Genomic DNA, 72,089 nt, shown 5'->3' with positions numbered 1-72,089 from the left:
GTGATTCAACCTGTTATAATGCCATTCACGATCAGCATTCCAGGTGGTGTTTTCTAACAGGATAACGTTCGCGCAAATACCGCTGTTGTAACCAACATGCTCTACAGATTGTCGTCACGTTGCATTGGCCTGCGGGATGGCCATATCTGTCTCCAATCGAGCACATTTGGGGCATCTTCAGACGGCATCTCCAGCGTCTTCTAGAAGCTGCATTAAACGTCCATGTATTGACAAACCAAGTGCAACAATCATGGAATTCCATCCCAAAAACTAACATCCGGCACCTGTACAACACAGTGTATACACTAAATGATAATTAATTGAAACCTTCAGCTACCGACAGGTGTAGTTGACATACGTCGATGGGGACAGCTGAAAATGTGTGCCCCGACCGGGACTCGAACCCAGCTTAAGCAGGAGATCCCGGGTTCGAGTCCCGGTCGGGGTACACAATTTCAGCTGTCCCCATCGACGTATACCAACAACACCTGCCGGCAGCTGAGGGTTTCAATTAATCATCATTTATTCTAGAGAAGCTGACGGTCATCAATGGTACGTGCTCTTTCGAGAACAGTTACTATCTTCATACAATGCATGCACGTTTGCATGTTGGAATTCATGATTCGGCCGGCTACACTGGTTATTAATGTAACAGCAGTTTACATTTGCGATTGCTTATCTCGCGCTTACATTAACCTGTGAGCTTGCAATGTTAATCATTTAAAAACTTTACCCATATAAATGTAGTCCCGAAATTTCATTACTCTATATTATTTGTTGGTGTTGTGATTTTTCCCGTCAATGTACTTGTTGTGATTTTTCCCGTCAATGTACTTTTAAGTAAACTAATGCTAATACTGTGTTATTCGTTAAGGTTGGTAACGATCATTATTAATTCCCAGGTCGCCCTAAGTCCAAGGGAAATGCACCATCTCCAAATACTCTACTGGCCATTAAAATTGCTACACCACGAAGATGACGTGCTACAGATGCGAAATTTAACCGACAGGAAGCGGATGCTGTGATACGCAAATGATTAGCTTTTCAGAGCATTCACACAAGGTTGGCGCCGGCCGGTGGCGACACCTACAACGTGCTGATATGAGGAAAGTTTCCAATCGATTTCTCGTACACAAATAGCAGTTGACCGGCGTTGCCTGGTGAAAAGTTGTTGTGATGCCTCGTGTAAGGAGGAGAAATGCGTACCATCACGTTTCCGCGTTTGATAAAGGTCGGATTGTAGCCTATCGTGATTGCGGTTTATCGTATCGCGACATTGCTGCTCGCGTTGGTCGAGATCCAATGACTGTTAGCAGAATATGGAATCGGTGGGTTCAGGAGGGTAATACGGAACGCCGTGCTGGATCCCAACGGTCTCGTATTACTACCAGTCGAGATGACAGGCATCTTATCCGCATGACTGTAACGGATCGTGCAGCCACGTCTCGATCCCTGAGTCAACAGATGGGGACGTTTGCAAGACAACAACCATCAGCACGAACAGTTCGACGACGTTTGCAGGAGGACGGACTATCAGCTCGGAGACCATGGCTGCGGTTACCCTTGACGCTGCATCACAGACAGGAGCGCCTGCGATGGTGTACTCAACGACGTTCCTGGGTGCAGGAATGGCAAAACGTCATTTTTTCGGATGAATCCAGATTCTGTTTACAGCATCATGATGGACGCATCCGTGTTTGACGACATACTGGCGTATCACCCGTGGATGTGTGTGCTGTCCTTAGGTTAGTTAGGTTTAAGTAGTTCTAAGTTCTAGGGGACCGATGACCTCAGAAGTTAAGTCCCACAGTGCTCAGAGCCATTTGAATCTACCCTTCATTCGATCCCTGCGAAACCCTACATTTCAGCAGGATAATGCACTACCGCATGTTTCAGGTCCTGCACGGGCCTTTCTCGATACAGAAAGTGTTCGACTGCTGCCCTGGCCAGCACATTCTCCAGATCTCTCACCAACTGTAAACGTCTGGTCAATGGTGGCCGAGCAACTGTCTCGTCATAAAACGCCATTCACTACTCTTGATGAACTGTGGTATCTTGTTGAAGCTGCACGGGCAACTGTACCTGAACACGCCATCCAAGCTCTGTTTGACTCAATGCCCAGGAGTATCAAGGCCGTTATTACGGCCAGAGGTGGTTGTTCTGGGTACTGATTTCTCAGGATCTATGCACCCAAATTGAGAGAATATGTAATCACGTGTCAGTTCTAGTATAATATATTTGTCCAATGAATAACCGTTTATCATCTGCATTTCTTCTTGGTGTAGCAATTTTAATGTCCAGTAGTGTAATTAGCTGACGAAGACTACCGAAAGAAATCTAATGTACCTTTGCGCAAGCCACTCAAAGTTTCCCCAAATCTAACGCATATTCACTGTGCAGCTCGTCCTCCTCCTTCACCACTACCACCATCACCAACACCACCACCACCATGATCATCATCATCATCATCACCACCATCCAATGGCTTCAGGTGCGAAAGATGAAGCACAGCCTTAAGTCGTTGAATCCACCTCCGTCTATCTCGTGAATGCTTGTCGCAGTCTCCTGGAATATACAGGTCGATCGGCTCATTTTCCAGGTCATTCCGCCCGTACTGTCTTCTTCTATCAATAGGAGTCGTTTTCTATGACTTTCTCTCATTAAAAGCTTCACGCACTGTGTTTTCGGACGCGCTTGCCTGAAGACGATCAACCTCAGTTATCTTGTTTCTCACTGTGTTTCTAATGCTTTAACCGCGCACCTCATGGTTCTTGGTTTATCTTTTATATCCATTCTATCTTTATCAGGTGCAAGGACTCCTGTAATACTTCTTTCGAGTACCTCAAGTTTCTTTCTATCCGACTCCTTAGCTGGCCTTGTTTCGGAGCAGTAAAGCGCAATTGGCCGGAAGCTGATTTTAGATGTTTATATGTGCTCGAATCGAAAGGGCCTCAGATCATAAAATTTCATTTCTCATATTGTGAAAAATCTGAGATCTCCTGTTTTCATCTTATATGGTGATTACGCTCCCATGTAACTGAATTTCTTCACTGATTTGAAACCTAATTCGTACTGACTCCTCGGTAGTAATCACATCAAATATACAGAACTAACGAGCTGCTTATATTTATTGTCCCTTGTTATAAAGCTACAAACCTTGAAAAAGTTAATTACTTGCCGTGAGCAGATGGGTCGCGCAGAACATAAGTCACCATCTCGGTTATTTTTTGTAATCATGACGTACAAAGAACAGTTAAATTTAGTTGATGCGTTTATTTTGAGTGTGTGGCAATAATGTAATGGAAAGAAACGATTAACATGTGGGTTCCCAGCCTAAGGCGTCAGTATAGTTTTTAATCGGAAACTAACATTTGGTACTCTCGTACAGCGGAAATGGATAGCCATTTCTTTATTTATGCACTTACTTCACATAGTATGTTTAAGATCATGAGACCCTCTCTCACACCCAACTAGGATTTTAACATAAAATATCATAACATATTTTACTTTACACAAGCCATAAAGAGATAATTAAGCTAAAATAGGTAAAAATAGCACACATATTAATTAAGAGAACTGCATCAGTAATAACGACAGTGAAATTAGTCACAGTGGCGATTAGGGGTAATCGTTAAAAATAGGGTGAGAAAGAACAGGAGTGCCGAAAACTGCTGGTAGATCGTAACTGTGTACTGGACTGGGACGCAAATCTAGAACATTTCCCGCGATATCCAACATTCCCGGTTCGTGTCCCAGTCCGGCACACATTTTTAATCTGCCAGCAGATTTCAAAACAGCGCCCATTCTGTGTGGAATAATATTGATGATAATGACAGCATTTGTAATCGTGTGATAACCTTACTTGCTAATGACATACTGGTTCTGTATTCGATTCTCGATGACTACCTCGGTTTCTTCTGTGGCTGGAAGGTGTGGAAAGGAATTCACTCAGTCTCATACAGTCAGTGAGGATTTACTTACTAAATAAAGAGCGTAAATGACACAAAATCCGTCGCAAAAGGCCACCAGCCTGGAAACCAAAAACATTAATTTATTTCTCACTAATAAGAATAAAAATAATGGGTTAGGAAGCACACATCTGGACTACGAGCTGCTCCTCCTCTGGTAACAGTTTATCGTAGTTCGCTGAAGCAACGAAGGGTGCATAGTGACTGAAAACAGCACAAGTCATACCCGGTTCCAAGAAGTTTCGTAGCACACATGCACATAATTATAGGGCCATATCGTAAACGTCAGTCTATTGTAAAATTATGGAATACGTTTTATGCTGAAGAATTATGACGTTTTTGGAGAAAGAAAATCTCCTCTATAAAAACCAATATGCCTTCTGCAAAGAGAGATACTGCGAAGCTCAGCTCGCTCTGTTCCTCCACGAGACCCACAAAGCTGTAGAAGACGGTGCAGAGGTTGACGCCGTGTTCCCTGACTTCAGGAAGGCATTTGACACCGACTCACAATTCCGTTTAGTAAAAAAAAAAAATACGTGCTTGCCAAATATCGTACAAGATTTGCGACTTGATTCAGGACTTCCTTGCGGATAGCACTCAACACTTCGTTCAGGGACAAAACTGTTGTTCTATTTTGATTGACAGGTTCTCTACCTATTGTTCTGCTAAGTGGATAATAACCATCTGACGATAATCGTTTCTTTTGATTGACATGTCCTTAACCTGCTGTTTTGCTAAGAAATCCCCACCCCTCCCACCTCCCATCCTCCTCCCCCTGCCCCTCGTCCTCCTCCTCCACCATCACCTTGGGAGCTCCCCTCGCCGATACAAGCATACTTTTGGTATCAATTTGATTGACTGATTAATTAAGTCGATTAATTAATTAACACCCCTGTCTGGGAAACCCCTAGACTTCCCTCTCCCTTCTCTCACCTGGAAATTGGCGGGAGAAAGACTGTGTTGATTGTTCATTTGGGGGAAAATCAAAGGTAGGAGTGGGTCAACAGTGGCAACAGCACAGTTCATTGCTGTGGGGTGCCTACATTCAGGGACAAGCATACATTCAGGGGCAAACCTATTGTTCTCTTTTGATTGACAGATCCTTAACCTGTTGTTCAGTTCAGTTGTTTCCCAAGAAATGCCCACCTCTCCCCTTCCCACTTCTCCTCCTCATCCCTGTGAGAATTCCCATTGGCAATACAACACACTTGTGACATCAATTTGATTGAGTAATTAATTAAATCAACTAATTAATTAACACCCTCTTAGAAACTTCCCAGCCGTCTCCCTCCCCTCCCCCATCAGAAAAATGGCCGGGAAAAGATTAAGTTGATTGGCCGTTTGGAGGGAAATCGATTGCAGTGTATGGAATGTTGTTTAAACAATGTGTGGAATATTGTTTATCTCAACATTTTATGGGCTACAAGACTATGTATGAAAATAGTTTCTTTATTTATCTAAAGAATTTGGTGGGAAATCGATTTTAGTACATGGAATACTGTTTAAAAAAATTAGACCATGTATGTAATGGCGTTTATTTAAACATTTTGTGGGATACAAGGCTGTGTATGCAATATAGTTTATTTATTTATGCAAAGTATTTGGCGGGAAATCGAAATCAGTATATGGAATATTGTTTAAACAATTTAGAGATTGTGTGGAACATTGTTTAGTTATACAATTTACAGGGTACAACGTGAGGTATGGAATAAACAATGATCTACGGCGCTGCAATCATAGACTGTGCGGCTGGTCCCAGCGGAGGTTCGAGTCCTCCCTCGGGCCTGGGTGTGTGTGTTTCTTCTTAGGATAATTTAGGTTAAGTAGTGTGTACGCTTACGGACTGATGGCCTTAGCAGTTAAGTCCCATAAGATTTCACACACATTTGAACATTTTGAATAAACAGTTGCGATGCTTTTTCATTCCAATCAAGTAAGGAAACATGTGCTTACACTGTCACACACCGCTTAAACATATCTGAAAAACTTTCTTGCGTCTGGCTACGCGCGCCGGTTGCCCAGAGTCAGGATGCACTGGAGGGATTTTGGAAACGCCAGTGGGTTCGCCGCTCCACTGTCGGCTGAGGTTAGTATGCGTGAACCAACCTGTCAGATCCCAGCGCACGCGAGGGACGCACTCCTTCCAAAGCAAATACCTGATTAGGGATCGATCCTGAAATACTGCTAAAGTTAATAAATAATTTCCAGTCACATGATCGTGTACTACGGAATATAAGGCAGATACGGTAACTACTGCACACACACACACACAAATCGACGATGTCACAAAGCTAGTAGCTGGCTGCCTCGAAATACTCTTTTAGGAAAAGATCGTTGCATACAAAGAGAGAAAGCATGCAGGTGGCATAGGAACTGGCATGGGACATTTCATTCCGCCATCAGCTCTAAACTTCCCCAGCCTTATTGGCGCACTTCCCTGTGATGGATTTCACGAACTATTTCAGGATTTATTAAATCTGGTGCGGAATATCACATCTTGAAGATGTCATAAATGTTACTTCAGAAGATGTGACACAGAAAATGTTAATTAAATCGTTACCACAGCGTTTCAACAATTTGCTTGACACAGTTTTAAACTACTCGAAATGACAGTAGTGTTATGTCTCTGTCGATAAATTTCTTTAAATAACACAAACCCATTATTATCTGACGTCATGACTGGAAGCAATGATATATGAAATTCAATGCTAAGTGTATTTTCTTTTTTAAAGCACTATAGAATTCTTAAGTTGACTGCTGCTCTCTGTTACACCAGCACAAAGAAGGATGGAGGAAAGGGTCTAGCCGGCCGAAGTGGCCGAGCGGTTCTAGGCGCTACAGTCTGGAACCGCGCGACTGCTACAGTCGCAGGTTCGAATCGTGCCCTGGGCATGGATGTGTGTGATGTCCTTAGGTTAGTTAGGTTAAAGTAGTTCTAAGTTCTAGGGGACTGATGACCTCAGATGCGACTGCTACAGTCACAGGTTCGAATCGTGCCTTGGGCATGGATGTGTGTGATGTCGTTAGGTTATTTAGGTTTAAGTAGTTCTAAGTTCTAGGGGACTGATGACCTCAGATGTGAAGTCCCATAGTGCTCAGAGCCATGTGAACCATTTTTGAGGGTCTACCACTGATGAGCAACAACTAATAACTATGCAAGACAGAGTCCACTGCTATGTATGAGAAGCACTAAACGCGACACACACTTGAACTGTGATCCAATCCGTAGTTATAAGTTGTCAGGGCTAGATGCCAGAGATCGCTGTCAATCGGGAGATTGAGGGTCTCTGCATCGTACAGGAACTGGAAGGAGGACAAGAAGCTTCCTACTGCACTGCGATGCATCTCCAAACCACAGACAGGTACTGCAGTTCGAAGGAGGTCTGCATCCCTCAGACTGCATTCAAGTCTGTCACCTAAATATTCTCTCTATCATCGCTATTTTATACCATCGAACAGAGATAACTTGTGAATTATAAAAACTCGATAAGATATCATCACATCCCTCTCTTCCGATATATCGAAAACAAATACCACCTGTGTGCTGTCATAGAGCATATGTGGCGATCCTATTAAATATACAGGTATTGGTTCATTGGCGCAGGTGGACAGTGATCGAAGTCGCTTCTACAGACCAGTGTCAAGTTTTGTCACCTGCACCGTAGGAGGACCATGTCCCACAGACTATCAGTTGAAAGAGATGATCCCTGCATTGTTGTTTATCTGCTGTTGCCTCCACAATACACATGATGATTGAGATAAAAGACAGGGGCAGTGTTTCTTATTGACAAAACAATGCAGAAGACATCATGACATATGGAAACTGGAAGTGTTTTGCGGCGTTGTGGGGCGTTTTCAGACAGCTGTCCAAGGGTGATTTATGATGTCTACATTTATAGTGACGTGGTAGCAAATGTCTATGTGTCCCATTTCGATTGATATTCTTCATATTGCAGTCGTGTACGTGATCACTGTTTTGGTGCAGGCCACCCCCGGAAGGTGTTGCCCCTCCACTAAGACTCTCTGTCCCCCTCAAACAAATGATGTCAGTCATGCATTTAACCAACAGCAGTTCAGTCGATGAAAGTGACGGAAAAGACACCATAGACGTACTGTACTAAGCACCACAGTCGATAGTGCAATCAATTTTAGCAATTTGACCTGTTTTTCTGTAATGTAAATACCGACCAATGACATGGCAGCATTCTTCCCAATTTCTGTATCATCGCTAAACCACCCCTCCACTACTTTGCGAGCACCGTATACTATTTTGCGAATGTGCAGTACATCCATTCGTTGTTTATTCTGGAACATATATATACCAAACTATACCAGACAATGTCCTATACCGATCAACATACTTCTAGCACTTCGACCATAACGTGTAATTTACGATTCCGATTATCCATTTTTCCCTTTATGGATGGGAGTCACAGAACATTCTCACATTCTTAAGATAAAGTTAGGGACTGAAAAATCTCCCTGTATAGTCTTTGACCAACCCTTCCCGCAACACTGTCACTGATTTAATATGCAGCTGACCTGGAGCAGGAGGCTACATTCCATGTATCATGAAGGAACAGAGCGAAATGAGTCCATAACTGCTGTCCTACACCAATCTTATTCACGGCACCCATTCAAATGCACAAGACTTCTCCAGATGCACCCCTTAACAGTGTATAGTAGATACAGGGTGTTTCAAAAATGACCGGTATATTTGAAACGGCAATAAAAACTAAACGAGCAGCGATAGAAATACACCGTTTGTTGCAATATGCTTGGGATAACAGTACATTTTCAGGCAGACAAACTTTCGAAATTACAGTAGTTACAATTTTCAACAACAGATGGCGCTGCGGTCTGGGAAACTCTATAGTACGATATTTTCCACATATCCACCATGCGTAGCAATAATATGGCGTAGTCTCTGAATGAAATTACCCGAAACCTTTAACAACGTGTCTGGCGGAATGGCTTCACATGCTGATGAGATGTACTGCTTCACCTGTTCAATTGTTTCTGGATTCTGGCGGTACACCTGGTCTTTCAAGTGTCCCCACAGAAAGAAGTCACAGGGGTTCATGTCTGGCGAATAGGGAGGCCAATCCACGCCGCCTCCTGTATGTTTCGGATAGCCCAAAGCAATCACACGATCATCGAAATATTCATTCAGGAAATTAAAGACGTCGGCCGTGCGATGTGGCCGGGCACCATTTTGCATAAACCACGAGGTGTTCGTAGTGTCGTCTAAGGCAGTTTGTACCGCCACAAAATCACGAAGAATGTCCAGATAGCGTGATGCAGTAATCGTTTCGGATCTGAAAAATGGGCCAATGATTCCTTTGGAAGAAATGGCGGCCCAGACCAGTACTTTTTGAGGATGCAGGGACGATGGGACTGCAACATGGGGCTTTTCGGTTCCCCATATGCGCCAGTTCTGTTTATTGACGAAGCCGTCCAGGTAAAAATAAGCTTCGTCAGTAAACCAAATGCTGCCCACATGCATATCGCAGTCATCAATCCTGTGCACTATATCGTTAGCGAATGTCTCTCGTGCAGCAATGGTAGCGGCGCTGAGGAGTTGCCGCGTTTGAATTTTGTATGGATAGAGGTGTAAACTCTGGCGCATGAGACGATACGTGGACGTTGGCGTCATTTGGACCGCAGCTGCAACACAGCGAACAGAAACCCGAGGCCGCTGTTGGATCACCTGCTGCACTAGCTGCGCGTTGCCCTCTGTGGTTGCCATACGCGGTCGCCCTACCTTCCCAGCACGTTCATCCGTCATGTTCCCAGTCCGTTGAAATTTTTCAAACAGATCCTTTATTGTATCGCTTTTCGGTCCTTTGGTTACATTAAACCTCCGTTGAAAACTTCGTCTTGTTGCAACAACACTGTGTTCTAGGCGGTGGAATTCCAACACCAGAAAAATCCTCTGTTCTAAGGAATAAACCATGTTGTCTACAGCACACTTGCACGTTGTGAACAGCACACGCTTACAGCAGAAATACGACGTACAGAATGGCGCACCCACAGACTGCGTTGTATCTTTCACATCACTTGCAGCGCCATCTGTTGTTGAAAATTGTAACTACTGTAATTTCGAAAGTTTGTCCGCCTGAAAATGTACTGTTGTCCCAAGCATATTGCAACAAACGGTGTATTTATATCGCTGCTCGTTTAGTTTTTATTGCCGTTTCAAATATACCGGTCATTTTTGAAACACCCTGTATGAAAGTACTGTGATGACATAACAGACGGTTAAGAAGAAGACACGTGTGGTTTTTATGTGTGATGGGGCAGCAGATGGACGTAGTTTGAAGCATTTTACGTATATCAATTGCGCTATCAATTCTATAATATTGTTCCGGTGTCTGGGATCAGTACTAAGAAGGTACTGGTAAAAGAGAAATGATTGTGGAATATAAACACATACATTCCTAAGGCTTCACAGTTTTGTACTTAAAATGTGCTACAATGCTAGAGTGCTGAGGCTTCCGACCTGTTAGTCGTGAGGAATGTAAAACTCCAATGCAAGAAATATATTCCTAGTGCATGACAAACATTCTCCCTGCAAGTTTCTCTGAGATGAACTGTGATGCCAAACTGTAAAGTAATAAAACTACTATCTTGCACACCAAAGAAAACGTCGATTCTTTGTAACACAAACACTAGATAGGTTTTCCAGAGGTGTATGACGTCTGCTGTTTACGAAGTTCAAATCTGATTACGGTTCGAAAATCATGATATGTTCGTAACAGCCCTATAAAATGATAGTTGACAGTCGGAAATGCACTGTATATGAAGAAACAGTGACATGAGGAAATAAATCCCACGATCTGTAGTCATAGGATATGTAACAGTTTTACCACAGTTTACCTCTGTCCCTGGTAACCTTCCTCTTGCACACTGAATTCATGACCCCATGTTTGGCTGTATTGCTCATGTGCGGGATAATATTGCCGTTTTGAATTGTAAAATTGAAAATTTTTGGTAATGTCTTATGGGACCAAACTGCTGAGGTCATCAGTCACTAAGCTTACACACTATTTAACCTCACTTAAACTAACTTACACTAAAGACGACACACACACCTATGCCCCCGGGAGGACTCGAACCTCCGACAGGGGGAGCCGCGCGGACCGTGACAAGACGCCTAAGACCACGTGGCTACCCCGTGTGGCCTTTTGAATTGTCGCCACGTCTCTAGAATTCCTCCTCTCCACTATAAGGTATTTTGTATATGTAGCATCAATCCAGTCTCCTCCTCCAGAACACACAATTTTATTGATTTTGCTCAGTACCCTTTTCATGGTATTTGTCTCTAATTTTATGTATTTTCAGTCAATTTCCATAATTTTACTAGGTTTTCACACTTTTAGATTTTTCATGGTATTTCCCTCAATTTTTACGTATCTCACGCCTATTTTTCGTGATTGTACCACGTTTTCCTCGAATTTTACCGATTTTATATCAATTCCATATTTTTCACAGTTTTCCATTTTTATATGGTCGTATTGCTGACATACTCATGCGCTGTTTGATTTTGCACAAAAATGTTTGCGCATCTTATATACCAACTTACTAAAAAATCGTAAGACTTTCCTTCTCCCCGATGATCCACTTGCGTGCATTTAGGATAGGACTAACATGAAAGTGTAGTAACAATTGCTTCATACTTATATGAAACTGAAGACTCGATCTATATCCAAGACAGGCAGAGAAATGGACCACTTCACATACATCTTCATTCGTCTAGAGGAGGCTACTGGAACAGGTTTTCCATCAATGGACATGTTTCATCACACGTGATTTGGAAGTCCTCTAATGCCTGTGGGTTGGGGAGGTTTGCTGTTAACGGTTGCAGGTGGACAGTGCTCTAAGTCACACACAGGAGACACATTTGTGTACAAGTCGATCACAGGCTATACCACACAACTGATACACCACCACAGAACAATGGAAAAAATGGTTAAATGCGTGATAAATGGCCTGCAGCAACATATCCCTTTCTCCCTCTCAGCCAGTCACTCCATCTACTACCTTTAACGCGAACCCGTGCCATTTTAGAGGCAGATGGCTCTGTTTTCCAGGAAAGCATCAAAGACAGCAATCAACTTTCATGTATCACTATTACCTCAACAGACATACAGTAGAATCTTGTTAAAAAAAGCCATACAGCAGCTGTTTGTTAGCTGACATTGCTACGTTGTGATTGGCGGAGAAGTGCATTATAAATACTGTTTGTTAGCGTTTAAAACACTTAAACAGTCCTTTCTTGCAGCTGATAGTCTTCGGGATACGCTGTTCCTGCAGTACAGATGACAAAACTTCACACTGATATGTGGAAGAGACTTCAATCAGTGACCACCTGCTCCAGTGAACCAATACCTGTATATTTAATAGGATAACCACATACGCTTGACGCCAGCATGCACACTATATTTGTTTTCGATGTATCAGAAGACATGATAGAGAGAATTTTTGGGTGACAGACATGAATGCACTCTAAGGGATGCAGATCTCTTTTGTACTGCAGTACCTGTATGTAGTTTGGAGATATACCACAATGCAGTAGCAAAATCTCGTCCTTCCTTCGGTTCCTGTATAATGTGGAGTCACATTCCCAGCAGGAGACGAAACCATATCTGTTCGCACTGTCTTTTTTACTACTTTGTCTTGCATGAGAAAGCTTCATTTGGCGCTAGCCTTACACATTGTACATGGTTGGCGGAGCTACAACAACATGTTCCCATTTCCACCGATTGGTTAAAACACGGTCCTGTCACATTAACTCATCTTACCCTGTTTGTCCAATGGTGGCAGGCGGTGTTAGATACAGCGCTTTTCGACTTCTGCTCAATTCCAACTTACATTGGCACGATCAGATTCATAAAGCTGCAGGGAAGGGCGAGGCAGAAACTGAGGAACTCTGCTACTTTATATATCCAAGCTGCAAGTGTGGTCGTAAGGATTCGAGGACCGGAAGTTGCACATGAGCTCAGCCTGTGATGGGAACAAAGAATGCGTCGACTTGTCTGATCATGCTCATAGCAGTGAGGGCTGGCGAAGTGTAGTGTGCTGGGTGAGCGCGACAGAAGGAGACGTGTGTGTTGCGTGAGAGAAGATTCAATATGGGCATGTGTTTGCACTGGACGTACTGATAACATCCGAATTCCTATCACTCCAATCACCCCCGAATGCCCTCCATGGCCGGGATGGTGCCCTCTGGCATGCACATGAGTCCAAGGCTATGGCTACGGCCACAGTGTTAGTTTTCACCGAACTCTGAGCGTTGGCGCTGGCAATGCGCTTCGTGTGGACATCAGGACATGAACAGGCAGGATGTGCGAGTCTTTCAGCGATCTCCGACATCTAGCCATGACGGCTACTGCTACAAACTGGAGTATGGTTTAAGTGTGGAGTGTTTAGTGCTTCTCGGTACATAGCAGTGGACTCGGTCTTGCAGTGGTATTTGCTGTTGTCTCTATACTATCATGCAGAAGGCCTTCCTCTTTCCTAACGTAGTGGTGGGAACCAGTTTAGGAATTCTATAGTGCTTCAAAAACCCAATCGCGATGTCAAATTACGATTGATAGCGATCTTTGACATCTAGCCACGACAACGTATTACTACAGACTGGATCACGGTTTAAGTTTCTGTCGTGTTTTGTGCTTCTCAGTACATCTCAGCGGTGCGGCGAGCCCGCTGGCGTTTCCAAAATTCCTCCAGTGCATCCTGACTCCAGGCAGCCGGCGAGCGCGAGGAGACGTGAGAAAGTTTTTCAAATATGTTTAAGCGGTTTGTGACAGTGTAAATACGTGTATCCTTACGTGTTGGTAATGAAAAAGCATCGTAATTGTTTAAATATTCCATACATCATCTTGCATTCCATAAATTGTATAAATAAACAATATCCCACACATTGTCTAAATTTAAACAGTATTCCGTACACTGCAATCGATTTCCCCCAAATTCTTTACATAAATAAATAAACTATATTCCACATGCGGCCTCCTATCCCGTAAATTGTTTAAATAAACAACACTGCACACATTGTCTAAATTGTTTAAACAATATTCCATACACTACAATCGATTTCCCACCAAATCCTTTAAATAAATAAATAAACTATATTGCATAAATTGTTTAAACAATATTCTATAGACTGCTACCTATTTACCACCAAATTCTTTGAATAAATAAATAAACTTTTTTCATGCAGAGTCTTGTATCTCATAAATTGTTTAAATGAACAATATTCCACACACGCTGTCTAAATTGTTTGAACAATATTCCATACTATTCAATCGATTTCACTCCAAATAGCCAATGAAATGAGTCTTCTTCCCACCAATTTCTGGGTGGGGAAGAGGAGGTGTATGACTGGGGTTTCCCAGAGGGAGTTAATTAATTAATCAATTTAATTAATTAGTCGAATTGATATGAAAAGTGTGCTTGTATTGATGTGGGAAGTTCCCAGAGGGATGGAGCAGGAGGGGGAGGAAGGGGAGGGGGGATTTCTTGGAAAACCACTTAACTGAACGAGAGGTTAAGGACTTGTCAATCAAAAGGACGGATTATCCACAGGGGGGTCATAATCCATGCATCAGAACAACAGGTTAAGTACATGTCAATCAAAAGAGAACAATAGGTTTGCCCCTGAATGTAGGCAACTGGAACTAAGAAATTTTGCTGATGCCTCTGTTGCCTCTCTACTACACCAGAGGACAGCATAGATTTGAAGAATGACCTGCGTAGAAATGATGAATGGTGCAGGCTCGCAGTTTACCTTAAATGTAAATACATGTAACACATCGCGCATACATACGAAAAGAAATTCACTACAGTACAACTACGCGATTGATTAAAAATTGCTAGAAACAGTAACCACTGTAAAATTTCTAGGGTCCGAAGCTCGTGGTCGTGCGGTAGCGTTCTCGCTTCCCACGCCCGGGTTCCCGGGTTCGATTCCCGGCGGGTTCAGGGATTTTCTCTGCCTCGTGATGACTGGGTGTTGTGTGCTGTCCTTAGGTTGGTTAGGTTTAAGTAGTTCTAAGTTCTAGGGGACTGATGGCCATAGATGTTAAGTCCCATAGTGCTCAGAGCCATTTGAACCATTTTTGAAATATCTAGGAGTAACTGTCCAACGAGACCTGAAGTGGAATGAGCACAATAAACAGATAGGAAAAGCAGATCCCACATTGAGATTCGTAATAATTATCTTAAGGAAACGTAACTCATCCATAAAAAAGTATATTACACAAGGAAATTTAACTCATCCACAAAAAAGTATATTAGGCAACAAGCTGCTTGTTCGAGCGATTCTTGATTATTGTCCGATAATCTGGACTCTTACCAGACAGGACTGATAGAAGAGAGAATGGAGAAGATCCAATGAAGAGATCTCGTTTCGTCACGAGGTCGTTTGGTCGGTGCGAGAGCGTTACAGAGGATTCTCAACAAACACCAATGGCAGTCGCTGCAAGAGAGGCGTTGTGCATCATGAAGGGATTTACTATTGAAACTTCGAAAGAGTAATTTCTGGGAAGAACCGAACAGAATATTGCTTCCTCCCACATACATCTCGCGAAATGACCACAACGAGAAATTAGAGCTAATATAAAAGCTCACCGACTATCATTATTCCCATGCACCATTCGCAAATGGGACAGGGAAGAGCGATCATGTAGTGCAGCCAGTAGTACCTCCGCCACACACCATCAGGTGGCTTTCGGAATACTAATGTAGATATAGATGTAAATGTAGACACGAAGAGGGCAAAATCAGCGTTCTAAGAAGTTTTCTATTGGTAGATTCTGAAACGTCCCCTTAGAACAATTTATACAAGACTATGCTTAAACTGACACACAATATTTTTAGTGCAACGCAATCTGACTTTCAAAAATCCCTACAAAAGAATGGCCCTGACTAACATTAACCTATACCTTTCACAAATCACTTACCTCACAAAAATCTTCATTGCTCGAACTACTGCAATACAGCGAGTGCCAATACTGCCAGCTAAATAAAAGATTCAAACTACGGAAGGCACTAACTACTGATAGGGATAGTTAGCAAATGAAAGATATTAATAGAGAACAAACAATGTATTTACCTTAATAGTCATAATATATATAGCAGTTCATGACAAATTACAAAACTCCACCATCTCTCTCCCCACATCCACCACTGCTGGCGGCTCACCTCCAACTGCGCAATGCTACGCGCTGTTCACATCCAGCTGCCGCTGCCCAACACTACAATGGCAGACAACAATGCAAACTAGCCATAGACTGCACACAGCACAGCCAGTGATTTTCGTACAGAGCGCTACGTAACGTTGCCAATAAGGAAACATAAACAGCCTACTTACATAGCCCCCATGCTCCCCACAAAAAATTTTACAAATTGTTTTGGGCAGTGGCCAATAATGAGTTGATAAAATTTTTCATAATTACAATAACAAAGATATCAAATGCACGCACTTATTGATACAATGTTGGTCAAAAGCTAAAATTTTCTCACAGTCCATAAAGACAGTCAGGATTGTTCATCACAGTAAAATTTCAGTGGTTTTTTTTTTTTTTCAAAGTCTGAGCAGTAAAAGACAATGCACACAGATGTAGTGGATTTCCATGCAGTCTTGAAGAAGTAGTGTTGTCCTACCAACTGAAGGACAGTGCTGACTCTTGACATGCTGACAGGTAATGGGCCACAACAGAGCAAACCCACAGCAGAGTCATTCGACGTTTTGAAGAATATAGGTAGGTAGGTCATCACAGAGCAGACCCACTGTAGTCCTGGTAGAGATTACGGTATTGGTGGGCCACCAGAGGTGCAGACACAGTGCAGTCCTTGTAGAAATAATGGTATTGGTGGGCCATCAGAGATGCAGACCCACTGTAGTCCTTGTAGAGATGGCCAACAGCCATCTGTTGTGACTGTGCAGGTGCACAATCACCATTGAAGAGTCTTGCAGATAATATAGCAAGTCCATAACCACCACTTGTGCACTCACAAAGTTTTTGGAATTGTCCTTAGAACCAGCAATGCTGTTATCCTGTCCCTTGCTGAATTATTAACACACGTGCAAACACTAACAGTCCCTACTTCTCACATATTGTCCATATACTATGACCAACAGAAACGTGTGCAGTGAAATGTAACTTACAAGTTAATAATATGATGAACTGGTGTCAATTACAATTTTATAACATAAGAATACAATTACAAAGGTTCAAAATACATCATTAAAGAACATAACAATACAGATAACATTTGTAGTACAGGCTTTACAACAGAATAGAAATAAATATATACATCAATGTTACAGGAATTATGACATAAGTACATACATAAAGACCAGTAGAACTTTTGAAACATCACCTTCACATGTGAGCAACAAAACAGAATAAATAATGTCTAAACATCTTTACAAAGTAAATAACATAGTATTAGAAAAATTCTACAACATAGCTCTTATCAGCTAAACACATAAAGACATGAAAAACACAAATACACAAGAGTACACAAACATATAGAGGGATGACACAAAAGGAAAGGACAGGGTTTGTTTTACTGCAGTATTTTGCATGGAGATCTCCCTTCGTTCATCTTTATTCCCAAAAAGTCCTATCTAAACCTGCTTTCTGTATTCTGTTCACATCCTCTGTCAAAAGTAGTTTTTCTCCAATGTACACTACCTTTTTTTTGCCAAACCATTTTCTTATATATTCTCATTGAATTTCTTCCAATTCATCATAGTTAGTTTCTTATATAGTCTACCCCCTCTTAAGCTAACTTAAATCTACTGAGCTCAGATATATCTACTAAGGGATGAGGCAATGCAGCAGCACAAAACAATTAACACAAACAGCAATGCAAGCAGCAGTAAATCTAAATTAACAGATAAAATGCAAAATTACAACTAATATGAGCCAATGTGCAGCAACAAGAAAAATAAATCTGTAGTAAACTGGCTTAGCAAAGTAACACAAAGTTAAATTCAGTAACATTATGCCTGGCAAACAGCAGTAACTTATACCTAAACATGACATAGCTCAAGCAGAAAAAATATTACAGTAAAAACAACAATGCAGATAAGGGAAATGTATATTCACATCTTAATGTCTATGTAATTAAAGTGGTGCACCACAACAACTTATTGTAAAAAAATATTACCATGTACTTGAAAAGAATATTATGTATGCAGTTACTGTTACTAGTCCCTTCTTATTGTTCTTTCCTTTTCAAGTGCTCCTTTTTTGAAGAATGTGGATCACAAAATTATTATTTAATAGATCTGTTGACAGAAAGTGTTCACATTAGCAAATGCATTTTATTTTATTTTATAAAACCAATGCTGCAACACAGCTGGAAACTAGATATCAAATGAAATAAGCAACTATGAAAAGCAAAGCATAAAAATATCATTCAATAGTCATGTGACATTTCATAAGTTAGTAGAAATTCTCTCAACTCTCGTAGAAAGACGCTTGTCATAATCAGGTGTGCAGATGTAAGTATCTTTCCAAGTAATGAGCGTGTCGTATTTGCGATGCTATCTCTAAAGGAATGTCAATGGCGAGGATAATGACCTCTTTTTTTTCTCCACCTAATGGCTTTCTTTTGTCAGACGACTACCGCTCAGGTGGGCGCCCAAAACGCATTACGTCAAGGTCACTTACCTTTCTTACTGAAATATTTACGACAGCAGTTTCTGCTACAGTGACAGTCTCATATAAAAATATTTCACAGGTCAAGAATTTGCGTTACAAATCTGTAGAAACAAATTGCTATTGATATAACAGTGTCCAAAAAATTTTCGTCGGCATTGTAATACATTCACGCATTTACATACATTTCATAACTCTTAAAGTACGATTCTTGGTTTCCAACATCCTTTTTTACAAGCCAGAGTCCCTAACTTCTATTCATTATTCATATACATATAAACACGTAATCACATTCCTCATATATGGTAGCATCATCTTATTGACATAAACATACCTCAACAGCATAATACACATCGTTGTCGTAATAATAACATCATAACACCTCAGTCAAATCTCAAAATCGTCGTAGCTTCCTCCAATAATTTCAAAACCTAAAAAGAATTCTCTGCTCATTTAAATAGTGTCATCTACCTCAAACATACTTTAAAATCATGATCCCATACCAAATATATCATTCAAAGCTCTCATACTATCACAATGGTTACAAAAAAAATATGAACAGTTCACAAAGTACAGACAAAATACAATTTCGTTAGTGTGAAGTTATCCAACGGTGTAATTACGTAAACATCTGTCACTGCCGTAGTAAAAAAGTTTGTCTCTCTCAGTTAAATGATCAGATAGCTATGTAATTTATGTGTTAGAGGAATATGGTACCGATGTGTAAAGTTGTATAAGCAAATATCGTATTAGCTAGGGCTCCTTGTGCTTGCCAAACACATGATACACAAAGTAAGCGTGTACCCCCCTGAGGATTAATGTAATTATACCCTCAGGTGTTACAGATTACAGCAATGGAATGAAATGTGTCATGGACAACTTTCTTTGTAATTCAAAAATCTTTAAAAATAAATGTTTAAGTACAAAATTAATCACTGAAATGCGTGTCCTGTAGCGCTAAATGTGCATCTTGTTGTAAGATAATCACTGTGGAAGTGTCGTAGTTATTTTCCTCCGAAAGCTAAGTTCTGCAGAAATCAATGTACTTACCTCATGATACACAAAAGTGAAATGCTTTGCGTAGAGATATCTTAGTTATTACGCTTATTGTTGTGATGATGAAAGTACTGTGCTGTAACGTATTTATGGCAAAGACAAAGTTAAAAAGCAGATTATCTTTCAATAAACGGTTTTACATGTGAAATGTGGTGTAAACCTTTACTCTTCCTAGTACGCAGAGTTTCAACTTCAACGCAATTATCATGTGGTATACGTCGGATTCTGTAAGGTCCATTGTAAACTAGAAAGAATTTGTTACTCAAGTGTTTCTTCTTATGTGACAATGAATGAGCTTTAATGAGAACTTTCTGACCAATATATAATTTCTTTGCATTTGCTTTACCATGTAGTTTTCTCCTTTTGTCTGCTGCAGATTTTATATTTTTAATAGCCAAATCAATTATGTCTTTGTGTCGAAGTTTACGTGTATTCGGGAAAGGTACAAGCTCTCTGATTCTGTTCGGTGGTTCTTCATTCTTCAGTACAAGAGTAGGTGGTAAAGCAGTGGATCATGAGACATTTCATTCAGCACGTTTTGAAATAAGTGTAAATATCTGTCCCAATGCTGATGATTTCTGTGACAATAAAGTTTGCAAAGCTTATTGATTTCTTTCATAATCCGTTCAGACGGGTTACAATGTGGTGAGTACAATGAAATAAAAACAGGTTTGATTTTATGATTCCAAAGCATGCGTGACCAAACAGCAGATCTGAATTGCGGTCCGTTATCTGAAATGACTTTACTAATGTGTCCAACTTCACGTAAGAAATTTTTAACAAAGGCGTTGGATACAGACCGTCCAGTGGCTTTACGTAACGGAGTGAAAGAAACAAATTTTGAAGTAAGTTCAACAGCGACTAGAACATACGCAAATCCATTAGATGTCCTGACAAGCGGTCCCAAGAGATCAACAGCAGCACATTCTTTTAATATAGAAGGAATGATAGGAAACAGCGGAGCACGATGGGAGATAGTAGATGGTTTCGCCTTTTGACAAAGTTTACAAATAGACAAGACTCTTCGAATTCGCTTTTCCATATTGTTAAAATAACAAGTCGTTCGAAGAATATGATAACATTTTCGTGGACCAAAATGTGCATAGCTGAAATGAATGTACCAAATGAGCTTATTAACAAAATCGTCAGGAATGCAAAGTACCCATAGCTTGTCATCAACAGTGCAGCGTTTGAACAGTATGTTGTTTCTAACCAGATAATAATGCCGAATCTGTGTGTGTGTCTTTTCATGCCATTTGCTCTTGATGTCTTTCCAAATCGGATCTTTATCTTGTTTATGAGCAATGTCCTTTAAAGATGTGGTGATGAAGTTTTCAAAGGCGACTTTCTGAATGTAAAGAATACTGAAATTTTTTTCAAGGTTGCCTTTTGTGTTACTTTTCTCAAGCCCAGCCGGTGCGCGTGACAGCGCGTCCGCAACAATGTTCTCCTTGCCGGGAATATAGACTATTGTGAAGCGGAATTCTTGCAGAAACAATGCCCAACGTTTTAACCTGTCATGATTTAATTTTGAAGACATAAGAAATTGTAATGCACGATGATCACTGTATACTTTTACGTGCTTACCAGAAAGAAAGAAAGAAACGGAATTTGTTAAATGCCCAAACGATAGCTAAAGCTTCTAATTCAGTAACGGAATAATTTTTTTGAGATTTTGTTAGCACTCGGCTAGCAAAAGCAATGGTTTTCTGAATGGTAGTGTCATTTTCTATGGCTTCTTGAAATAAATGGGCACCAAGACCGACTTTAGAAGAATCCGTGCTAAGGCAGAAATCTTGTGACAGATCTGGATGAGCTAGTATTGGCGCGTTAAGTAGCGATTCTTTCAAAGAATTGAATTCCAACTGTGCTTGTTCGTCCCAGTTCCAAATAGTATTTTTTTCCAGTGAGAGAACAAAGTTTTGGCGTAACTAGAATTTGCATATTCAGAAAACGACGGTAAAAATTTACGAGACCTAGAAAACTGCGGACTTGTTTTTTTGTGGATGGAACTGGAATGGCTCTGATTGCTTCTAACTTTTCAGGATCTGGCTGAATGCCTTCAGAAGAAATAATATGTCCCAAAAACCTCACCTTTGACCTACCGAATTCAGACTTTTCCAAGTTAACTGTAATTCCAGATTCTGCAAAAATACGTAACAAACTGTTGAGGATGCGATAATGCTGTTCCCATGAAGCTTCTGCTATTAGAATATCGTCCACATATAAGGTGATGTGACGTTTTAAGAACTCAGGTAATATGGAATTTAGCCCGCGAATGAATGCTGCTGAAGAAATGTTCAAACCAAAAGGAAGTTTCCGAAACTGATAACAAACGCCGAAGCAAAGGAAAGCTGTGTATTTTCTACATTCTGGATGAAGTTCGATCTGATAAAAGCTGGATCTGAGATCAATGGAAGACAACACTTTTACACCATTAAAATTTTGAAGAAGTTCTTCCAACGTTTGCGGCCTGTCTGTTTCAGGAATAATAATAGTATTGATTTGTCTCGAATCTAAGACAAGCCTGATCGATCCATTTTTCTTCTCAACAACATGTAATGGATTGTTGTATGAGCTTACTGCAGGCTCAATAATGCCCTCGTCAAGCATAGATTGTATTTCTGTTCTAACACGGTCCCTATAATGTGCTGGAATTGTGTATGGTCTAACACAAAATTTAGTATGCTCATGAACTCGAAATTGGTATTGAAATCCCTTGATTGTTCCTGTTTTGTGAGTAAAAACTGTGGAATGTGCTTGTAAAATCTCAAAAAGGTCCTGCCTATCAGTGTCATTACAATTCTCAATTGTTTGAATTTTATTCTGAATTAACTCATTAATTTCAAATATGCCGTCGATATCATCCCTGTCGGTACGTGCAGAGTGATTGTTAGTATCTAGTTCTGTAGAAAATTCTGAACTGTTGTCTAACAGAAGGTAAAGCCGATTAATTTCCTCGTCATGGTTTGAGAGCCAATCTTCAAATTTCAAAGCAATTGACTTACCTTCTTTCTCTATTGACTTACCTTCTTTCTCTAAACTTATTTCAGCATCGTGAAAGCTTAAGATTGCTTTGTATTCATTCAAAAAGTCTACTGCCAGTATAATTTCCGTCGACAATAATGGAACAATAAGAAAGTTCATAGAGAAGCTGTGGCTTTGGCAAAAGAATTCTAAATTGGTTTGTTGGCGTACATCTACACTTTTTCCAAAGATTGCTCCTTGTAATTTAATCTTACGTAACGGAAGTGTGGGGCAATCGTTCGATTTGTTGCATTTGCTAAAAGCTGTTTCACTAATTACTGAAATGGGACTGCCAGAGTCAAGTACTGCCGTAAATTTTACGTCATTTACAGTAATGTGAATCACAGGATATGCAATGTTGTTATGTTTTACGTCGTGTTCCTGGAGTAAGATGTTCCTAATGTCTTCCACTTTTACGTAATTACTAGCTACGGCAGCTGTGTTGTCAGTTTCATAAATACGTTTTGTGGCTGCCAGTGGTGTGAGTCATTGCCTATTGTCTCTTTGTTGGCTCGCGTCGTTATTGGGATTTGGAGACCTAACTTCTACAAATTCACCGTGACGAGAGTGCGCTGCTCTGTTTGAATCCTGCCAGTTCTGATGCAGTTCAGGTCTGTCGTTACGATCATATCGTCTGTCATCATGTCGGTAGATTCCATAGTTTCTTTCTTGTCGGTCATGTGGTGGAGAATTTCTCCCTGAGTCGTAACTGCGCGCTGGACCGTTGCATCTAAAGGTATTCTGTCTTCCTTGATAATAATTATTTTGGTTCTCATATTGTCTGTTTCTCTGATTGTCTCTGTGATAGTCATTACCGCGGAGAGGTGATCTTTCCCTGTAATTATTACTACTCTGCCAATGGTTGTCATACGGGTGGCGTCTGTTTCAATCACGATTTACATTGAAAGAATAGCCTTGTTGTATATTATTTTTGTCATCGCGGAATTGTGACAGATGTGATCTGTAATTGTTGTGCTCCTGTTTTCGCGTTCCGCGATTGTCAGTGTCAATTTCCAGTTCTTGTAACAGTCCCTGAAAAGCTTCAATGTCTTCTTTGCAACGTCCTGCCAAAATAATATGTTGTAAATGTTCAGGTAATTTGATTAAGCAAATGCGTATGAGTTCTGAGGGGCTGTATGAGTTTGACAGGTACTGATTCTTGTGCAACATGTTTTCAAAATATTTCACAAGACTGGAAAATTCAGATTGTTCGAAATGTTTCATCATTATGATGCTATGTTTTACTCGGTCTTGTGTAGCTTGCGACCAATATGCTGAGAGGAACACATGGTAAAATTCTCCTTCACTGTGACAATCGTGAATGACCGATCGCATTCTTACAGCTGGTTCATTCTCCAAGTAGCCACACATAAATTCTAACCTGTGCTCCAATGACCAGTTGGGAGGAAAACAATGAGAGAATTGATGGAGCCACGCCTGTGGATGAATGTCGTTGGCAGAATTCTTAAACGTTTTAAATTTACGTGTAGTAATGAACAACTTATAGTCAAAATCATCGTGTCGGCGAGTAGCATATCGGTCATTGTTACGTCGTGTCGGCGGTTCCATCTCAAAATTCGGTGCACCTTGCCAATTTCTTTCATAATTTCCGAAATGCCCTGTGTTATTATTTTGTGGCTTTTCCGTATTTCTAAGTTCCTCTTCCCGTGTTGGAGTGCGGGTGTCCTCTGAAATATCAAATTTTTGTATTACTTGTGCCAACTGATCTTGTACTTCCCGCATTTCTCTTTTGGATTGGGTATTAATTTGATTCTGATTTTGTTCGAATTTCTTAATTTGTTCATACTCTTCTGTGTCAGTGATGGCTACAGGTCTTGTGTCATTCAGATCATCATCTACCTTTGCAGATAAGTTAGTGACCTGATCCGAAAGTTCGGCTACTTTCTCCGATAGTGAACACATTTCCTCAGTGTGTTTTTCTGAACCAAGTTTCAGAGTGTCCTTTTGTGTTGAAATCGAATCTACTGTGTCCTTTAAGTTTTCCTGAGTTTTTGCAAGTTGCGTAACCGAATCGGTAGATGCAACTGAGTCAATTTTAGCCCACAAGGTCTCATGATTTTCATGAACAATGGTTTGCAGTTCTTTTATGGCTGCTTCGTGATTCTGTAATGCATTTTCATGCCGCGAAAAAATAGGTTGAAAATGCTCACAAATTTGTGTTTTTACATCATTACAGACTTTTTGACATTTCGATTCAATGTTATGTAACTCAGTAGTTAAATCTTCACGTGTTTGTTCAAGTGTGGTGTCTAACTTCCGAAGATTTTGTTCCATTGTGTCTAACTGTTGCTGTGTTTGTCTCTGGTGTTGTTCCATTGTGTCTAATTTTTGAAGGTTTTGTTCCATTATGTCTAACTTTTGAAGATTTTGTTCCATTGTGTCTAACTTTTGAAGCTTTTGTCCCATTTGTTGCATTAATTGTAATAACAATGCACTGATGTCTGAAACATGTTCCTCAGTGCTATTCGGCAATGCATTTGAACCGGCAATATTCGCAGTTTGAAAAGCAGAAAATGTGTCTTGACTTATTTGAGAAAAGGGTGAGGACGCAAAACCTGAATCTACAATATTTGCAAGATTGTGTCCTGTCATTTCGGATTCCTGAGGCAAGCTGTTGCCGACCGATCGATCGATAATGCTTCCCTGTTCACTAATTGTTTCACTGTCTACACCATTGTTTGCAGCCCGCTCCATTTCCCTATGTGCAATTACCGAATTACTACTTTGAACATTAGTTAATTCATTACTCAGTGGCGCTAACACACTGCTTTCGTCATCACTGTCATTTCTCAGTTTACTTTGGAGCCTGGTATTACGTTTTTCACACGCCATTATTGTCGCAATATTTCACACGATAACACAGAAAAACACAATTTGAGGAGCAAAAATAGGGGAACACTTTAACTTAGCACTGAAAATAATATCTAGTTAATTGCAGCTACGAAATACTTGGTGCAAATCTACATGCATGCCACAATTGTTTTACTGTACAACAATGAAAGACTGCAACTACAAAGGAGATTTTCTCTACAATTACGCGCTAGCAATAAACAAAAGCTACACTAATTACACAAACTACAAGAAAAAATCAGAAGATTCCAGTGAAGTATCCTCGGCTAAGGGTCGTCATATGAAACGTCCCCTTAGAACAATTTATACAAGACTGTGCTTAAACTGACACACAATATTTTTAACGCAACGCAATCTGACTTTCAAAAATCCCTACAAAAGAATGGCCCTGACTAACATTAACCTATACCTTTCACAAATCACTTACCTCACAAAAATCTTCATTACTCGAACTACTGCAATACAGCGAGCGCCACTACTGCCAGCTAAATAAAAGATTCAAACTACGGAAGGCACTAACTACTGATAGGGATAGTTAGCAAATGAAAGATATTAATAGAGAACAAACAATGTATTTACCTTAATAGTCATAATATATATAGCAGTTCATGACAAATTACAAAACTCCGCCATCTCTCTCCCCACATCCACCACTGCTGGCGGCTCACCTCCAACTGCGCAACGCTACGAGCTGTTCACATCCAGCTGCCGCTGCCCAACACTACAATGGCAGACAACAATGCAAACTAGCCACAGACTGCACACAGCACAGCCAGTGATTTTCGTACAGAGCGCTACGTAACGTTGCCAATAAGAAAACATAAACAGCCTACTTACAATTCTTCCTGGAAGGAAAAATAGCAGATAACCACTATTAATTGCTCGTATTCTTTATAAAAGTAGCGCGCCGTTAACAGTTTCGATGAAGGTGCAGGCTCGCATTTTATGTGCTGGACACAGTGCTTATCGCAAAATGTTGATTGTTTCCAGAGGTGTTGAGAATTTTTTGTGGTGCTGGTGTCATCGAAAATCTTGTGGTTTTTTTTACAGGTCTGATATCTTTTATTTGAAAACTTGATTTAGCACGTAACAATATCCCATAACAGACAATTATCTGATTTCAGAGAAACACGCATTTTAATGCGAATCCCACCCACATACATGCTTCAATAGGTGGATCATCCATCTTTTAGTGAAATTGTGGAACCAAAAATACTCGCCGTCACAGGAAATCAACTGGCAATTCTGTAACTTCTTCACGTTACTGGGCGGTTGAATTTCTTCGTTCTTGGACCCACCTCAGACGTAAGAGCTTTAGCTGTCCAATCGCCTCAACTGTACTTTCATCCTGAATATTATTCCATTGGCTTCCCAAAATATAAACGATGTACAGTTTGGCTAAAATGCCTTACCGTGCCGCAATATTACGTGACACGTTGAGTCTCTGTTGCGACCTTAGACAAGCGGTTTTGTGGCGTGTAATGTTAGCTATAGCGTGGTTACACTAACAACATTAGTAACCTTCTGCGAGGCTTCATTTGTGGGTCTCGTGCGAATGGCGCTTCACTAAGAAACATTGCTCAACATGTTGACCAACCTGCCGGCGAGGACAGCGGCTGCGATATATGTGAATGGAAAAGAACCGGGAAAACTGTCAACAACACGTCAGCGCCGACTGGAAACAGTGTTCGCGTGAGTGTTCAGAAAGCTACTTTCTTTCCGGCTCTTACAAGAGAGGTGAAATCGACGTTCCCGGGCTGCCCGCGTCCTTTAGCTTGGACTACGTGTAAACATGCCCAACAGTAGTAGATCATGGTAAGATTACAATTAATCTAACCCATACAGCCGGTCGAGGTGGCCGAGCGGTTCTAGGCACTACAGTCTGGAACCGAGCGACCACTACGGTCGCAGTTTCGAATCCTGCCTCGGGCATGGATGTGTGTGATGTCCTTAGGTTAGTTAAGTTTAAGTAGTTCTAAGTTCTAGGGGACTCATGACCTCAGAAGTTAAGTCCCATAGTGCTCAGAGTCATTTGAACCATTTAACCCATACAAATTATACAGCTGTGTGTGTGTGTGTGTGTGTGTGTGTGTGTGTGTGTGTTTGTGTTTTCCACGTCTCCTCCTAAACAACTTGTCCGATTTCAACCAAGCTTAGTATACGTAACCCTTCCTACGAGGCAACAATCGCTGTGGGGGTAAGAACCATCTGTCTATCGGAGTTAAGGAGATATGACCTCATTAAGAATGAAATGCATGAGAAACTGACGCGCCATGTATTACGTTTAAATGCATTACTTCTGTGCTACTATCTCTGTTCGCAATACATTTAGCAGACAGTACTCACACATGCCGCATTTCGTTGCACCTACAAAAGTATATCGTAGCTGCACACGTAGCTCAGGAGATATGGCGTTAAAAACACTGAGCTGCATGAAAAACTGCCGCATTGTGCACGACGTTTAAATTTATTCTTTTCTGCTAACACTATTCGCAACATATTTCGCTGACAGTATCCATATGCGCTGCTCACTCGTATACTTACAAAATCATATCGTCTGGGACACAAAGATCAGGAGATATGACATAATAAACAATTAGACTCGTGAAAAAAATCTCACATCATGCGTGAAATTTTCAGACATTTATTCTTTACTATTAAGACACTCCTACAGCCGAGTCAACTTGAGGAAATCCGTGACACCTGGCAGCGCTTTTGAAAGCTTTCAAATGCGAAGCGCAGACTGCTGTATGTAGGCTGGAACTACAGCCGTCTATAGATCTATGAAGAGGCGTTGCCATAGAGAAGTCTATAAAATCGTGTTTTCGATACTCAAAGCAGCTGCGCCCAGAGTTCACACGTTGTTCTTAATTTTGATACTGTATTTATACATTTGTACATAATGTATATTTCTTTATACGACTGTTTCATAATTTCAAAGATGTTGTCGCGAATACACGGAAATGAAATTTTTTGGGTACTTCACTACAAACCAAGTTCAATTTTTCTTCTTGTTTCTAATAGAAAATTGGCAAAATGAATATCCGGACAATGCCGGGAATGTTAGATAGTAACAAAATAAAAATAGATAACTTTATTCATGATACGACGTACAAAAAGCACAGTGAATCGCAGAGCTACGGAAATGAAATGCATGGTGGTTCTTGTTCTGTGAGTGTAGCGTTACGGTGATTTCACTTCTAAAGAAGTGTCTGAGCGTCTGTGCTGTTATTAAAATGCCACACTTAAATTTAAGTTTTCTAACATTCTGCGTGGTGTCTGTTAGTTGTCTCCCTACCACTTTCGCGCAACGACGCTCTGAGCGTGTTTTTTTATGGAATTGACTAGTTTGAACCTGGGACCTGTTGCTGGTAAGGAGACGCCAGACCACACATGACATGTAGAGTTCAGAAGAGTTCAGTGAGACTAGCGATGATATAACCAAATACTTAATGATTTCAGCGTCAGCTCCACTGCACTCCCTGTAAGAGAATCTTAATACTAACTAAATTTAGTGGAAGGGGTTCAAGGCTTTCCTATTTTTAGTTAGCTGGTAAAATAACGTCGAAAAAGCAGTTAAGTTTACCATTGGAAATTTTATTCTACTCACAAAACATTGTTTATAAATTGCGCTATTGACAAAAGGAAATGTTTTAATACAGGATGATAAAAACCAACTGCGTTCAACAAAAATGTGAACGAATATTCCCTGAATGCGTTTCCAAGTTCTACAATGGATCGAAGGATGACCTATGCCATATCACATCTATAATCTACGTTTAAAAAAAGTTTCACAAAAGAGAAAACTATCAAAATGGTCTACAGTGACCCTCAATTATCTTCAATTACTTATTTAACTTGTCGTAAATTACAGTGGCTGATGTGGCTTCTCAATGATTATATAACAGAAAAATCATCGCGTTTGAGATTTTAACTTCAATTAGCAAATGTGAATACCATGAGCTTTAATTGACTATCGACACTAGTTTTACGCAAAAAGGGGATGTAAAAGATGAGACTTCTGCAGTTCTGAGTGAAGCTTTATGCGCTGTTATGCGGCATCACATGCGTTCATTACCTTGTCATTGGTTAGGCAGCGTCAGGGGGCGGCGGGTGGCGCAGCTCCATACAGTTCGCCGTCTCGGAAGCAACTCTCCTAACTTCTCCTTACTAAAATTTACCGAAGTTGGTTTAAAAAAACTATCTGGCTGTGTTTCCAACTGACCAATCAGGGTCTCAATGTTAACCTTAAGCTCTGCCTGCAAAATTCTGTCTATCCAATGAGAAACGTTATACTTTTCGTGGTGGGGCAATGTTTTTAACGTTTGCAACGTAACAGAGACGCGAAAAAGTCTCACGCTAAAACTTGCAGCTGGTGTGGCCCTTTTAGTGTTATAGTAAGATCTATACTGTTCTTCTGGAGGGCTCTATCTTTTAACATGGGCTGGGGGGTGGTCCTGGTAGTCGGCAGGCGATGTGGGTGTCCGTCTCTTATCGTAGGTCCTTCTAGCTTAACACGGTTCTGCTCTCGGCTTCTGTTCTCGTTTCTTCCCTCGGAACTGTGTCTGTTTCACAGTGGGAAGGTATGACATGCATTTAAGCGTTCTTGTGTTAGTCTGTGGTATTCCATTTGCTCACTCGTTGATCGTATTACTTTGGTTACTTTAATGACAGGATTTATTCAGAGCTATGTGACATACTGCCGGATTTGTTTATCATGTCAGGCTTTTCATGGAAGGTGTTGGATTTGCCTGACACCTTCCATATCATCACCCCGGATTTGCTTATCATGTCAGGGTTTTCATGGAAGGTGTTGGATTTGCCTGACACCTTACAGTTTGCTATGTAATGAATTTGTTTGTTATGTAGATGTAAACTGAAGAAACTGCAAAAAGATGGGAATTTAAGGAGGTGGGACCTGGATAAATTGAAAGAACCAGAGACTGTAGAGAGTTTCAGAGAGAGCATTAGTGAACGATTGACAAGAATGGGAGAAAGAAACACACTAGAAGAAGAGTGGGTAGCTTTGACAGATGATTTAGTGAAGTCAGCAGAGGATGAGGTAGGTAAAACGATGAGGGCTAGTGGAAATCATTATGTAACAGAAGAGATATTGAGTTTAATTGATGAAAGGAGAAAATATAAAAATCCAGTAAATGAAGCAGGCGAAAAGGAATACAAACGTCTCAAAAATGAGATCGACAGGAAGTGCAAAATGGTTAAGCAGGGATGCCTAGAGGATAAATGGATGTAGAGGCATATATCACTAAGGGTAAGATAGATACTGCCTAAAAGACCTTTGAAGAAAAGAGAACCATCTGTACGAATATTAAGAGCTCAGATGGAAAACCAGCTCTAAGCAAAGAAGAGAAAGCGGGAAGGTGGAAGAAGTGTATAGAGGATCTATTAAAGGACGATGTACTTGAGGGCAATATTATGAAAATGGAAGAGGACATAGATGAAGATGAAATGGGAGATATTATACTGAGTGAAGAATTTGACAGAGCACTCAAAGACCTAAGTCAAAAAAGTACCCAGGAGTATACAATATTCCACTAGAACTACTGATAGCCCTCGGAGAGCCATCCATGACAAAACTCTACCATCTGGTGAGCAAGATGTATGAGACGAGCGAAATATCCTCAGACATCAAGAAGAATATAATAACTGCAATCCCAATGAAAGCAGGTGTTGACAGGTGTGAAAATTACCGAACTATCAGTTTAATAAGTCACGCTTGCAAAACATTAACACGAATTTTTTACAGACGAATGGAAAAACTAGTAGAAGCCGACCTCAGGGAAAGTCAATTTGGATTCCGGAGAAATGTTGGAACATGCGAGGCAATGCTGACCCTACGACTTATCTTAGAAGATAGATTAAGGAAAGGCAGAACTACGTTTATAGTATTTGTAGACATAGAGAAAGCTTTTAACAATGTTGACCGGAATACTCTCTTTTTCTAATTCTGAAGGTGCTGGGGGTAAAATACAGGGAACAAAAGTCTATTTACAATTTGTACAGAAGCCAGATGGCAGTTATAAGAGTCGAGGGGCATGAAAGGGAAGCAGTGGTTGGGAAGGAAGTGAGACAGGGTTGTAGCCTCTCCCCGATGTTATTCAATCTGTATATTGAGCATGCAGTAAAGGAAACAAAAGAAAAATTTGGAGGAAGAATTAAAATCTATGGAAAAGAGGTTTGCCGATGACATTGTAATTGTGTCAGAGACAGAAAAGGACCTAGAAGAGCAGTTGAATGGAATGGACAGTGTCTTGAAAGAAGGATATAAGATGAACATCAACAAAAGGAAAACGAGGATAATGGAACGCAGTCGTATTAAATCAGGTGATGCTCAAAGAATTAGATTAGGAAATGAGACACTTAAAGTTGTAGATGAGTTTTGCTATTTGGGGAGCAAAATAACTGATGATGGTCGAAGCAGAGAGGCTAGAAAATATAGACTGGCAATGGCAAAAAAAGCGTTTCTGAAGATGAGAAATTTGTTAACATCGAATATAGACTCAAGTGACATGAAGTCTTTTCTGAAAGTATTTGTATGGAGTGTAGCCATGTATGGAAGTACACTCCTGGAAATTGAAATAAGAACACCGTGAATTCATTGTCCCAGGAAGGGGAAACTTTATTGACACATTCCTGGGGTCAGATACATCACATGATCACACTGACAGAACCACAGGCACATAGACACAGGCAACAGAGCATGCACAATGTCGGCACTAGTACAGTGTATATCCACCTTTCGCAGCAATGCAGGCTGCTATTCTCCCATGGAGACGATCGTAGAGATGCTGGATGTAGTCCTGTGGAACGGCTTGCCATGCCATTTCCACCTGGCGCCTCAGTTGGACCAGCGTTCGTGCTGGACGTGCAGACCGCGTGAGACGACGCTACATCCAGTCCCAAACATGCTCAATGGGGGACAGATCCGGAGATCTTGCTGGCCAGGGTAGTTGACTTACACCTTCTAGAGCACGTTGGGTGGCACGGGATACATGCGGACGTGCATTGTCCTGTTGGAACAGCAAGTTCCCTTGCCGGTCTAGGAATGGTAGAACGATGGGTTCGATTACGGTTTGGATGTACCGTGCACTATTCAGTGTCCCCTCGACGATCACCAGTGGTGTACGGCCAGTGTAGGAGATCGCTCCCCACACCATGATGCCGGGTGTTGGCCCTGTGTGCCTCGGTCGTATGCAGTCCTGATTGTGGCGCTCACCTGCACGGCGCCAAACACGCATACGACCATCATTGGCACCAAGGCAGAAGCGACTCTCATCGCTGAAGACGACACGTCTCCATTCGTCCCTCCATTCACGCCTGTCGCGACACCACTGGAGGCGGGCTGCACGATGTTGGGGCGTGAGCGGAAGACGGCCTAACGGTGTGCGGGACCGTAGCCCAGCTTCATGGAGACGGTTGCGAATGGTCCTCGCCGATACCCCAGGAGCAACAGTGTCCCTAATTTGCTGGGAAGTGGCGGTGCGGTCCCCTACGGCACTGCGTAGGATCCTACGGTCTTGGCGTGCATTCGTGCGTCGCTGCGGTCCGGTCCCAGGTCGACGGGCACGTGCACCTTCCGCTGACCACTGGCGACAACATCGATGTACTGTGGAGACCTCACGCCCCACGTGTTGAGCAATTCGGCGGTACGTCCACCCGGCCTCCCGCATGCCCACTATACGCCCTCGCTCAAAGTCCGTCAACTGCACATACGGTTCACGTCCACGCTGTCGCGGCATGCTACCAGTGCTAAAGACTGCGATGGAGTTACGTATGCCACGGCAAACTGGCTGACACTGACGGCGGCGGTGCACAAATGCTGCGCAGCTACCGCCATTCGACGGCCAACACCGCGGTTCCTGGTGTGTCCGCTGTGCCGTGCGTGTGATCATTGCTTGTACAGCCCTCTCGCAGTGTCCGGAGCAAGTATGGTGGGTCTGACACACCGGTGTCAATGTGTTCTTTTTTCCATTTCCAGGAGTGTAAAACGTGGACGGTAAATAGTTTAGACGAGAAGAGAACAGAAGCTTTCGAAATGTGTTACAACAGAAGAATGCTGATGATTAGATGGGTAGATCACGTAACTAATGAGGAGGTGCTAAATAGAATTGGGGAGAGGAGGAAACTGTGGCATAACTTGACTAGAAGAAATGATCGATTGGTAGATCACATTCTGAGGCATCAAGGGATCACCAATTTAGTATTGGAGGGAAGCGTGGAGGGTAAAAATCGTAGAGGGAGATCAGGTGATGAATGCAGTAAGCAGATTCAAAAGGTTGCCACAGTTAGTCGGAGATGAAGAAGCTTGCACAGGATAGAGTAGCATGGAGAGCTACATCAAACCAGTCTCTGGACTGAAGACCACAACAACAACATATGTAACGAATCTGTAATGGTTTTAATATAATTCTAGAAGTGCGAATACTGGATAGTTTGACATGTTTACACTATCCAAGAGAATATACTTAACACTGACATTAAAAATTCTCATCCAGATACACGCCAATTAGAACTTGCTCATAATATGTCTCGTTGTAGAATTTTTTCAGCAAACGAATCATCCAGTTCTGCACGGTACAAATTCTATAGTCAATAATCTATAGAACTGTACAATCACAACAAATAATTATTCGTGCTGCTTCTAGGCAGATGGTGTCATTTTATGTTTTCAACTTGCAAAAGACTGTTGACTGTTAATGCTCGATTTCATATTGTGTTATTGCTATCGTCTTCGTATTTGGTTGAATGTTATGTATTTAAAGGAAATTTGGCTTAAAAAAATTCTCCAAGTACTAATGAATGTATTATAAAAGGATAATTATTGATTGTGACATGATATTTGAGCCTCTGGATTTTGTTTCAGGGAAATATTAGAGAATCGACAGAAGAGTTGATTCCTCTATATCATTTTAACCAACACTTTACAGACAACCGTAACAAGTTATACGGAACTGTTGTTTACATAGAATGTAACTGAGTTTGGTGCGGCTTGTAACAGATACTTAGAGAGTCTGTGTGGACCACTAAGTGGCTCTGTGAACACTGTCCCTAATAGTGACTAACCCAGGTATATTTTCAATCACTATTCAACATACTGTAGGAGAAACGGACATAATCGATGTGAACATAGTGTAGAGTACAGAAGAAATATCTTCCTGTAAAAACTGACATAACTAGGAAATAGGCAGTACTAACAATCTTTGTACGTGGATTATCTGCAATCAAGACAAGAAACGTGCCAATGGCAGTTTACGCCTGTAGCAACGCTTCTAATTTTGTTCAGGGTCTTACGGCTTCTGAGAAATCAAGAGAGAACAGCAGTCCTATGACCACACCAAAGAAAAATTCTCAAGTTCATTACGTAAATTCTACTTTCATAAAACAATAATTTGTGCTGCATCTTTTTAAAAACCGCAGCCTGGTCACACCACACACGAACAACAAAAGGTCTGCACATTTAAAATCAAGTGTTCGAAAACACTGTGAATCTGTTTGGACAAGCCAGACAGGTCAAGAGGTGACACAGCTGACGCAAACAGTCGATGTGTGACACCGGATTGTAAAGTGGTTAAGTCACTGCGCTTAGAGAACGCAGCAACTCGGCAGAACAAAGAAACAAAAGAAGAGATGGACGTGATGACGTTGGGAGACGGGGAACAGGAGGCTTTTCGCTTGTAACTACTCTCTGAGCTCTTCAGACTTATTTCATCTAATGACTATGAGGCAATGAAAGCTAAGTGAATAAATTAGGATAAAATACGATGCCCCACAGTTTCCTCTAATGGACATTCATAATACGTCCCTCCATATATTGTTTTATGAAAGTGCGCTTTTAGACTTTTCTTTCTAGTAATGGTTCTGGACTGTTAAGTTCTATTACGGTTGATCTGCCACACTTGTTCATTACATGTCACTTATTTTCAAGCTTACTGTTTCTCAAACATTTTATCCAACTTAGTTCCAATAAACGTTAGCTTACCTACGTCCGCAGCTACTAGTACTTCAGGTTGTAAATTTTCGTCACATTCGTTTCCAAAGATCCCATTGTGTTCCACTCATAGGACTGAACCTTCGTTATCAACCAAAGATGTTTTGAAACAAGAGAGCTACCATGTAGTGTCGCCTGTTACACAAGCTTAGCTCCATTCCTTTTACACATGTGGTTTTTGTCACTATTCTGTCATTCTTACAGTTTTCAAAAATACCACAGGTAAAGATCAAGTTAATCTTTTTACTGAATCAGTCATGATCTTGCTACTTTTTTTTAAATTTTGTGTATTGATACCCTGAATGTGTGAAAATACATATTGCACTCAACGTCAAATTCGTATTTTTTTCCGTCGAGTTCTATCTAGTGAGTGTGAACTTTACAGTCGCAGTCACTGTTATCTGTAAGCTTGTTGTCCATAGGTCTGAGTAGTAGAAACGACATGATTTGAAATATTGTTGTTGTGGTTGGTTAGAAAGGATGAACACGTTTCGCAGGTATTGCTTTAGCAGCACGGTAAATGAGAGAAACGGCATTTTGGTTTATGAGCAGTGATTAGAATTTTCGTTCATTGTGTGCTTGCAGTTGCAGGGCAAATTAATTCCAGATATATCCTTTCCATTCACACGGGGAGGACTCAGTATTGCTGAGGCAGAAGAAAGTCGAATACTGTGAGTGACTTTCGAATAAACCACTAGTTTATGCACATTTTGCATCAGAAAGTGGCACATGCCATGAATGAGTACTAAATGGCACAAACTTCCATGAAAGGTGCGCTACTAATGTGCAGCAAGATGACCACAAGGGCACACCTGACACCTTATGTAATCGTAGCTGTATACTGGACATCTGATAATCACACGACACCCTAAAGTAGGAAACTCTATCTCCACTCGAAAGAAGCCAACATAATTTGCTGTCTTATTAAGTGTTACTGAATCGTTGAAAATCTGCTTCATCATCAGTTCCTGCCTCTGAAATACAATATCAAAGAGGTACACCAAATATGTCTTTCGATATCAAGTGTTCACTATTGTACACAGCTAAAAGTTTTGAACTTTAAAAAATATTGACTTCAACTGAGCTTTAACACATCTGTCAGTTAAATGGTGTCAGGGGTTTCTTACTTAAAGGGGCAACGGGAATTTAACAAGTTACTCCCATTTGTTCTTTTTCATACTGTAAATATTTAGACTAGTCTGCAGCCACTCAAAAATCCAAGAACATTATCTCTGACCTTCACGTAAGTACTCACACAGGGAAGGTAGTTTTTAATCTATTATATATATAAAGCAGAACGTTTGTGTGTATGTCTGGGATTTCCTCGTAAACCCCCAGATCGATTTCATCCAAATGTGTCACACAAACAGCAGGCCACATTAGTGTCAGCACTGTGGGGAATATAATCTCGTAGTTCCAATATCAGTGGAGATATGGCCAAAATGTGTTTTTTCCAGCCCCTGGTGCATAGGCAGCTCTGATGGCAGGCATATTGTGTAGGGACAGCACCGACCTACCAAATCAAAGCAGCCTACACTTCGGGGGCGAGAATGGTTTTGTGGGCCCTGACATGGATGCTGCCCTGCACAACAGATGTGATGTGTTGGAGCAGTGTCGGCCTGCTTTATTGAAATGCAGTGCACGTGTTACGTGTGCCAAAGAGTATAGCTTTGGACAGGCTGAGACAGATAGAGGAGGAAACGTACAGAGTCAGGGCAAGGAGAGGGAGGTACATGAGGATGGTGGCAGTTGTAGAGGAGTAATGGGCAGGTGAAAAAGAAAGAGGGGAAATGGAAAGGAAAGAGAGAGGATATGATCAGAGGGATGGATGAGTAAGATATGGTCAGAGAGAGGCTGTGGAGGAAATGGATAAAGAAAGAGGGAGGACGAGATTTAGAGACAGAGAGAATGGGGAGGAGGAGACAGAAAGAGGTGGGAGGATGAAGTGGTCAGACAGAGGGAGGGAAAGGTAGACACGTAGAGGGAGAGCAGGTGTGCTTAATAAACGTAAATACGGGCAAAGCGCGGGGAAAAGGCTAGTGTCTCTATATTTCTCAGTCAGCCCTATGCTTTTCATAAGAGTCTGACAAGCATACTTGCGAGATCTGACGGTATTCAGTGCTGTTGCTGGCTATCACCCGAAACTTTTATGTGCGAGTATTTCCCCAGCACTGCCGAACTCTCCAACATCCATTGCAGAAATGGGGTTCTTAATATCTTCCTATGGGGCATCATTTTAAGCAGGAGCAGGAAATGGTTGATCAGAATGTCTACATTCTGCTCCTGACTGTGACTGCCTGAGAGGCCTTTATGTTAAATAATTTCGTGGAGCGTTTTGAGGGTCACGAAGTCGAAGAGTCGGCGAAGAGCCGTCGTGGGTTTAAAGCGGCATTTCGTGGTTCCTCTGGGGGTAGAATTGGTATTTTAAAAGTGGTTATCGTCTCGAAGCTCTGGACTTAGAGATCTTTCATGATCAACGATATTACTTTTCTGGTATCGAAAACCGAGCGAGTATCAATCCCGCGTCCGGCCATCCTGATTTAGGTTTTCCGTGATTTCCCTAAATCAAATGCCGGGATGGTTCCTTTGAAAGGGCACGGCTGACTTCCTTCCCCGTCCTTCCCTAATCCTATGAGACCAATGACCTCGCTGTCTGGTCTCCTCCTCCAAAACCAACCGACCAACCTGGTACCGAAAGCTTACAAAACACTCGGAAGTGCGTTCAAATATTTAAATATGTGTGAATTCCTAAGGGACCAAACTGCTGAGATCATCGGTCCCTAGACTTACACACTACTTAAACTAACATATGCTAGGAAGAACACACACACCCATGCCCGAGGGAAGTCTCGAACCTCCGGCGGGAGCGGCCGCATAGTCCGTGACATGACGCCTCTAACCGTGCGGAGTGGCCGCGCGGCGAATTGCGTTCCCGTGCGGGGACCTCGAATTCCACTTAGATAGTTTCCTGTTGTTCTCAGTGTGTCTTGTAGAATAGTGAGCGGGGACTTGTTCGATCAAACGAGGCTTCAGAGCCATCAACTAGCTGGAGGTGAGTTTGTATGGAAGTGACAGACGCGGCTAGTGTTTATAGATACCAATAAATTTTATTTGAGTGTGGTGTTTTTGACTGACCTTTTTCATATTGAGTTTGACTGTACTCCTGTTTTGTTATTGTGGTAATTATCAATGTCAATTGCTAGTAGCCAGCTGAAGGCGATGTAGTGAACTGTGAGCGGTGAACACGTTCCTGTCCCTTGGTCCCTCATCGGAATCATTCTTGAAAGTATTTAAATAGCTACATTGTTGTTAATTACTGCACTTTAAGTTGTGAATTTAACCCTGTCTCGCGTGTCACTGCAGAGCTGGCGATTCCTGTTCGGTAATGTAGCAGCACAGGCAGTCAATTGGGTTTCACCAGTAAACTTTTCCAATTAAATCGGAGGATCAGTGCGTCACGTAGTTTGCCTCGCACGCCGCACGTCGCGTGAGTTCATGTCGAGGCCACGATGTGACTTCGCGAGGCGCTATGGAAACCCTGAAAATCGGACGAAAGAACTTTCGAATATTTTTTTTAAAAAAGTCGCGTCGTCTGTATTAGTAAATTATCAAGGTAAATGCCATAAGAAGGTGACACCTGTCGGTTGCAAGCAATCTTGATAAGCACATCGGACGGAAACTTGATCACTTAACAGATGGCATTACGCTAATATCGTCAAACTGATCTGCATTAGCAACTTGTTTGAGCTCTGAAATAAAATCGTGCGAGAGCCACCCACTCGTCAGCGACACTAAAGAACTTCTCACGTTATGCAGCATCCCATAAATAATTTGGCCACTGGACTCAATGGCAATGCCATGTCATTGAAACAACACCTTAGTGTGTTCCTAAATGTATTTGCTGTATAAGGCTCGACTGATCATGAGAGGAATTGCAGGAAGCAGGGTTCATTAATGGAAGTCGATTTCACAAATTACTAAACTTTTATTCAGTGTTACAAACCATGTGGGGTCTTACTCCGATATTACTCTTGAGAAACAAACACATAAAAAATTAACAGGAAAAAATGAAGCTAATAATTAAGACACAAAGGAATTACAGACATGGACTGCAAGCGGCCATTGATTGAAATCAATGGGGATTCTAATCCGGGTCTCCTACTTACGAGGCAGATGCTCTGACCTCTAAGGCGTCCGGACACAGTGGTCATTGCAACTGTACGGACTTACCAAGCACACCTCCCGTCAGACCCAAAGTCTCAACTTACCCACTTACTACTAACGTAGTGCCCTTTGCCCATTATACTCAGTACTCTCAGCAGTGATCTCTTCAGTGCAGATGCACACCAGGCTCGAACTATTTAGAGAATCGGCGAAATGGGACTTTGATTGACATCTTTAAGAAGACTGAGAGAATAATAAATTAGAACTCGTCATCTGCACAACTCGCAGTTTCAAACAAACAGGAGAAATGACCCACATCCAAGATGCACTAATAAACAGATAAAAGCGAGCCGCTCAGAGTATAAAGTCGGAGATATGAAACTAACACCCCGTGAAAGCGATACCTACACCTTCAAACTGCACAGTCAGCACGGGACGATAGCCTGGAAGTCAATGCTAGTCGACACGGGATCGGTCCCATGACACGAATGATAAAAATACCAAGTTCTCTGTTCTCAGCCCAAACTCAGTTGTAGGGGCGACAGCGGTGCTAACAGCTATTGTGACTGAAGAAGTTGTCTCGAAGCATGAAGACAGATGCATAGTTTCTCCAATACGGCATAGCTTTTGGTACCAAGTTTGAAAGGTGTTTTGCTATCAGGTGACGTAGCATAAACAGTGTCCAGCGGAGGAGGTAATACTCAGGATTGGTTGGACAGAAATACAGTCGAAATAGTGAAAATTTTCACTCCTTTCATGGAAACAGAGAGGGGGATTCTCGTTGACATCCATACTGAATAGTGACTTGTTCACCTCAAGAGGGCATTTGGGCTAAGGCAACTCTGCAGCCACGCGTAAAGGATTAACACCCGGAAACTGCAGCTTCGTGAACAGGCCCTAGGAACCTCCTCAAATCTACCACCCACCTTGAGACATGTTTCTCTACCACTGCTCAAGACAAATCTCTAGTTGTCCTCAAATTCGCTCCCTTGCGTGAGAACCTTACGGTCACCATTCAATAAATTGTGCTGCTCGCTATAATTATGAAAGGAATGTAACTGGACAGATATAGGATCGTGAACCGATCTGTGCCAGTCACGTTACAGTCGAGTAACGCTGTCTGTAACCTTGATGGTAGCGTCACTTCAGCGAGGAAGAGGGTCCACATGGTTCTTTAGGTATTTCGTATCCAAATGAAGCAGATCGCTGAAGATTAGATCACATACAGATACCTATTTATGGGTCGTTGATTGCTACATTTCACCCGTTGTTCCAAGTAGTCCAAGACATTTTTATGGGATTAAGACCAGATCATTTAGCGAGCCAATTGAGGTGCAGTAATATGCATGACTGTTTGTCAAAACAAGAAAGTATGTCTGCAGCTCTGCGGACACTGCTGTTGTCATCCTCGAAGTGAGTGTCTACAGCAGGGACGTCCAAGAATTCGGCTCGCGAGCCATACCCTGGTACGAGTGCCATACCACACAACCCAACTGTACACTTCCTCCACCGCCAAGGGACACTGTCTGAGCATAAGGAGAGGCAAAACTACAAATGCAGTGCCTTTAAATGGCAATGCAGTCACACTGTATAGGACTTGGTTTTCACACTTCTTAACAACGTAGATACAAACAAAACAAGTTTTCAGTATCATTTAATTTCTTTGGTTTGATGAAGACATATTAAATTTTTATCTTATGGACATATGCGGACATTTCACAGATTTTCACAGTCAAGTTGCAACCTTATTGTGACTTATTTAGTTTCATAATAGAAAAGAAGGTTTTTCAAACACTTACGTTGATCGAAATATTGTAGCCCTTTTGCAACCTTGTTATGGAGACCTGGAAACTCTTCCTGATGATAACAATGTAGACTCCAGGACAGTTTTAACGTAAAAGGATTTGTTTTTAAAACGGGAATTACATTGCAGATCAATCAGTTACAACTGCACATTCACAGGGCCGCTTCCAACTGAAACGGTAAGAGGTCTCGAAAACAGATGTAAGACTGACAGTGTTCTCAAAATTTTGGGAAAATTATCTTTTAATTATTTCAGAGACACAATTACGTCTTAAAATCTCACTTTTCTTTAACACCGATGAGCTTAAGGAAATGGATTTTGTTTTTTTCATAATTTATTTTTACCTCAAGGTGATTTTCTTTTTGAATGCTTCCCCGTCAAATCAGAAATCAGTTTAGTTGCTTCTCACCTTACAGTGTCTTACTGTGGGCAGTGTGCAGTCAAGTCCACATAAAATGCGAGGTCTGGTGTCTATTCTAGATGTTCTAGTTTTCGTTCCTGCACTCATGTTTCCGTCATAAATTGAACAGCAGCAGGTTTTAAATAAAAAAATCGTTCAGGCATACCCCTTGAGTTAACCAACCTAGCTACTTTGCACTATTGTACATATAGAGTTCCCATACTTTCGTTCATTTCAATCTAAAACTGTTGCTCCTGACAGTGGAATAATGCGTACGACTTCAGAAATTTTGTTAGTCGTACCACCAATTTCTTCAGTTGCTCCATGCCTGCAAATTTAGCGCAAAGTACTTTCTTGTGTACAGAACACTGAATCCCGTCTAGTGATAGTTGTAATTTTTTGGTCTTTCACTGTCAACTAAAACTTTAAATTATTTCTGCATGGCATTGTAATGTCGTTTCAGAGCAAATTTGCATCCCTCTCTTCTGCCGTTCACATTCAGTTTTAAAGGCCTGTGACGAGAGATCGCTAGACTACCTCTTTTTGTGCAAACAACTACTGGAGTTGTTACTGTCCTTCGTACCACAAGCATATACTGAAGGGTAAAGGGCGCTGACGCCACGATTCTGCCGAACTGAAGAGAGCTGTGCCGGCCGAAAAATGTCACAACGCAATTCTAAATGAAATGTCGCGCTATGTCGGATACTTCCGAGAACGGCGAGAAAAGCCGAGACAGGTCGATCCCTGGCCCAGACGCACCTCGCACACTCGGCCTATGTGAAGTCTGGCACGCCGTGGCCAGCCCTGGTCTACAGCAATATCTGAGTTGAAGATGTAGAAGAAAGGGCACCACTTGATCACTGCGAATGTTGGAATAAATATCTTAGTTCATTTTCACAATTATCCGAATTAGTGGGCCAAGTAATGGTACAAAAAACAGAAGCTGAGATAATTCTTCCACTCACTGTAGGTTAAACGTCTCATTGGGCCGTCGGTGCACCGGCCCATTGAGGACATGCAGTATGATGTACCACTGTGAGCCTTTTGCGAGGTAGCCATCTCCAGATGTCCATTCCATGCGGTTCCGTTCTCAATATCCAATCGGAAACTGTTTGAGATGCATCTGTATTCACTGACAGCAGCAACTTCTGTTGCAACTTGATTGTCGATTTAGTAAAGGGCGCTTCATAACACGATGCTTCTTTTCCGCTACATCTCCACGTCGACTCGTCTTACCGGGCTCATTCCAAACAACCGGATGATAGTGTGCATACTATTCACTGCCATGATTTATGTCAGTGATGAATTCTCACATGAACTCCTAGTTCCAGTTCTGCACCGTGTGTTGTGTTCCAAAGCGACTAGTGTAGGCTTTTAAAGGGGTGACTAATATTTTGTACAGCGAGCTGATGTTCACCGTATACATAGTTTTTATTTCGTTGTAAATGTTGTAATGTTGTTCGGCGAGATAAACTGCGTGTAGGGGAGACTCGTTCGTGTAACAACTTCTATCCCGATGCGTAGAAGGGTGGCTGATAATTCACAAACTGCGTCCGTACCCCGGAGTCCAACAAGGTGGAACCAACATTTGTTCGAGAATCGAGGGCCGTAGATGCACGGAGAGGTAATGCCAACAAATGGTGACAATGCGACAAGGTGGCGGCGACTCGATCATGTTCGCCTGTCACCTAGAGGGGAGTTCCACGGCTAACGGCCGGTAGAAGGGAGGCCGTAAAGAGAGGACGGCTGCCGCCGCGGCGCGCGCCCTAACTCAGGTTTTGGTCGCGAGAGAGCGTCGCCGGCGGCGGTGGCGGCGGCCGGCCCCCGTTATCAAAACATCGCCTTTTGCGTTCATTACGCCTGCGCCCTCGTGAGGCCTCGCGCGAGCCACACTTAAGCGGCGAGTTTATTGGCGGGCCCGGGAGACGAGCGGCCGCTCGCTGGGCTCGGCGCAGCCGCAGCCAAACACGCGCCGGGACCTTGTACAGCGGCGACCTCGAGGCGCCACATGCCCCTTCTAACGGGAGTCCCACTACACACATCTCCGGGCCCCGGCTTACCATCCATCACAGCTCAAACTCTCTTTCTCTGGTCTGCTCTGCCACACCCCTTCATCTCTGTCTTTCCTTCTACGTCTCATTTGGGTGCGTGTATGCGTGGAATACTTGTGAGTGAGTGTGTGTGTGTGTGTGTGTGTAGAGAGAGAGAGAGAGAAAGAGAGAGAGAGAGCAGTTTCACTGAAGTGTATTCTAATGCGTTGTGACCGCGCTCCATAAGCCAAAAAAATATAAACAGAACAAACATCGACTACAGGTATGCTCTCAGTACAAGGTACACTGCTCAACCAGAACACTATGGCCGCCTACCTAATAGCCGATATGTCCACCTTCGGCACGGATAACAACGGCGAGACGTTGTGGCACGAAAGCAGTGAGCCGTTGGTAGGTCGGTGGAGGGGGTTTGCACCACGTCTGCACACACAAGTCGCATGATTCCCGTAAATTCCGGAGAGGGGGAAGACGAGCTCTGACGCCTCGTTCACTCACATACCGCATGTTTTCGATCGGGTTCAGATCTGGTGAGATAGGGCACAGCACATGTATTGGAACTCGCCACTGTGTTCCTCGAACAACTGCATCACACTTCTGGCCTTGTGACATGGCCACTGCTGTCGGGAAACATGATCGTCGTGAAGGGGTGCAACCAGTGTACCACACTTCTTGGCCGCTTTGGTGCCTTGCATGAGTTCCACTGGACCCGTGGATGCCCACACGAATGTTCCCCACAGCATAGTGGAGCCGCCGCCAGCTTGTCTCCGTCCCGCAGTACTGGGCTCAAAGAGCTGTTCCCCTGGCGACGACGGATTCGCGCCTCCCTTCGGCATGCTGAAGAAGATATCGGGATTCATCAGACCACGCAACGCTCTGCTACTGCGCCAAGGTCCACTACCGATAGTCAGCCCGCCCCGTTGGCCGTGCGCCCTAACGCACGGTTTTCCGGGCGGGAAGGAGCGCCGGTCCCCCGGCACGAATCCGCCATCTACATCTACATCCATACTGCGCAAGCCACCTGACGGTGTGTGGCGGAGGGTACCTTCAGTACCTCTATCGGTTCTCCCTTCTATTCCAGTCTCGTATTGTTCGTGGAAAGAAGGATTGTCGGTATGCCTCTGTGTGGGCTCTAATCTCTCTGATTTTATCCTCATGGTCTCTTCGCGAGATATACGTAGGAGGGAGCAATATACTGCTTGACTCTTCGGTGAAGGTATGTTCTCGAAACTTTGACAAAAGCCCGTACCGAGCTACTGAGCGTCTCTCCTGCAGAGTCTTCCACTGGAGTTTATCTATCATCTCCGTAACGCTTTCGCGATTACTAAATGATCCTGTAACGAAGCGCGCTGCTCTCCGCTGGATCTTCTCTATGTCTTGTATCAACCCTATCTGGTACGGATCCCACACTGCTGAGCAGTATTCAAGCAGTGGGCGAACAAGCGTACTGTAACCTACTTCCTTTGTTTTCGGATTGCATTTCCTTAGGATTCTTCCAATGAATCTCAGTCTGGCATCTGCTTTACCGACGATCAACATTATATGATCATTCCATTTTAAATCACTCCTAATGCGTACTCCCAGATAATTTATGGTATTAACTGCTTCCAGTTGCTGACCTGCTATTTTGTAGCTAAATGATAAAGGATCTATCTTTCTGTGTATTCGCAGCACATTACACTTGTCTACATTGAGATTCAATTGCCATTCCCTGCACCATGCGTCAATTCGCTGCAGATCCTCCTGCATTTCAGTACAATTTCCCATTGTTACAACCTCTCGATACACCACAGCATCATCTGCAAAAAGCCTCAGTGAACTTCCGATGTCATCAACCAGGTCATTTATGTATATTGTGAATAGCAACGGTCCTATGACACTCCCCTGCGGCACACCTGAAATCACTCTTACTTCGGAAGACTTCTCTCCATTGAGAATAACATGCTGCGTCCTGTTATCTAGGAACTCCTCAATCCAATCACACAATTGGTCTGATAGTCCATATGCTCTTACTTTGTTCATTAAACGACTGTGGGGAACTGTATCGAACGCCTTGCGGAAGTCAAGAAACACGGCATCTACCTGTGAACCCGTGTCTATGGCCCTCTGAGTCTCGTGGACGAATAGCGCGAGCTGGGTTTCACATGACCGTCTTTTTCGAAACCCATGCTGATTCCTACAGAGTAGATTTCTAGTCTCCAGAAAAGTCATTATACTCGAACACAATACGTGTTCCAAAATTCTACAACTGATCGACGTTAGAGATATAGGTCTATAGTTCTGCACATCTGTTCGACGTCCCTTCTTGAAAACGGGGGTGACCTGTGCCCTTTTCCAATCCTTTGGAACGCTACGCTCTTCTAGAGACCTACGGTACACCGCTGCAAGAAGGGGGGCAAGTTCCTTCGCGTACTCTGTGTAAAATTGAACTGGTATCCCATCAGGTCCAGAGGCCTTTCCTCTTTTGAGCGATTTTAATTGTTTCTCTATCCCTCTGTCGTCTATTTCGATATCTACCATTTTGTCGTCTGTGCGACAATCTAGAGAAGGAACTACAGTGCATTCTTCCTCTGTGAAACAACTTTGGAAAAAGACATTTAGTATTTCGGCCTTTAGTCTGTCATCCTCTGTTTCAGTACCATTTTGGTCACAGAGTGTCTGGACATTTTGTTTTGATCCACCTACCGCTTTGACATAAGACCAAAATTTCTTAGGATTTTCTGCCAAGTCAGTACATAGAACTTTACTTTCGAATTCATTGAACGCCTCTCGCATAGCCCTCCTCACACTACATTTCGCTTCGCGTAATTTTTGTTTGTCTGCAAGGTTTTGGCTACGTTTATGTTTGCTGTGAAGTTCCCTTTGCTTCCGCAGCAGTTTTCTAACTCGGTTGTTGTACCACGGTGGCTCTTTTCCATCTCTTACGATCTTGCTTGGCACATACTCATCTAACGCATAATGTACGACGGTTTTGAACTTTGTCCACTGATCCTCAACACTATCTGTACTTGAGACAAAACTTTTGTGTTGAGCCAACAGGTACTCTGAAATCTGCTTTTTGTCACTTTTTCTAAACAGAAAAATCTTCGTACCCTTTTTAATATTCCTATTTACGGCTGAAATCATCGATGCCGTAACCGCTTTATGATCGCTGATTCCCTGTTCTGCGTTAACTTTTTCAAATAGTTCGGGTCTGTTTGTCACCAGAAGGTCTAATATGTTATCGCCACGAGTCGGTTCTCTGTTTAACTGCTCAAGGTAGTTTTCAGATAAAGCACTTAAAAAAATTTTACTGGATTCTTTGTCCCTGCCACCCGTTATGAACGTTTGAGTCTCCCAGTCTATATCCGGCAAATTAAAATCTCCACCCAGAACTATAACATGGTGGGGAAATCTACTCGAAATATTTTCCAAATTATCCTTCAGGTGCTCAGCCACAACAGCTGCTGAGCCAGGGAGCCTATAGAGACATCCAATTACCATGTCTGAGCCTGCTTTAACCGTAACCTTCACCCAAATCATTTCATATTTCGGATCTCCGTCAATTTCCTTCGATACTTTTGCACTTCTTATCGCTATAAACACGCCTCCCCCTTCACTGTCCAGCCTGTCTCTGCGGTATACATTCCAATCCGAGTTTAGGATTTCATTATTGTTTACGTCTGGTTTCAGCCAACTTTCAGTCCCTAGTACTATATGGGCGTTGTGACCGTTTATTAATGAGAGCAGTTCTGGGACCTTTCTATAGACGCTCCTGCAGTTTACTATTAGCACATTAATATTGTTATTCCCTGTTGCATTTTGTCTACTCCTACGTTGCCGCGTCTCAGGAGGCGTCTTGTCGGGCCTAGGGAGGGAATTCTCTAACCTAAAAAATCCCCATGTGCACTCCACACGTACTCCGCTACACTTGTAGCCGCTTCCGGCGTGTAGTGCACGCCTGACCTATTCAGGGGGACCCTAAATTTCTCCACCTGATAGCGGAGGTCGAGAAATTTGCACCCCAGATCTCCGCAGAATCGTCTGAACCTCTGGTTTAAGCCTTCCACTCGGATCCAAACCAGAGGACCGCGATCGGTTCTGGGATCGATACTACAAATAGTTAGCTCTGATTCCACCCCGCGAGCGAGGCTTTCCGCGTTCACCAATTCCGCCAACCGCCTGTACGAACTGAGGATGACCTCTGAACCCAGACGGCAGGAGTCATTGGTGCCGACATGAGCAACAATTTGCAGTCGGGTGCACGCAGTGCTCTCTATCGCCGCCGGTAGGGCCTCCTCCACATCTCGGATGAGACCCCCCGGCAAGCAGACAGAGTGAACACTGGCCTTCTTCCCCGACCTTCCCGCTATTTCCCTAAGGGGCTCCATCACCCGCCTAACGTTGGAGCTCCCAATAACTAATAAACCCCTCCCCCCGTGTGCCTGCTCGGACCTTGCTGAAGGAGCAGCCACATGTCCACTCACAGGCAAAGCGGGCGATGCCACACGGCCAGCCTCCACATTGACCCTCCGCCAGGCGGATTTGTGTCGAGGTCCGGTGAGCCGGCCAGTTTGTGGTTGGTGTTTAGGCGGTTTTCCATCTACCTCGACGAATGCGGGCTGGTTCCCCTTATTCCGCCTCAGCTACACTGTGTCGGCGATTGCTGCGCAAACAAGTTCTCCACGTACGCGTACACCACCATTACTCCACCACGCAAACATAGGGGTTACACTTGTCTGGTGTGAGACGTTCACTGGGGGTTCCACTGGGGGCCGAACCGCACAATAACCCTGGGTTCGGTGCGGGGCGGTGGAGGGGTGAAGTGGACTGCTGTAGTCGTCGTGGGGTTGTGGACCACTGCGGCTGCGGCGGAGACGGAGCCTCTCCGTCGTTTCTAGGTCCCCGGTTAACATAACATAACATAACATAACCGATGGTCACGTGCTCATTTTAGTTGTAGTTGCCGATGCCGTGGTGTTAACAGTGAAACATGCATGGGTCGTCGGCTGCAGAGGGCCATCGTTATGCGTTCTCGTTGTGCTCAGACCACTTGTGCTCCGCCCAGCATTGAAGTGTGAGGTTACATCCGCCACAGTTCGCCGCCTGTCCTATTTTACCAGTTTGCCCAGCCTATGACGTCCGACATCTGTAATGAGGGAGGCCGCCCAACCCCATGACGTCTGGACGTGGTTTCACCTTGGCTTTGTCACGTGTTGAAGGCACTCACCACTTCACTCGTGCACCGAGGCTCCAGGCCATCACAGCCTGCCCTCGGTCAAACAGACAGCCCGCGCGTCTTCCCTGTTCTACACACGGACAGCACGCTCAGCCAGGTGACGCTGCTATCGCCTAGACAGGTTGACATCGATAGGAGGCCGGTGGTCTTAATGGCAGATTGGTGTTAGTTGCATCTCGTTTTGAACAATTCCAGTATCACATACTGGTGGAAACATTCGTAATATTCAAGATTGGAAATGCAAAACGTAAGTGCTATTTTTTTCACAAAACGCGTTGTCACTGCTCTTCTGTTCTCTGTACCCTCCTGCATGTCCCTAGTCTTGGTCCAGGTGCCAAACCAAGGAGACAGTCTTTCAACTATGCATTCTTACACGGCGCATGCTCGTTGTGAGAAACCGTGCTTCCCTATGGAGTTCTAAAATTTAATATATGAGTAGTGGTTTTCGTTCACTACAGCTCTGCTAGTTAAAAGCTTAAGGTTGTGTTTCTGTGCTTGTCTTGTCTCAAATAAATGCCTCAGATCTAGGGGCGCTTCGAACAAAAATTTTCTTCCTGCCATATTGTTTTCTTCTTTGCATGAATCGCTTTTTGTATTTTGGCTCTGAGCACTATGGGACTCAACTGCTGTGGCCATAAGTCCCCTAGAACTTAGAACTACTTAAACCTAACTAACCTAAGGACATCACACACATCCATGCCCGAGGCAGGATTCGAACCTGCGACCGTAGCGGTCGTGCGGTTCCAGACTGTAGCGCCTTTAACCGCCCGGCCACTCCGGCCGGCCTTTTGTATTTTGGAAATCCTTGTGAGATATTACTTTTGCAATTGTTATTTGATGTACGATAATCAAATTATTACAATGTTTCGTCCAATAATCACGTTTCCTTCAACTCTAATACATTACAAAATGTATTTTGCGCTCTGTATGTAAAGGGATGATGTCAATACAGCATATTTCACGGAACAAAACGCAGAAACAGTTGTCCTGAAATTAAAGCTGTTACTGTTCTGTGTATTTCTCCAACACTAATGGCTGCTAACATCACTTGTCCGTAGTTTGCAAATGCTTCTACATTTACACGTGGTGCCCTGACGACGATAAAAATAAAAGTTCGTCGCCACTGTTGAAGCTTGGCCAACGCATAACACATTTCACATGATACAAATATAGAAACAGTTCCACAAAATGAGGATACACGGACATTAAGTCGCACTGAAGTGTTGAATTCTAGATCACTACTTCACATTGGAAAACAGTGCGCAGTCGTTGTCATAATGCGGAAACGGATTTATTCAGCTGACGCCCAAAAGGGCACGATCATTGACTTTCGACCAAGGGTGGAAGCATTTACGAAATGGCTAAGTTTGTCAATTACTCGAACGTCGCTGTGGTTAAAGGGTAATGTGCATGACAGAATGGCACTGTCCAAAACCGGTTCAAAGGCAATCGTTGGCACCATGGCTATGGCAGGGGTGGCCGACGGATGCGGAGATGTATACGGCGAATAGGCGTGCAACTGTTGAACATCCGGCTGCCCAGATGAACCAAGAGGCTACTAACAGTGCCTCCTCAGCGAACATTGCCGCGTTTGGGCTTCCGCAGCAGGCACCTGTTTCGTGCACCCATGCTGATTGCCACGAAGACTGGAATTTGCACGCCAATGCCGTAACTGGACGTCCATTGGGCGGTGACAGATGGCGTTTTCAGGCGAATTGCGTTTTATGCTCCATCGGACAGGTGGCTGTTGGCGTGTATGATGTAAAGCGTTTGAAAAGAAAGGGGTCTAGGTCGGTTGAGCGTTATGTTCTGGGGAATATTTTCGTGGCATTCGCTGGAGGCATTCGCTGGATGATCTCATTCTGGAAGGCACAATGGATCAACACAAGTAACGAAGAACCAGTCCACTCCCAAATGCAGATTGTTTCTCGGCGGCACGACACCATCTACCAGCAGGGCAATGCAACGCGTCACACAGCTCGCAGCGTCGTGTGCTGTTTGCAGACCAGTAGGATGAATTTATCATCCTCCCCTAGCCACCGAAATCCTTGGATTTAAACCTATTCGAGAGTCTGTAAGACCACCTCGATCGAACTGTTCGCGCCACGGACTCTCAACCGAGAAATGTAGCGCAACTGGCCATAGCAGTGGAGCCAGCACGGCTCCACATACCTGCCGCTACCACAACCTTATTGAATCACTTCTTCCACGACTCGCTAGCAGTCCGCGTTGAAAAGTGTGGTTATTCAGGCTTTTGACAGGTGGCCACAATAAAGTTACTGGACGCTATTCAAGTGATACAGCCCCTAACAGTAACCATGTAGAGTTTTAAGTTGATCAATCGATTGCTCTACTGCTCCCTCTTGCGACACACTGTGTGACGCTTGGTAGCCGTATCACTGCCAGGGCTCCCTGCAACCGGTGCGCATGCGCGCACACGCGCACGGACGAGCGCGCGCGCACACACACACACACACACACACACACGCACGCATACGCGAGCGCTCGCGTGCTATGTCTGGCGGCCCTACGACAACGTCCTCGGAGTTGGACAGATCCACAGAACTGTACGGTTGGCATAATTTTGCGAGAGCTTCTCTCTGTAACTCTGCCATCTTGTTACAAGTACTGCATGTGATAGTTGATGAAGATTCGAAATGTATTAAGCTTTCATGTTCTGCATCTCCAAAGAGTTGACTTTTTTTTTATTTTCCCTGATTTGTTGGAGATCAAAATAAGCTAAGTTGGACAGATGTCAACAGTGTATGAAAAGACAGTGCTACAGTTTGCATTGTTTGGCCAGATGTCATTATTTTATATAATTTGTGATATCGTTGGTAGGTAGCAACAAACAAACCTAGAATTTTATGCCTATCAATAATTTTTCTTCCTGAACGATGACAAAGAATTTTTCTACCGACGATGCATAGTAATTCGAATGCCTTAGAAAGCATCTGCATCTACAGCCTTGCTCCGCAAGTTCCTGTGCAATCAATAATCGAGACAACTTTTAACATTGTGAGGTATTCCCTTTCCTTTTCTACTCACAACCTTGAACGAAGAAAACTGGTTGCTTGTTTGTCTCTGAACGAGCCATTACTTTTTGCCATACGTACCTTACGTGATGTGGGCGGTGCTGGCAGCAGAGTAGTTCTGCAGGCCATCGCCGATGTTGTTTCGCTAAACTTCTACAACAGCGTTCTGCACAAAGATCGTCTTTTCTCCATCGTACTCCATTGAAATTCATGGAGCGTTTCCATAACACTCTTGCAGTGATTCAACCGACCGACAACAAATCCAGCAGCACGTATTTGAACTGCAACCATGTTTCCTTTTAACCCCACTTGAGGGAACCCCATACACTTGAGCAGTAGTCAAGAATGGTTCACACAGACGTTCAAATTATGGTCTCCTGTACAAGCGCACGACACTTCCAGAACTTTCTTCTGACCTGAAAATCAAGGGAAGACAGGATTCGGTTACGACTGTGGACGGGGCCGTAATAAGTTACTATTGGTTGCCTTTTACAGTTACACATAATTTATTTTAAACCAGTGATTCCAGACTCAACGATAAATAAAAATACCACACGTTATTAATGGAGGAATAAACAACTGTGTAAATAATAGTGTTTTCAGTGAGTTACAATTTACCAAATCACTATTAAATATAGTTGCAGTAGATAATATTTTAAAAGCAAGCCGCTATGATCTGGGCACAAGGCCTTACATCCCAGGAGTGGCAATAAATAAAGAATTGTTTAAAACTCGCTGCAACAAATTACAAGTATTGAAATATTAAAGGCAAGTCGCCACAAACACAGCAGAAGGCATGAGACGCCAGGAATTGCAGTAAATAAGGTATTAAGGCTTACTGCTAAAATACAAATACCAAATTAGAATTTTAAGGCAAGTGACGACAATCACTGCTGAAGGCCTTGCACGCCAGGAACGGCAATAATATAAAATTTTTAGAAACCTGCTGTAAAACGGCAATTATAGTAGCAAAGGTTAATTAAACAGCAAGCAGCTGATCACCAAACGGGTGAAATAAGATGATGGTAAACTTTGTAACACAACCCTTAACGTCCACTGAACACTACACTGCTAGATTTATTCCAGAGGACGACCAGAACTATTAACTAGACATATATAACCTTTAATGTAGGCATTACAAGGTATTGTTATAAATAATACAATATTAAGACACAAGGACCAGTACATAAATTCCTTAAATGGTACTGAGGCAGATTACACCCGCAGAAGGCGTGGGCTGAATGAGGGTTACACTGAACTACTGGCCATCATACCTTCTTTTAAAACACACGTGTCTTACAAGAACCAAGGGGCCACAGACGGTGCTCCAGGAATCGACCTCTGAGAAAGTCCGGCAACAAACACTTTCGTGAGCGATGAGATAGGCAGCCACAGTTGCATTCACTTCACAAGATGGTAACTCAGACTAGTGGCAGTCTACCGAATGACTAATGATAATCTTGCTGAGGCTACCTGACGTCCGATAAACCAAATGCAACGATGCAAAGCCTGAACCAGCGGTCTGCACTACGTCCCCAGAATACTGTGTTTAGAGCGCCCGGAACGAGAAAGGAATCACTACCACCAGAGTAGAAGAATCACCAAGTGGCCTACAATCAAGAAAGCAGGACAGCAGCGGCAAGACGAGAAAACGTACACCGCCGTTACATACACTAACCCTCAGGACAGGTAACTGGGGCGTTGGCGGCACCAGAAAAGAAAAGTTTCCGCTGGTTGAACCTAACAAGTTGTAACAAGTTGAACGCAGTAAATACTAATAAGAAGTCGAGGAAAGCTAATCAGATCCGCCTTCCCAAGCACTCCACTCGCTGCTCTTCGCCTCGGCGACACTACGAACAGCAACACGAACCCAAGTCTCTGGAGAATCGCGAGATATCACAATGGTTGAGGTTTCTCTACTTGGACTGAAATGCTCTCATCTTAAAGCTTGCTGGATCAGGCTTACGACGAGGTCGTGCACCTTCGAGATCACAGCCCTTCCATCCGGCAGTGCATGCGTGCCGCCAGCGGTCCCGGCGTGTTCCGGCACTGCGCGGACCTGGCTGCTCCTGAGTCCCCAACCGAACTGGCCCACTCACACGTCCCGGAAAAACAACGACGTCGCCCCAAAGATATGGCAACAGTTACTACATACCGATAACCGCCGCTGTTGCCACTAGCGGACAGGACACGCTTGCGAAACCGGGTGGTGCCTTTCAGCACGAGAAGCAGACAACTAAACGACACCGTCTGGCCTCCGAGAGAGTGCGTAAACCTACAAGCAGCACCAGCGCAAGCCGCAGCATGGCTCGTTGCCCAAAAAACCATAGTTGTGTGTTCCCCTTCCCTATAACTGATCTTTCCATTTAATGTCGTTTCACAGTGTTACGCCTACACATTTAATCGACAAGCCTGAATCACTGAGCATACCATTAATACTACACTCAAACATTAAAAAAAATGTTTCTCATGCCATCCGCATTAACTTGCATTTGTTCAACTTTAAATCTAGCTATCATTCAACGTACTAAATGCAAATTTTGTCCAAGTCACCTTGAATACCCCTACAGTCACTCAACGATGACACGTTCATGTAGACAACGACATCTTCAGCACCCAGTCTCATATTGTTATCCACACTATCAGACAGACCACTTAAGTTACCTGCATAGTCCTATCATATTCCCTTGGGACACTTCTTCCTTCATTTTTGTCTCTAATAAACACATTCTATCCAGGACAACGTAATGTGTCCTGCCACTCAAATAGTCTTCGAGCCAGTCACAAATCTGAGAAAACTGAAATGGTATCACTAATGTTTTCTTGATCCATTTCTCTGATATCATATAGAATGGTGTGTGTGTGTGTGTGTGTGTGTGTGTGTAATACGCGACTGGATACACTCACAGAATACAGAATTATCTCACAATCAGGTAAAATTTACAGTATAGCTTCAGAATAGTATGCACAATATAATGACTTTACTTCGTTCTCCGTCTTCTTACCACAAATCAGTAAGTACAATGGTCGTACTTTCCAAAGGTCCTGTCAAAGACGATAATATTAGAGATGGGGTACCATATCAGTTAGGGTGGCAAATCATCAGTATCCTTTTCAAAGGAACTGTTCCACCAGTCTACTTAAGGATACAGGGTACTATTCTGGCTCAATATTATGTAAAAATTAACACCTATTTCTTTCAGGCACTGTTTATAATGTATATGTTTTACAGATTTTTTGTTGATATCAGGTAACGCAGTACACTTTCTAAACAAATTATAAGTATTTTGAATATTTTTGAACCTGCTTAGGTTATTAAAAAAATTACAAAGAAATTGATGCAATTTTTTCCAAAATGCTCCCTCAAATTGAGGTACCATTTAATCCAGTGTTACACATTTGAAGGAGAACAAATTTTTACCAGATATGCGTGACATGATGGCTGAGGTACTACACCTATTTAATTCCACCTATTATGTATATTACAAGGATAAAAAATATCACATCGTACATTTTAATTTTTATAATATTTCCTAATAGAAATGTTATTTTTCCTATAATTTAGTTGATTCTGCAATAAAGTTTAGGTCTTCTACATAAGTATGGACTATTGCAAGTTACAGAAAAAAATTAGAATAATGCTTTATAAACTTTAGGAAATATTTGTATCTGAATTCTGAAAAATACAACACGCGGGAAATTGCGAATGAAGATATGAGCCCAATTAAACTGTGCCTCAGAACATTCCTGAAGCATAGTCTTCATCCTGCAGCATTTCTTCATCTTCACGCTTCGTCTTGGCATTTCTTTTAGAATTTCTGGCTTCTTTGGTAACTTGAAGAGCGAATCTTTCCGCTTCATGCACCCGTTGTCTGTCATATTCAAGAAATTGGTCTTTCACATTAGAGCCACATTTTATGCCTAAATTTCTCAGGACTTCCAACCTTCCTATCAATCCATTATTGAAACATATCACTGCATCTAGTACACCAACTTTTAATGTATTTAGCCCTAAAAAACATTCTTGAGTAATCTTCTCATATGCAATGGTTGAAACTTTCATTTGTATTCTGAGTGCCCCCATGAAGACATTTACTAAGCAAAACAGGGTCACTAAGGTCTCTAAAATTGGTTTTATTTCATTCATAACAAGCTCAGGAAGAGAAATCTTATGACGGAATATTTGACCACATTCTTTTGGTTTTTTGCAACCGCACCAAGAATCTGCTCCTTTAGGGCAAAGTCTGTGAACAGGATGGTCCTCTGTGGACAATTTAAGAAAGTATATGGCCTATACAGCTTTTCACATTGCTGCAACAACATTCAGAGGTGTAGTTAGTCTAATGGACAGTCCATAATAACTCTGAAGAAGGTCTATTTCAGTTTCTGTCAATCTGCCTCGGCCAGACAGAGATTTTCCATCAGATAGAAACTTTTCTTCCATTTCTCTTCGTAGGTTTCTCAGTCTAGCACTCATCCTCTTTTGCAAATGTCCACAACACTCCCGTTTTGTTACCAAGGTGTCACCATAAACATTAAACTCATTCATTTTATTGGAAGCTTTAGAGTCCCCATCGCCTAGGTACTTCGTATATCTAACGTTATAAACCGGCACCGACCTCTGAAATGTTTGTAGAGCTCCATCACACTCCATACCTCCACTGTAATCATCATAATTCTTAGAACACTGGTGTTAAATATGTCCTTCTTTGTTGCCATGGCAGGTGTGGCAGTACTTCGATAAGCACTCAACATCAACAACTTTTCCATTCTCAGAGAAGTAGCACTTACAACACCATTCAAGGAACGATGTCCTCGACGTTGCCATGTCCCATTAAGGTTAATCACACACCTGAAGAGATTCGTAGGGGTAAATGATTTCTGGAAATATGGAACAGTGCTACAAACGCAACAGACTGACTGGTCATCCCCTGGTGTAGAATTATGATAAAAACTTGTAAATCCTCTTAACGTTATCTCTGCTTTATGTTATCAAACTGATTTATCACACCAACGTCGTTCAGTAATTTAATGCGGCAATATGATATTGTAGTGCCAGTGTCGTTAAGAAGGGCGATGCAATGTTCCTTCGGACAAGCATGCATGTCTGATGAAACAGGCTCTGCGGCGACTACAGCCATCATGAAATACATGCAATGCATTCGCAGTTGCGGATATGGACAACTATGAGCTGTACAATGGAACGACGACATTGAATACTTGTTTTCTTGTTATGCTTTTAGGTCGCAACACTGCTACGGTCATAAGCGCCCATTCTGTGGCTTAGGGAAAGGTAAAAAACCGAATGTTAAATCAGCAGCAATGGGAGCGAAACTCATGAAGAAGGGAAGCTAAAAACGGAAGGAAATTTTAGAAAACTACTATTGAAATGGGAGGGTTGTATTCTCCAAAAAAGAGCTTCAAATGACCGATGTCATCTCACTGACACTGATAAACTCAAGGACGCCATCGGCTGAGCGCTTGCATCTGCTAGAAGGGAAGATATATCAGGCGACAACTGTAAACGAGCGCGTAGCAGATTAAAATAGGGGCACTGAAGTAGAAGGCGTCTCACGGTCCACGGTTGAGAGCAGTGGGGACAAAGCGGGGGAAGATCGCCACTTAAAAGACGTCGATGGCTAAAAAGACACTGCCATATCCGGTTCAAAATGGCTCTGAGCACTATGGGACTTAATATCTGAGGTCATCAGTCCCCTAGAACTTAGAACTACTTAAACCTAGCTAACTTAAGGACATCACACACATCCATGCCCGAGGCAGGATTCGAACCTGCGACCGTAGCAGTCGCGCGGTTGCGGACTGAAGAGCCTAGAACCGCTCGGCCACAGCGGCCGGCCAGTCCCCTATCCGGAGTCTAGTTAAAATTACCTCCTCTCGACGACGAGGCAGGGAGGAAGAGGTCCAAGCACAGGGAAGAGGTTCTACGTCCCGTAATTTATTTTAGGGACGTGTAGACCAATGTGTGTGCCGCAAAAGAGCAACACGACGACATAAAACGGTCTGTGGATCAGCAAAGGGAACCCTGTGAACAGTGGACCGAGGAAGCACTATATCGGCTTCCTCGTTTCCGCGGATACCAACGTGGCCTGGGATCCAGAAGAATGTAACAGAGACGCCCCCCAAGTGGAGCTAGTGGGGGCTGTCCTGAATCCGGTGGACCAGAGGGTGGACGGGATAAGGGTGGACGGGATAATAAGCTTTAAGGTTACGAAGAGAGCTGAGCGAATCCGAGCATATAACATACTGTAGCCGCTTATGGCGATGGATATATTGGACAGCCTGGAGAACGGCGTAAATCTCCACAGTAAAAACCGAGCACTGGTGAGGAAGCCGAAATCTGTTAGGGGTGTCGCCTACAATATAGGCACTCCCAACACCAAATGTGGCCTTTGAGCCTTCAGTGAAAATAAATGTGTCATCCTCCATTTGTGGGCATAGAGCAGCAAAACTATAGGGGGGGTATTATCCTTCTATCCTTGGAAAACTGACAAAAGTCACGGAGAAGGCAGGTCCATGAACGAAACCAAGGTGGCGCCGTACCGCCATTTGTCAAAAAGGTTTTAGGAAAGTGGAAGGAAAGAGAACGTATCAGTTGACGGAAGCAGACTCCTGGTGGTAGTAGAGAGGACGGGCGGACTGCATACCCTAAATCCAAGGAGGCGCTGAAAAAATGGCATGGGTCGGATGAGCAGGCATGGAAGACAGATGACTAGCGTAAAGACTTCATCAGTCTCAGCGTAAAGGCTCTCCACGAGGCTGGTGTAAAAAGCTCCAGACGTTAAACGCAATCCACAGTGGTGGAAAGAGTCGAGACGCTGAAGAATAGACGACCATGCAGAGGAGTAAACTATGCCTCCATAGTCCAATTTCGAGCGCACTAAGGCGCGATATAGGCGGAAGAGGAGCACTCGGTCCGCTCCCCAGGAGTTACCACTCGGTTGAGGTATCGCAGACAGCGAGCTGAAAGATATGAAACATGGGAAAACAAGTCACAAGAATTTGGCTACGTCCGCGAACGGAAGGTCGACAGGGTTCAGGTATAGGGAAGGCGGAGGAGACTCCGTACGACGCCCTGACGGTCTTACTGGGAGAAAAGGGGAAGCCGGTTTCGATGCACCAAGAGTGGAGGCGATCGAGACATCCTTGAAGACGTCGTTCAAGAAAGCTGCTCCGTTGAGAGCTGTAATAGATTGTAAAATCGTCCACAAAGAGGGAACCCGAGGCATCGGGAAGGAGACAATCCATAATCGTATTTATGGCGATGGCAAACAGTACAACTCTTACCACGGAGCCCTGGGGCACCCTGTTTTTTTGGGAGAATGTACGGGAGAGAGTAGTGTTCATCTGCACCTTAAATGTGCGCTCTGTCATAAACTCTCGAAGAAAAAGGGGTAGCCGACCTCGAAAGTCCAAAGAGAATAGTGTGCGGAGGATGCCTGTCCTCCAACAGGTATCGTATGCTCCCTCAAGATTAAAAAAAAAAAATTGCTACCGTTTGGCGTTTCCTGAGAAAATTGTTCATGATATAAGTGGAGAGAGAAACAAGATGGTCAACTGCAGAACGATGCTTTCGGAAACCGCATTGGGCAGGTGTTAAAAGGTTTCGGGACTCCAGCCACCAGCCTAAACGCAATTCAACATACGCTTCAAAACATTACATAGATTACTCGTGAGAGATATGGAGTGATAGCTAGAGGGGAGATGTTTCTCCTTTCCAGGTTTCGAAACGAATGACGATAGCTTCTCGCCATCTTCTGGAAAGGTACTGTCGGTCCAAAAAAATGGCTCTGAGCACTGTGAGACTTAACATCTGAGGTCATCAGTCCCCTAGAACTTAGAACTACTTAAACCTAACTAACCTAAGGACATCACACACATCCATGCCCGAGGCAGGATTCGAACCTGCGACCGTAGCGGTCGCGCGGGTCCAGACTGAAGCGCCTAGAACCGCTCGGCCACCACGGCCGACACTGTCGGTCCAAATTCGATTATATAGGCGAAGGAGGTAATGCAGACTACGGTATGATAAATGCAGCAACATTTGGACGAGGATGCCATCCGGTCCTGAGGCTGAAGAGCGAGAGGAAGAGAGTGCGTATTGGAGTTCCCGCATAGAGAAAACAGTATTATAGCTTTCTCGATTTTGAGAGAAGAAAGCAGGAGGTTGCACTTCCGCTGCTCGTTTCTTCGGGAGAAAGGCTGGCGGGTAATTTGAAGAGCTCGAAATCTCAGCAAAGTGTTGACCCAATGAGTTAGAAATGGCGACTGGGTCCACTAAGCTATCATGCGCGACAGTGAGCCCAGAGATCGGGGATAAACCACACATGCCGGATAACCGTCGAATTCGACTCCAAACTATGGATGAGGGAGTGAAGGTATTAAAGAAGCTGGTAAAGAAGCCCCAGCTTGCCTTCTTGCTTTCGCGGGTGATACAACGGCGTCGTGCACGTAATTGCTTATAGAGGATACAGTTGGCCAACGTAGGACGGTGGCGGAAAACGCGAAGAGCACGTCTCCACTCGCGTATTGCGTCATGGCACCTCTCGTTCCGCCAAGGAACTGGGAGGCGCCAGGGCAAATCGGAGGTGCGAGGTGCTGAACGTCCCGCGGCTGTAAGAATAACTTCCGTAACATGAGTGACCTGATAGTCGATGCTAGGAAACTGATGGTCATCGAATGTCACTAGAGAGGAGAAAGGTGTCCATTCGGCTTGGGAAAACTTCCAGCGTCTTGGGCGCATAGATGGTAGTTGTGGCTGTAATCGAAAAACACATGGAAAATGGTCACTCGAGTGTGTATCAGCAGGAGCGAACCATTCAAACGCCGAGCTAGCTGAACAGTACCGACCGAAAGGTCCAAATGAGAGAATTTTGACATGGAGGCAGACAAAAATGTAGGTTCCCCAGTGTTGAGGCAGACAAGATCCGCTTGGCTAATCAATAGGGATCCTCGGGGACAAGGACGCAGAAATCCCCAAAGTTGGTGGTGGGCATTGAAGTGCCCAACCAGCAAATAGGGGGGTGGGAGCTGACCAAGGAGATGAAAGAGATCGGCTGTTGCCAATGGTGTGGGCGATGGAATGTATATGATACAAAGAGGGAAGGTTTATCCAGAAAGGGAAAGACGTACAGTGACAGCTTGGAAGGAACTGTTTAAGGGGATTGGGTGATAATGGACAGTATCATGGAGAAGAATCATAAGTCCTCTGTGTCCCAGAGTGTTATCAACAGAGGGAAGATAAAACCGGACCAACTGGAAATGAGGGAAGACAAAGCGACCATGGGGATGTAGCTTTGTTTCCTGAAGACAGAAATCGACGGGGGAGTAGAATCGTAAGAGGATCGACAATTCATCCCAATTGGAGCGAATTCCGCGGATATTCCAATGGATAATTGACATAGGGCGGACAGAAAAGGGAAAAATCTCACCACGGTTGCCGTCAACTCATCGACCACTGAGAGCCGGCGGCCGATGGCGTGGAATGGCATTCAGCCAAAGGTAGAAGATCCTGATCCATAGTTTGCTCTGGGGCAGCTCCTGCCGCCAGTGATCGGCTGGTTGATGGGCCGCCAGCAGTGCGTCTCAGCGACACGGAAGACGACCGAGGGCGGCTTCCGCTGGGAGGAGCTGTAGATGAGACACCGTGGCGGAGAAGGAGAGATAATTTGTTCCTTTTGAACCTTCTTGGAAGCAGAACGTTGAGTGGACGGAGGAATCGATGGTTGGGAGGTCGGGGTATGTAAAAAATCTTCGCGAGTAGGCTGTGTCTTGGAAGTCCGGGCGTCCGATTTTGGGGCCAGTGATTTAGCAGGAGCCGATGAAGGGTGAGCCTTAGAGTGAGCAGGTGATAGTGGGGAGGTTGAACGGGCGATCTTTGGGCTGACCGATCTGACTACTGTGGCGCTAAAGGTGAGATCAAAAGTTTGCGTGGCTACCTTCTTAGTAGGCCGAGGAGATGCAAGGACAGTGCTCTAATTACCAGCTGGGAGCACAGTGGGCTTTCTACTGGTGAACAACTTACGAGCAGAAAATGTAAGCACCTTTCCGTTCACTCAGATTTTCTGAATAATTCTTTCATCTTCGAAAAGAGGGCAATATGTAGAGAAAGCAGCGTGGTCGCCCATACAGTTGATGCAACGAGGGGACGAAGATGGACAATCACTCTCATGGGCATCCCTGCCACATGTAACGCATTTGCCCGGATTGGAACACGACTGGCTGGTGTGATTAAACCGCTGACACCGATAGTAACCCGTGGGGTTGTGGATGTAAGGGCGAACTGAAATGATCTCATATCCCACTTTAATGTTCAATGGAAGTTGAACTCTTGTCAAACGTCAAGAGGAGAGTATGGGTCAGTACCAAGTCCTTGTCAACCCTTTTTATGACTCGATGTACGGCCATTACGCCCTAGTCAGACAGGTAATTTTGAACGTCCTCGTCGGATAATCCGTCGAGTGAGGGGTTATAAACCACCTTGCACGATGAATTTAAAGAACGGTGTGCTTCCACTTCGACAGGGAATGTGTGTAGCAGTGTAGTTCACAGCAGTTTTTGTGTCTGGAGGGCACTGACTGTTTCTAACAGCAAGATGCCATTTCGTAATCAGGAAAAAGACTTTACAGAACCTGAAGTTGCATCGACACCTTTCTGAATAATGAAATGGTTGACTGTGGAGAAGTCCAAGAAACAACTAGGAACTTTGGCACTGATGGAAGAAGAGTCTGAAACTCATCTAGCTTTCTCTTGCGGGCAGAAGTTGTAGAAGTAGATAAACCATTGCGAAAGTATTCCCCATGATTGCCGGCGTCTCCGATGGCGCGCTCCTTCCTCGTGGGGGCCCTCTCTGAGGGCACTCCCGCCTTAGGTGATTGTCCACACCTCAGGTCACACCTCCAGAGAAACAGACGAAGGGACCAATCGGCACGTTCGGAAGGTACCAGCTCGGGTAATCACCCCTCCCTGGGCCTGGCCTTTACCAAGGGGTACGTACATGTCCTACTTTTTTACCTGGGGCGTGGAATTGCGCGTTACACCGTCACCGACTACGCGTGGGAACGCGTGGATAGGCCTTCAGACATGCACAGGGAGGAAAGAAAGAGAAAGGGAGGAACCAAGAAAAGGAAAGAAGAGAGGTCTCAAACGCTACAGAGGAGAAGAGGGTAGAGAGAAGGGGCAAGGAAAAGAGTAGGACGAAGGGAGGACAGAGACTTTCCAGCAGAGAGAGCAAGGAAGAGTAACTACGTCTTACAGTCACAAGCGTCCGTCTCCGGACGTAGGCACAAAATATACTCCCAAAGAGGGGTAGAATTGGAAGGGAAGTGGTGGGGGGAAGGGGGAAGGATCAGAGACGGGGAGGGATGTGGAAAAGGAAGGTATGCAGCCCGGAAAGGAAGGAGCTGCACTTGCTCGGGGTTCCGCGCTCATTACGCACATACCCACAAAAGAGTTGTGGACCCCCTGGGGGGAATGAAAACTTGCGCTGGACAAGGATCCGACGTAGTCGTCCCATCATAACAGCTGATGGTTTTCCATATTCCCAACTGTGAAAACATTTAATTTAATAGTTTAATCAACGGCTCTTCGGACAACTTTATTTCATAATCGTAAAACTGTATAAGCATAAAGTATTGAAGCGGATCCTTCAGATCCATCTCAACACTATAAGGCTGTAATTAAACTTTCGCTGTTTGAGAGGGCCACCATGACAAACGGCTCATCGTAGAACAATGAAACTTTGCGGAAACATTTTGTTGCTCAATGTGATGACCATTTGCCCCCGCGACAGCCAGGAAACGCACCAGAGATTGCTTCTTCGTTACGCTCGTCTTCAACCTCCAACGTGTGTCAGTGTCCCGTTCATAAATCCTGACCTTCAGATAACACCAGAGCTAGAAATCACACGAGCTCAAACCTGACATCTTGGTTGCTGCACAGCTTGAACTATCGACCAATGAGTCAGTTTTCTGCAAATGTGTTATACAGTAACCGCTTCACCCTTCGAGTAATGTAAGGGTGGAGCTCTATCGTGTATGAAAACAGTTGTGTCCAACGGACCTCTATCCCATAGAGCAGAGACCACATGTCAGTGTGGCAGATCACAGTAACGTGTGCCGTTCAACCTGCGTGTCCTTGGTCCTTGGGGTTCGGGTTCCTCCTACGTCGCCGTACCAGTAATGGCGACTAACGGCACGTCATGTCACTAACACTGCTGACAATGCAAATCCTGCAGCCACAGTCTGAATATCAATCTCGGAAATGTGGGCAACCACGCGGTAAGTAGTTTTCGGACTACACTGGCTCAAGTAGAGAAAGCTTAGTTATACCATCCTGTATTTTGCTGTGATTTTAAGTCATAACTGTTTTTTGTGGCTATTCTCTATCAGTGGGTGGAAGTGGTAACCCTATAGGAACGAAGTGAGACGTCTGTATTCTCAGTTGCTACATTGGTATTTGTGTAGTTGTGTCCAGCCTCTGTCATTTTCCTATAATCTACGGTAGCCAGTAGCTGTAGTCTACTACTTGTCAACAAGTAGTAGCATGGGCGGAAAGGGAGAGAGATATAACTTTACCATCAGGGCTGGTGCTTGTTCAGGTAGACTCAGTTCGGCAGTCGGGAATACTGTGGTTCTCTTTGCTGGCTACCCATATCTGCTTAAAAACCGAGAGCGGTTACGGTACTGCCGCTCAGACCTGGTAAGAACAGTAGTGTCTTTCGGCCACTATGTGAATTCAGGTATATGGTCACACTTTGTGAGTGATATTTGCACCTAATGATCTTTATTTCAGCATTTTGCAAATCAAGGAGAGATCATGCTAATTACTGTAGATGTAATTTCGTGCACATATGTATTATTATCAGTGAGAGAGAGCTGGAGTGACGGAAGAGTCTGCGAGACAAAGGCGGGCTCTGCGGAATAATAATGAGCTGCTCTTTTACGCGCGACCGCTGCCGGTCGCGATATTATTTTACTAAGTTTTTGGTAGGAAATACTTTGTATATCAATCGGTTTGCTACCACGTGGAATTGACTTCAATGAATAAAGAAAAGTTGTGAAGTATAGCTGTGCTAAATGCAGGGTTGAATTTTTGCATTTTTCGTAGTTTGTCTATTTTCAGCCAATACTACTCATGAAGAGTGGTCATTCTTTTATTAATCTTCAGTAAATACTGACATCGTCAATTCTTAAGCGATATTTGTGTAAAACTTCCTGGCAGATTAAAACTGTATGCCCGACCGAGACTCGAACTCGGGACCTTTGCCTTTCGCGGGCAAGTGCTCTACCAACTGAGCTACCGAAGCGCGACTCACGCCCGGTACTCACAGCTTTACTTCTGACAGTACCTCGTCTCCTACCTTCCAAACTTTACAGAAGCTCTCCTGCGAACCTTGCAGAACTAGCACTCCTGAAAGAAAGGATATTGCGGAGACATGGCTTAGCCACAGCCTGGGGGATGTTTCCAGAATGAGATTTTCACTCTGCAGCGGAGTGTGCGCTGATATGAAACTTCCTGGCAGATTAAAACTGTGTGCCCGACCGAGACTCGAACTCGGGACCTTTGCCTTTCGCGGGCAAGTGCTCTACCAACTGAGCTACCGAAGCACGAAGTAAAGCTGTGAGTACCGGGAGTGAGTCGTGCTTCGGTAGCTCAGTTGCTGCCGGCACGGTAGCTCAGCGTGTTCGGTCAGAGGGTTAGCTACCCTCTGTAATAAAAAAAAACTGAGTGAACGGATCAACAAACTACCTGAACGGATGTCATGAGACGTCCGCGCTGAACATATACAACGAACAAAATAGAGCAAAATGAGATCAACTAAGAGTTAAAAAAAAAAAAAAAAAAGTTTGTAGAGCACTTGCACGCGAAAGGCAAAGGTCCCGAGTTCGAGTTTCGGTCGGGCACACAGTTTTAATCTGCCAGGAAGTTTCATATCAGCGCACACTCCGCTGCAGAGTGAAAATCTCATTCTGATATTTGTGTAGGTTTCCAAATTTAGGTTATTTTTGTCATGGAACAGACAGGTTGTGTGCACAGCAGGTATGTTCAGCCACTTGCTGCTCAGAGCTACTGAAATTAAGTTCTATGCTAACAACTGAACAGATATAAACCAGCTGAACCAAACGAATACAAACATATGTGGATTAATTTGCTTGTTTTTTGTGATGTGTAATTTAATATATTTTTCGCGATGTCACAGCTGTGACTTTTCTGCTGAATATACAATAGGCTCGGTAGTGGTTACTGGTAATGAAGAACACTTTTATTTCTTTTAATGCGAATGAGCGAGTTTGTGTACATATGCATGCCTTCCTTAACCACATTGCCCTGTGTAATAATACATATTTCCCATAAAAGGTTAAATATTACAGGTTGCTACGTTGGCAAATTTATGTTGTTGAATATATTTTCTTTGTGTATGTTCAGTCAGACCAACCATACTTGACAAACAAATCATTTCGATGGAATACTTAAGAGAAACCCTTGTATTATATGTTACGATTCCATCAAATCCTTATTTCATTGCTTAATAATAACATAGATTTTCATGTATATATGTAGACGTTATACTCTAATTTTTAAGTTGCAATATTTAAGTGAGATAAATTTTCCTTTCCGTTTTGTATAACACGAATCAAAAAAGTTTAGCATCAACTCGGTTCTGAGAGCTCCGGAACCTGTACAGAAAACTGGAATAGAGAGCAACATAAACATCATTTCCGAACTTTTTGTTTCTCATGAAAACCACACATTGCATGTTGTACCACCATACAGCGAGACCTTCAGAGGTGGTGGTCCAGATTGCTGTACACACCACTATCTCTAATACCCAGTAGCCCATCCTCTTGCACTGATGCATTCCTGTATTCGCCGTGTCATACTATCCACAATTTCATCAAGGCACTGTTGGTCCAGATTTTCCCACTCCTCAACGGCGTTTCGGCGTAGACCCCTCAGATTGGTTGGTGCGTCACGTCGTCCACAAATAGCCCTTTTCAATCTATCCCAGGCATGTTCGATAGAGTTCATGTCTGTAGAACATGCTAGCCACTCTGATCGAGCGATGTCATTATCTTGTAGGAAGTCCCTCACAAGATGTGCTCGATGGGGGCCCGAATTGTCGTCCATGGAGACGAATGCCTCGCCAATATGTTGCCGATGTGGCTGCACTATCGGTCGGAGAATGGCATTCACGTATCGTTTAGCCGTTACGTCGCCTTCCGTGACCACCACCGGCGTCCGTCAGCCCCACATAATGCCGCCCCGAAATAGCAGGGAACCTCCACCTTGCTGCACTCGCTGGACAGTGTGTCTAATGCGTTCAGCCTGACTGGGTTGTCTCCAAACAAGTCTCCGACGATTGTTTGGTTGGAGGCATATGCGACACTCAGCGGTGTAGAGAACGTGATGCCAATCCTGAGCGGTCCATTCGGCATGTTGTTGGACCCATCTGTACTGCGCAGCGTGGTGTCGTGGTTGCAAAGATGGACCTCGCCATGGTTGTCTGGAGTGAAGTTGTGCATCACACAGCCTATTGCGCAAAGTCTGAGTCGTAACACGACGTCCTGTGGCTGTACGAAAAGCACTATTCAAGGTGGTGGGGTCGCTGTCAGAGTTCCTCAGAGCCGTAATCCCTAGATGGCTGTCATCCACTACAGTAGTAGCCTTTGGGCGGTCTGAGCGAGGCATGTCATCGACAATTTCTGTCTCTCTGTATATTGTCCGTGTCCGAACAACATCGCTTTGGTTCACTTCCCTTGTTGAGAACCCTTCCCGGCACAAAGTAACAATGCGGACGCTATTGAAGAGCGGTACTGACCATCTAGGCATGGTTAACTGCAGACAATACGAGCCGTGTACCTCCTTCCTGGTGGAATGACTGGAACTGATCGGCTGTCGGACCCCTCCGTCCAATAGGCGCTGCTTATGCATGGTTGTCTACATCTTGTTGAGAACCCTTCCCGGCACAAAGTAACAATGTGGACGCTATTGAAGAGCGGTACTGACCATCTAGGCATGGTTAACTGCAGACAATACGAGCCGTGTACCTCCTTCCTGGTGGAATGACTGGAACTGATCGGCTGTCGGACCCCTCCGTCCAATAGGCGCTGCTTATGCATGGTTGTCTACATCTGAACAGTCAACGGGACTGTGTCTGTGATACAATACCCACAGTCAATGTCCATCTGCAGGGGTTCTTGGAACTGGGGCGACGCAAAACTTTTTTGATGTATGTATTATTAGGTTCAAATCTGGATGTCTCAACTAGTGAACCAACTTAAACAAATGTAGGAAAATTAAAGTAGCAACCGCAGTTCCGAAATGTCTAGACACGTGCAGTTAATACTGTATCATAGGCTTGGTTTATGTAGCTGAACCCACCAGTATCATTTATATTTTATTGATCATACATATACACTCCTGGAAATGGAAAAAAGAACACATTGACACCGGTGTGTCAGACCCACCATACTTGCTCCGGACACTGCGAGAGGGCTGTACAAGCAATGATCACACGCACGGCACAGCGGACACACCAGGAACCGCGGTGTTGGCCGTCGAATGGCACTAGCTGCGCAGCATTTGTGCACCGCCGTCAGTGTCAGCCAGTTTGCCGTGGCACACGGAGCTCCATCGCAGTCTTTAACACTGGTAGCATGCCGCGACAGCGTGGACGTGAACCGTATGTGCAGCTGACGTACTTTGAGCGAGGGCGTATAGTGGGCATGCGGGAGGCCGGGTGGACGTTCCGCCGAATTGCTCAACACGTGGGGCGTGAGGTCTCCACAGTACATCGATGTTGTCGCCCGTCGACCTGGGACCGGACCGCAGCGACGCACGGATGCACGCCAAGACCGTAGGATCCTACGCAGTGCCGTAGGGGACCGCACCGCCACTTCCCAGCAAATTAGGGACACTGTTGCTCCTGGGGTATCGGCGAGGACCATTCGCAACCGTCTCCATGAAGCTGGGCTACGGTCCCGCACACCGTTAGGCCGTCTTCCGCTCACGCCCCAACATCGTGCAGCCCGCCTCCAGTGGTGTCGCGACAGGCGTGAATGGAGGGACGAATGGAGACGTGTCGTCTTCAGCGATGAGAGTCGCTTCTGCCTTGGTGCCAATGATGGTCGTATGCGTGTTTGGCGCCGTGCAGGTGAGCGCCACAGTCAGGACTGCATACGACCGAGGCACACAGGGCCAACACCCGGCATCATGGTGTGGGGAGCGATCTCCTACACTGGCCGTACACCACTGGTGATCGTCGAGGGGACACTGAATAGTGCACGGTACATCCAAACCGTCATCGAACCCATCGTTCTACCATTCCTAGACCGGCAAGGGAACTTGCTGTTCCAACAGGACAATGCACGTCCGCATGTATCCCGCGCCACCCAACGTGCTCTAGAAGGTGTAAGTCAACTACCCTGGCCAGCAAGATCTCCGGATCTGTCCCCCATTGAGCATGTTTGGGACTGGATGAAGCGTCGTCTCACGCGGTCTGCACGTCCAGCACGAACGCTTGTCCAACTGAGGCGCCAGGTGGAAATGGCATGGCAAGCCATTCCACAGGACTACATCCAGCATCTCTACGATCGTCTCCATGGGAGAATAGCAGCCTGCATTGCTGCGAAAGGTGGATATACACTGTACTAGTGCCGACATTGTGCATGCTCTGTTGCCTGTGTCTATGTGCCTGTGGTTCTGTCAGTGTGATCATGTGATGTATCTGACCCCAGGAATGTGTCAATAAAGTTTCTCCTTCCTGGGACAATGAATTCACGGTGTTCTTATTTCAATTTCCAGGAGTGTATTTCTTATGCCCAGAACGCCTTTACTATGAAGCAGAGATTCCTCAATAAAGGCATTGGGTATTCTTAATATACAACGTTTTATCGAAGCATCCTGGAATATTATGTTTTGTTACTGACAATAAAAAGAAATATCAGCGCATAACACTGGCTTTAGGCCTGACAGTGGCATAAATTCGTTGCAGAAGAGGGGCCACGAGTTTCTTCAGGTATCCCACATCCAGCTGAAGTCACTGATTAATGATAAGTTACAGTATAGCTGCCAAATTGTGAGAATACAGATCTCTGTTGCAAACAGTCCCATATTCTATATATAATATTAAGATTGGATGGGTTAGAGGGCCAGTCGACGAGCGATATTACCTGAGTGTTTGTAAAATCAGGAATTTATGTGTGCACCATATGAAAAGGGATGTTGCCATTTTGAAAAGTGGTAATGTTTACAGTATGTACATCACAAAGATGTAGGAGAAAGAGCTACACTTCGTCGCCCAGAATATTGAAATAAACATCCTGGTTCATGAGCAATGGCCTTTTGTGAGGTACTCAACTCCAAATGTCCATCACATACTGTTTCCATCACAATGTTCGACCGGAAACTCGTTGAGCTACACCTGCATTCACTGACAGCAGCAATTCCTGTCCGATTTGAAACTGATTGTTAAGTAGAAAGACATGACGCTCATCTCCAGTCCTTGTCGGTTAGGATATTTTTACAGCAACTGATCAGGAAACTTTATTCATGGTGTGGTCATGGGCACATACAAACACTTCAGCTCCTTTCTATCATTATGTGGCACCCCCACATTGATTCATCCTACTGTGCTTATTTCAAACAGTCATCGACTGGCACATACGAACCACTTGACTGCCATGACTTACATCAGAGGTGAAGGGTCTAATGATTGTCTGGTACCACTCCATCATCTGCAGCCCTCCAAAACGTCCAGTGTACTTTTATAAGGGGTGATTAATATTTTGTCTGGCAAGTTTATTGACTATGCCACAAACTACCTGTGCATTGAGAAGGGGCTTATTCTTTTTCAAATAATTTGTATACCAGTATGACAGTGAGCCTCCTGTTTGTGTATGGAACACTAAGATGTAGCAAATCTGTTTTATATATATCAAGCAGAATGTATGTATGTATGTCCAGGATTGCATCCCAAAACCCTGGATTGACTTCAACCAAATTTGGTACAGAAATAACAGGCCTCATGAGTATCAGCACTATGGGATTTATAACCTTATAGCTCCAACAGGAGTGGAAATATGGGCAAAAACGTGTTGTTCAGTCCCTGGCATATCGGCTGTACAACATTCATGTATTGTGGGAACAATATCGGCCTACCAACCCATATTTTTTTTTTTTTTTTTTTTTTTTTTTTTTTTTTTTTTTTTTTTTTTTTTGCAGGCCAGCCTGCGTGTCAGGGGCGAGAGAGAGTTTTGTAGGCCGTGACATGTGTGCTGCCCTGCATGACAGGAGCATCATGATGGAATAGTATCAGCCTGCGTTATCGCACTGCTTTGCATGGTGGCCTGTATGCCGGGGGCAAATAAATTATTTTTAAGTCCCTGATGTGTAGTCTGCCCTGCATAACAGATGTGTTGTACCTGCTTTATTGAGCTGCACTGCAGGGGCTAAACATGCTGTGATCATGGTTGGGGACAGGTTTTTATGGATAGAAGAGGGGATGGATAGAGCGATGGAGAGGAGGAAATAGAGAATGGGTTCAAATGTTTCAAATGGCTCTGAGCGCTATGGGACTTAACTTCTGAGGTCATCAGTCCCCTAGAACTTAGAACTACTTAAACCTAACTAACCTAAGGACATCACACACATCCATGCCCGAGGGAGGATTCGCACCTACGACCGTAGCGGTCGCGCGGTTCCAGACTGTAGCGCCTAGAACCGCTTGGCCACTCCGGCCAGCAGGGAATGGGGAGGGGATGGGGGAGATGCATGAGGCAGGTGAAAGGTGT

This window comes from Schistocerca cancellata, chromosome 1 (genome assembly GCF_023864275.1).
Source record: "Schistocerca cancellata isolate TAMUIC-IGC-003103 chromosome 1, iqSchCanc2.1, whole genome shotgun sequence".
Lineage (NCBI taxonomy): Eukaryota > Metazoa > Arthropoda > Insecta > Orthoptera > Acrididae > Schistocerca > Schistocerca cancellata.
The sequence above is the reverse complement of the archived record's forward strand: the minus strand, read 5'-3'. Positions refer to the sequence as shown.